Here is a 65350-nt window from a genome sequence, read left to right on the forward strand (position 1 = left end):
GCGAGAAAATCTCGGTTAGCGGCAAATATAGCAGCGGCGAGAATTCTATTTCGGCCTGTGCGCAATGAATAAGGCATTGACGCAAGAGAAAATCCCAGCCAAGGGTAACGTAATGAGAGCACAAGGAAAGGATTATGAATTCTATGATGTATAGAATGTCGGCAGTGCAAGACAGCACGACAAGTACAAAACGAGCAGCACAAGCTGCTAAGGAGTGAATATTTTGAGGGACAGCCCATAAAGGGGCGTCATGCCTTTGCGAAGTATACGGCAATGCTTAGCGTCCATGGCACATACGGCGGCTCCTGTGTCGACAAGCGCAGATGCACGAACACCATAAACAAAGACATGGATTGTGTTTGAGAGTCTGCGTTGAGGACTATTACATTCCGGTGGTGTCGCAGTCCTTGGACTGCGGCGATTACTCTTTCTCGTCGCGAGCGACGGCGCGACGTCGCATCGGCGACAAAGAGCGACGGCGAGGAGACGGTGAACTGCGGGCAGGTGGCATCGGGTGTGAAGTCGGTGACATAGCCGACGATTGGTCGTCATATGGACGGTTGGGCTGGATGGTCGCAGGTGGTATAGCGCTAATTGGCTGTACATAATTACAAAAACATGCGACGTGACTGGCGTAGCCACACGCAAAGCAAATTGGCCGGTTCTCCGCAGTATGCCACCGCTTCGCTAGGGCAGGTCTCATCCATGTCACAGGATGCGTAGTGCAGGGCGGCTGCTTATGTGACTGCGTGGCGGGCTGCAGTGTGGGCCTATCCACGACGTCGGCGTGACGGAGAGGCGCACTTGAAGAGAATGATTGGGTCCGCGCGACGACTTCCGTGTAGCTGAGCGGTGCAGCTACCGGGACCTGTTGGGGCAGCGCAACGAATTCAGCGTAGCTTAGTGGAGCAGCCGCAGGAAAATGATGGCGCTCGTCTGGTAAGACATCGGCGATTGCTGAGCGATCGTGCCATGGAGCGGAGGCTATGAGTTCGTGACAGACTGTTGTGTACGCAGCGGCTGAGCGAAGGTCATCAAAGAGACTTGGCGAGGAACTTCCTCCCGGACGAACATTTGATTTATGCACGCAGCGCTCACTGGTCAGAGACGGCAGGCAAACCAGCAATGTCTTCGTTACGCGATGAAGAGCGGCGTGTCAGCGAGCGCTGCCTGCATGGCTCCGCGTAGCTTTAGCATAAAGTGACGATGTCGGTCATTAACTGATGATTCTTAAAGAAGCATCGTGAAAGCATAGTCCTCTATCCTTTTTTGACTGCTCGGATTTTGTCGGGCTCCTACATTGTCACGTTGACTCGGATACACAAGTCCAAAACAACCTCAATGTAGCTCGTAAATGATTAACCCGGTTGCTGTGCACGTTGTCGCAAACGCGATTCCGCACACAGCTTACGCACAGCCGGACAACCAAATACTGTCACTAAAGAGGCCTTCAATTAGCACTGACGCGGAAAATCGGGCTCATGGTTGTTGCTTCAGGGACTGACTACACCCGCGAAATTGAAGAGCACGTTGCTCAGTTTGCCGGGGTCGTCGCGTTCGTTGTGGGCGCTTACCCTCTCACATGTCGTCGGCCAGTCCTTCAGGCTGCTGTCATCCGCGCCGCAAAACATAGCAGGGTCCCTGTGGCGAAGCACATCACACCACATGATGGACGGAGGAGGCCCTTGCTGGGACGAAGTAGGATAGGTTTGCTGGAATGCATCGTCGGGTATGATTGAGCATGTAGTACGGGATTGATGTTACAGGATGGACATTGTAGCCCGAAGCACCCTCCCACACTTCCGAAGCCGTTTATTAGTCACCGACGTTTGGGACCGACCGTTCGAGCAGGGCAAGGATTCCCAACAGGAGCAGCGTTCTTCGAGCAAACGCTCTGGAGAGATTGACCAACCAGAATGGGCTGCAGAGGATGGTCCGCTATAGCGTCCCTCTTATTCACTACAAAGCTTGTGCTTTCAATAAAGTCGTGGTCGTTGAATCTTCATCCTTGAAGCTTTCTCAAGCGACTCTCCTCACACCATCGTCGTCATATAGTCATCACACATTAGTTGTCGTGCAATCGCCAGTTTTCTTGTATTCGCTCCAGCTTTGGCATTCAAATCTCGTCATCCAATCTTCAGGACTCCATCGTCGTCAGACCGCCTTCAAGATGCAGTCGTCGTGAAGCCATCGTTGTAATACACTAGCCATCATATTGTGGTCTACACACGTTTGTCACGTCATCTATGCCGTTGCCTTGTTCTCATATGATAATCACCATGCATTCGCTATGATACCGTTGTCGAGATGCCGTTGTCGCCATTCCAATATCTGCATTCAAACTTTGCCATCTGACTATCCATGAGGTTGTCCCATCGTCATCACGCCGTCGTCATCGCAGATTCCATTACCTTGTAGTCAAGTCATTGTCGTAATCAGGTTGTTTTACCATCTTCATCTCTACGAAAACGTCATCTATTCTTCCAATGCAGCCATAGCCATACCACCTTCGTCGTTCAATCGAAGGCATTTTCTTTTCGTCATTCTGTCGTAATGCATTTTTCAGGCAGTCCCTGTCATGCACCCGTTGTGATACCGTCGTTGATGGGACGGCATGATCGTTTCCCCATCCCCATTCCACTTCGTTACCTGAATCGTCATATGATTGTCTTCACTCCTTCCCAAGCCTACTCTGTGGCCCAAGTTGTCTAAAAGTCTAGGCCCATAATTATGTGGTCAAGGAAGTGTGGCCGTCGTAGTCGTTCTATGTTCGTCAATTCAGATTCGTCATGTGGCTTTTGTCATGTCCTCATTGCCACCCTATCCGTGAGGACTCAGTGACTCATAGTATGCAATAGTTTGATCCGCAGGTGTGGGCTCTTGGTCGCGATGCCATTAGGTCATTGCATCGTAGCAGTTGAAGCTTTGTCACCCGACTCGCGTTCCGGCCGTCGTTGAACTGCCATAGTCGCCATACTTTCGTCATGCGTTAGTCGTAATCTGTCGTCCCGAAGCCGTCGTAGTCCTTCTAATGTCATTCCTTCAGTTTCTTCACTTCACTCTCGTAATGAAGTCACTATCGTCGTCAGACAGTTGTCATGATGACAGTACCGTAGTACGCTCATCGTCGTCCTACAGACATCAGACCTTTGTCATGCCATTCTCGTCATTGCCTTATCCTCATAGGGTCGTCTTCATAAATTCGTACCAACACTGTCAACGTGACATCGTCGTGGTTTTTCCGTCTTCGGCATTGAAACATTGTCATCCCAATCTCGTGATTCTGTCGTGGTTGTGCCACAGTGTTCACACAGTCGCTGAAATGACATTGTCATCCCAACGTTACCGTTACGTTGTGAATTAACCTGCATCATCCCATCCGAAATCCCATTGCCATCATACCGCCTTGGTCGTTATATCGACGTGATTTCTTGGTCGTTATTTTATTTTAATCATCTCTTCGTTATTGATTTGTGATTATGCCACCAATGTCATGTAATTTGCCTCATCGCATCGTCTTCACGCAGTCGCTGTCATGCATTCATTTCCACAGTGTCGTCACCATGCCTTCGTTGCCGCATCATCATCGTCGTCCGTCCAGCTTCACCTTGTGGCTTTCATCATATCGTCATTGTCCCAACATCGGCGCCATGCCTTCGTAGTCATCCGAATGTGCTCGTGTTATAGTCATCAAGAAACCGTCCTTATGCCATCGTCGTCCCTTCAGCATCAGCATCTCATTGTCGACATGAAATGATCCTCATAGCGCTTCGTCATTCTATCACCCTCATTTCTTCTTCGTTATCACATCATTGTCACTACTTCCTAGTAATGTCTTCATGCTTATGGGTGCCCTTGGCAAACGAATTTCATGGGAAAGTTGAGCAATAACAGAGACAGCCAACGTCGCATGTACCGGAAGCAACGTCAGCTTCAGAATCACCACCGCGCATTTAAAATTAGCATGACTTGAGCAATAGAGTGTGCCACTAGATTGATTGATTGGTAATGTCATTAGCGTCGGCAGTAATCGCGAGATGAATTTTTAGTATAGACAAGGAAGCCGGTTCTTGCCTGTGGCTTTGAGCAGACAGCGGCAAAGCGATCGACGGGCCGTCGTCTTTTATTTATTTCATAGCAGTGATTCTATGACAATGGCGCACGCATTTTGTCGTCGGTTGGCGGTCGACGACATCGACGACCAGCACCTTAGAGGGCACTGGTTGCCGAGGCAGCTGAACTTGAGCCGTGTGCAGCGCGGTCACATATAATACCTATGAAGGTACGGGTGCTGGCACCCGTACACATATCGTTATGGCCAGTTATAGGCCTGTATATATTATGCAGTTTTTTATATCCGTAATTGCTATCGCAATAAAGGCGTACAGTCGATTTTTACTACAGTGGCGGTGGTACTGGTCATGTATACAGGCTTGGATAACCTCGCTGACCTGGCCGGCAATTGCTCCGATTGAGCGTCGCTTTTGCGCCAAATATGTCCCATGTTTTCGTCATTCCAGACTCGAGCAGAAATGTCAAAATAATGCGTAATACTTCCACTGTAATTCTTCTGATGCTGGTGCACTGAAGGGGCGAGCGCGGTTGCGACTGCACGCTCAACCGCGCTGTCGAATGGGAGTGTGCAGTGATTTGCCGTAAGAATATAGCGTCAGCAACATATGAATGATGTGCCATGACGCTATCAGTTGACCGCACTTCTTCCATTTCGTCTACCCTAATCCGAGCTATGCTTCCTCCTCGCTCTCGTACTGTGACATGATTAGAGAGAGAGAGAGAGAGATGAAGAAGAATGGCAGGTAGGTTAACAAGATATCAGTCTCCGGTTTGCTACCCTACATTGGGGATGGGAGATAGGGGTAAGAACGAAGACAGAGAGAAGAGCGTTAAAAAACGCACACACGGAGACACACGCACACAAAGGACGTTCCAGTTAGACGTTCACAAAGGCCGGTAGATCGCACAAAGCGCAACAGTGCTTGCACGGCCTTCTTCATAATGTTAGGTCCTTCGATGGTATAAATTTCTTTTCTCCGATAGCGGTTGGTCGTCCAGCTGGTGAAGTTCGTGACGAAGGTATAACCTCTGTGGACTGTACTGCGGGCAAGCTCACAAAATATGGTCAATCGATTCCTCATGGCCGCAGTGGTCACAGGTTGCGGTGTCGGTCATCGCTATGTGGAATGCATAAGCTTTGGTAAAGGCAACGCCCAACCACAGTCGATACAAAAGCGTGGCGTCTGCTCGGCGAAGCCGTGATGGCGTTGGAAGACTTATTGTGGGAGCAAGTGAATACAGTCGCGTATTTCTTAAATGTGGCTCGTTCCATTCCCACGTGGTGCACCGCCTAGCAAGTAGGTGGAGCTTCCGTGCTGCGTCAGTTCTAGAAAGTGGAATTGGGACGTGGTGCCCCTCAGTAGGGGCTGAGCGGGCAGCTTTATCGGCCCGTTCATTGCCGATAATGCCGCAGCGACTTGGAAGCCATTGGAAGGTTATTTCATGGCTTGCATCACTTATATGGTGGAATGTCTCTGTAATGTGAAATATTAGCTGCTCGTGTGGTCCGCGTGGTAAAGGTGACAGTAGAGACTGCAGTGCCGCCTTCGCATCGCAGAATACCGTCGCGTGTGTGACGGTTCATCACCAATGTAATGAAGTGCAGTAAACAGCGCTGCGAGATCTGCGAGCTCTGCTGCCATCGATGTTGTCGCGTGAGTAGTCTTAAATTTGATTGTTATAACTTTCGCAGGTATCACGACTGCCGCCGTGGAGCAGTTTGGTAGGACAGATCCATCAGTGTAGATATGCGTAGAGTCGTGGTAGTTCTCGGAAAAAAATAGTAGCGTGAGCTTTTAAAGAGCTGCTGATGATAGATAAGCTTTTTTCGCGATGCCAGGTTTTGTGAGGTTGATGTTTGGTTGAGCGAGGAATCGTGGAGGAATCGAAGGTCTCGCAGCCGGAGTGAAACAAGCTGGCAATGATACATCATGTGCGGTAATCGTTTGGCTGAAAGATATGCGTGGTCTGTCGGCTGCAAGAGAGGCTACGTGGTGACGAGGAGTAATGGTTAGATGCCTTATATGGGTCCCCAGCACTTCAATTTCAAGGTGGTTCTTGACAAGGTGGTCTCGCTAGCGATAGCTATCGTAGCCACTGTTGATGCACTCTGAGGCAGGCCTAGAGAGATTCCGAGCGCTTGAGCCTGAAGACATTGTATTATGCGTAAATTAGTTTTATCGGCGTTGGTTATTGCTGGCAAGGTGTATCGCAGAAAGCCGAGAAAAAGCACCCTGTACAGTTGTAACTTGACACTTGTCGACATTCCCCACGTCTTGCCAGTGAAAAATTTGAACAGGTGGCAGATGCCTGTCAACCGTCTTTTCACGCATGATACGTGAGGGCTCCGTGACAAGTCCCTGCCGATTATGACACTTAGAAACTTGTACGATCGAACACGTGGTATTATTTGGCCATTTAGTATTACGCTGTAGTTTGTCATGGGTTAGCGAGTAAATGGCACTAGTGCGCATTTCTCGGAGGAAATTTCCAGGCCTCGGTTACGCTGCCTCTTCGGGAGCACACTTATATCAGCCAGAGGTCTTTCTGGATAACAAATTGCGCAACAACAGCTTAGCTAAGTGAATTCGGCCTGGGAAATCAATCTTACGGGCTCTTTCACAATTCTTCTAAACCATTTACAGCTTGCCTGCGCAGAGTAGCAAACTGGAAACGCTAGTTTGCTTCGTAGCGTCTTCAAACTTTCTATGTCTCCATCTGGCACATGTAAGGCGCGAGGTTTTCTAGTGACCCCCGTTGCCCTGCCATATTATGGAAATTTGGGTCGAGTGGGGTAGCATAGTTCAGATTCTGAAAGATTACATCTCAGATGAAGCACACAAATAACTACACTTAGTCGGTTGCTAACTTCTGTGTGTTTTGTCTTGAAACTGGTCATCGAGAATGAGAACTGACTTACCATATTTTTGTGAACTGTGCTTTTATAGCGCAAATATTTACATTTACTAGTGCTTAGCCAGGACCTGCAGACATAAAGTGTTTAATTGCGTTGCTAGCGCACTTACTGTGCCGCATAAGAATGACGTATTCAGATAAAGAGCCATTACAGTACAAATAGTTGTTGCCCTGTAGTTCATAATTGTGAAGTCTGTTGTTTTAGCTGCCGCATAGCATTGAAAGCAACCGATCCCACAATGCCCGTTATTACCACTAAGAAAAAGCTGTGTGTCTCGTATTTTCTCTCTTTTCTGCTGCAGGGAGTACTGATATTCCATAACATGCACAGCAATTAGTGGAGGGCGATAGGCTCATTTTGTAATATCCGAAGCCTTTGTGTTTTAGCGCCTTTATTCAAAGCTTTAGTTTCTGACGACTGCAAACAGTAAAGTCGCGGAAACTGAAGTCATCTATCCTCTCATAGCCTCGGGAAGCTCCGCACCATCAGGAACGAAAGGAACACCCTGGGGTGTCCACCCAGCACCTGCTACCTTGGACTCGCTGCATGGAGGTTTAGCCGACTGCCACCACGACCAACGTGTGTCCTCGGCCACATTCACGTTGCCCGTGCTAGCGAATTCGCGGATGCGCTCGGTCACATGCTCGGGGCATTCCCGCTGGGCAAAGTGACCAGCTCCCTCGTAGTAGACCACCAGTGAATTCGACAACCACTCCTGGTTGTATTTGGCGACGGGCTCGGTAATAAACTCATCTTTCTTGCCCCAAAGCATGAGTGTGGTGACGTTGATTTTGCGGTACGGTATCTTGTTCAACTGGTCACTGTCGTTGTTGAAGGCGCGGTAGTAGTTGATGGTACCGGTCAGTGCTCCTGCGGGAAGAAGAAATGTTAAAATTTAGAGCCCCTCAGAAAGGAACTTTTCATTGCGTGGATCATATGCATACACATGTACATCTACCAGGCAGGATTATACGTATACCATACGTACACCAGGCAGGATATAAGTAAAGGCTGCTGAGCAATAGACCCTATTCACACGATCAATCAGGTGATAGAGAAATGTGCGGAATATAACCAACCCTTATATATAGCTTTCATTGATTACGAAAAAGCGTTTGATTCAGTCGAAACCTCAGCAGTCATGGAGGCATTACGTAATCACGGTGTAGACGAGCCGTATATAGAAATACTGAAAGATATCTATAGCGGCTCCACAGTCGCTGTAGTCCTCCATAAAGAAAGAAACAAAATCCCAATAAAGAAGGGCGTCAGGCAGCGATGTACGATGTGTCCAATGCTATTCACAGCGTGTTTACAGGAGGTATTCTGGGACCTGGATTGGGAAGAACTGGGAATAAGAGTACCCTTGTAATTGAACTACTGCAGTGCGCTCAAATATGTCATCAGTACTTCCTCTAGCGTTTTAACTACGCCACCCATTTCCATCCAGAATTTCCACTTTTGTGTTATAGGTCAATATTCCAATCTGAGACGTGAAAGCTTAATAACTGAGAGGAGGCATACCAGGTTTGGAGTAGGTGTACTTGTGGGCGTATTCCTCCTCCTTCGTGAAGCCCTTGTGTACCATGTCAAAGAAGGCAAAGTCTTTCAGGATCAGGTACTGCTCGGGCACTACAGGGCGTCGGAACGGAAGCTGGTACCTGCGCAAAGACAACGTACATATCTGAGGCGACAAACATGTTGTTGATGCACGTATTGCGAAGAAACTGTCTCAGTAACACGTCTGCAAATGGATTCCACACTGCGGCCAACGACAATCTGCTAATGGCTAAAAATAAACGACAAAATGAAAATGTTCTTGAAAACTTACGATAATGAAAACTTACGATAAAGATTTGAGGTAGCTCTATAATTTTGTTTTTATCAGTGTGAGAGGAGTTTGCGCCTTTCTAATACAATGCTCTTTTCTTCGAATTTTGTCTGGTTTTAAATATTGTAGCGAGCGATATCTTTCTGTGCACATTTCCTGACTCTTTTATTAGGAGTTGAAATGTTGATAATAAAAAAAATATGTTCAGTGAAAACTATATTTTTAAAGACGTTTTAACAGAGAGGCTTACAATCATCACTCTCCTTTAGAGCGGCAAGAAGCCTCACCATGACATCCTCATTTGCGTAGGGCTGCGGAAAAGCTGCTTAATGAAGGCCTTGGGATGCATGCTGTTGATGAGCACCATCTTGTCGATCATTTTCTCGTGCAAAGTAGCGAAGCACATGCTGATCATGCCGCCCCAGTCGTGGCCCACGAGCACAACTTCTCGCTTGTGGTCGGGGTCTGAACGTGAGAAAGGAAATGTAGTATTTGCTTAGTATTTTCACAAGTACTCCAGTCATCCACGGCGGGAAAAGCGCGTGGCATAAAAACCAAAAAGCCGTAATCACTCAATTTAGGTAGGAAATATTGTAAAAGGCAAACAGGTGGGAAAGGTATGATAAAACCCTAATGTTTCCCCTCAGCGGCTCTCAAGAAGCTTGTCTTCGCGACATCGCACCGTCATTGAATCAAGGATCACAAAAAATGATGAAGGTGCCTGGCAACATCAGTTAGCCATGGTTTCAGACGCATTAAAAGGCACTGGGCTAAATTACACAGGAACGTTCTTTATGATGTATTTATTGCCGCGCCACTGTCTCAATTGAGACGCGATGGTGACGACAAAGACGATTTGCTCGAGAGTGCGCGCAGGCTTTGTCAAATAACAGAGGGCTGCGTTCCCTATGCCCGGGTGTGCCGACAGTGTGCGACAGGACGTTCTCGCGCAATTAAAGGTCCCAGTCTCCATAAACCAAAACTATATATATATATATATATATATATATATATATATATATATATATATAGGATCCAATTCTGCTGCCACCGCCACTCGGCTCCTCGTCGGTTCATCTCAAAGTTCTTTCTCTTCTGTCTGCGTGCGTCTGTCTATACGTACGCATTTCGCGCTCCTGTAACATTTCTATATATATATATATATATATATAAATGTGATGCAAGTGTTTATTCCGATTCGGTGTCGATTAAAGTAAGATAACTGCAGACGCACATAGAAAAGCAAGCACAAACTCCATTTTAATGTTTCGGTCGCGGTGGAACCTTTATCAAAAGTGCCATTGGAAGCACCCTGACTTCGACTTTTACATTTTGTGTGCAAGACTGGAGCATATCCAATAAAAGAAAAAAAAGAAGAAACGTCCGGCTTCATGAGTAAAAACGCGCGAACATTCAGTGGCGTCACTAATATCAAGACCCGCACATTAACGCAAATGAATAGAAGCGTAGTAGCGTCTGAAATCATAAACCCAGAATTCAAAAATACAGGTAGCCTATGAATACAATAAGGAAATATGTGAGAAATTAAAATAATAAGGACCAATATTAGAGAAAGAGGTGGGGAGAATTTCGAATGAAAGCTGCGGGAATATGCATATAGCTTCTTAAACATGCTAGGCGAGAATAAATAACAACTTGTAAATGCATAAAGCAGAGGAAATATATTCATTGCTGCCCCAAACATGTAGGGGCACTTCTAAACAAGTCACTCGGTAGTTGGGTACGCATGACAGCCTGTCTGTGCTCTCAGTAATTCCTCTTGAAAGTGTGCTGAACTTATGTGTTCGAAGTGAGTCGCAAGCTCTCTGTCATAGTACATGAAGAATCCTCATTTTAATGTAGTGGCCTCTTATTGTTTTGCACATGGTAGCCATGTGTGTTCACATGTTAGGTTATAAGGAGCTCAGGTATAGATTGTACATGTGATATGTGATTAATTAGGCGTAGCCTCAAAGGGGTTTCCGTCTGTCCGATATGTTGTGCGCGGAAAATGATGTATTCAAGGAGATATACTAGGTAACAAGGGTTGCATTTGGAATGGGCTTAGATTTTTTATTACTATGAAGACACGTTGCTTTTCTCAATGTTAGTGATACCCATCTTCGCGCAGAATTTGCATCGAAGATTTCCGTATTGTGGCAGTTCTTGAAGTTAGCTGAGTTAATTTTGGAAGACGTGACAACATGTGTGAGGTTGGTGACACCTCTGTAGACAGGCCGCAGAGGTTCAAGGGCAATTTGAAGCATTTGATCGCTCTGTAAGAGTCTGGTATGTTGTTCCTGGAGGAAACGATTTATGTTAGCTGGTAACACTGAATTCTTCACCATGAGGTTATTCTGCAAATCGGGGGAAGCTGGTTTGCTTTCGAGGAGCGCATGACAACGGGGCCGGTTTTTCAATCGCGTCGCTGTAAAAAGAGGTAGAATAACGCTGGTGTATTAAGTTGTTACCGCCTTCTTCATAGTTCGATGCAAAGTCCTCTTCTTTAGTGCATATCCGCCTAAAACGCAGAGCTTGGCTGTACGCGCTGGCTGTTTGTAATGTAACAATTGCTGTTTGTAGAAGTGTTGGCGATTATTACTTGAATTTCTGTGAACTGATGTGATACGTTTGTTTTTGTGCACACTCATGCTAACATCCAAAAAGGTTATTGCGGCAGCCTAACATTAGAGGAAAACGCGATGGTTGGGTGGACTGACGAACTGAGAAAAGAACTTCAGAGACTGTTCCTCACCGTGGAACCAGATTAGAAGCGTGTGGTTTGTGAACATTTTGTAAAACGATGAGTATAACGAGCAGATTTAGGAAACCCTGATTCCAGTATTCCTATGAATACGCTGATGTAATTAGCGCATATATTAGTTCCCATTGACATGCCGTTTACATGCACGAAGTGCTTTCAATAAATTAAAAACCACTGAGCTCCAATACGAACTCCCACTAATATATTATGGAATAAAGCGCAGTTGTGATCAGTTGCGAATAAAGCGGCGTTTAGAGTTGCGCAGTTGTGATCCAGTTCCCGTTTTATACAGACCGCGGCGGCTGAATTTCGGTTCTTGTTGCCTTCAATTCAATGCGTTTTTGTGTTCAATTTTGGTGCTTGTATTATATCTCCCAATACAAATATGCCTGATATTAAGAACCGAGTCTCTAATTTTTACAAGCGCTCCACTATATTTGATGTTCTGCATACATGAAGAACGATGAGAAAACGACACAGTAGCACACCATGTGCTGTTCTCGTTCTTCATTGTCTTTAAGATCAGGCAAGAAGCACTAGAGCAGTGCACGGGATAACGGCATGATCATTCGTTCTGTCTCGTACATCATTGCAGGTAGGATAATTTCACGTCACAAACCATTTCAAAAAGGTGCTGTCATTTTGGTCAGCGTTAATGTTGTTTGTTGTGTAGCGCTGTAAAATTCCGCTTCTTACCACGTCAGCACACTACGGGGCCTCCCTTGCAGACGTTTTCTTAAACTACCAGAAAATCAGCGTGAATAGCTCAAGGCTACAAGCCGTAACAGAAGGCTCTATTTCGTCATAATTCGTCGGTGCCTCCCGTCGATGTAGTGCGTTCAGAGTCCAGCAATTTCTTCCGCGGCTCTCTCTCTATTGTGGGCAGGTAAGAATGTTTTCAAGGAACAATATTTGGAAAAAGTAGCGTAATCCTTTTCAGCGACAGCCTTGAAAGGATGCATGGAGCTGCAAGTATGGTTACTACACCGCCGACTATGAATGTTATTATGCCTTTTCTTGGGCTCTCGGAGTTTTTATTGTAATATCTCGAATCCTGATTCTCTCCGGCAATAATACTACCATAGATTAGGGCTTGTGACGCTAACAGTCGGATCTAGCCTCACAACGATAGCGCTATGATATCAAGGTGAGCAACGTGCGACTTGTATCTGAGAGAAAAACACCCACACCAGTCTCAAATCTATCGTGTTTCTCAGTTACGTTACAGCAAAAAAACAAATTTCTAGAATCCCCAGTTTCTCCATAGATGTCTATATGAAATACCACTTGCACTATACTGAAGCAGTGTGTGTTCTCTTCCACCTGAGATGTGAAAGAAAAATGTGTGCTGAAGAAACGTAATGTAGCATTAAAGGCTGCAAGATATCCGAATGACTTCGGTGACTATGCTTCCCTTAACTGTACAGTGAATAATAATTATGACGCGGCGTTTTCGTGTGGCCCTGCAATGTTGCCGGCCTGTTTGTTTCGGAGACATGCCCCATTTTAGTGTCCGCGTTTGCTGCGCAATATACTTGGCGAAATGCGCGAAGAATTTAGCGTTACAGAAGCCATACAAAATGGTACTAAAGGTCTCGCAGTAAATATGCGGTAATCGGCGTTAACAGCATCCAGAGTGCAACTAATTTCACCGAGGTTCTTGTCTTACGCATTCATCTCTGCGCGATTTTTACAAGCAGATACATTGGCACCCTTTGCATGAAAGTGATGACCTACTGATGAGGGTTTTGGGCAGATGCATTAAAGGGACACTAAAGCGAAACAAGAAATCAATTTTTATTAATGAAGCATTGTTTGAGAACCCTGCAGGCAGTCATTTGAAAATAATAGTTTGATTATTAGATGAAAAAATGAAGGTACAAGTATCAGTATTTGAATTTCGCGCCGAAACCCCAGCGCCGGTACGTCAGCATCACGTCAGGGATTCCTGAGCATGTTTTCGCATTTGGGTCGCGTTGGCTGAATAAAGGTTCCCGAAACTTGCCATGTTTAATATTTGGTTCCTTTAGAACACAATGTAGTCAATCCGTACAGCTATGTATAAATAGCAGGCCCTACAAGATGCCATCAAAATCCAAGTCGTCACAGCCCCCAGGTGCGGGAACTTATGTAGGCGTCGCCACCCGTAGTTCGTTCTTCCGCTTTTTCTGGCTTACCGAACGTCTTATAGTTGTAAGAGTCTTGTTTTTGGTGTTGTAGAATGGTAATTTACTGATGCAGAAGAAATCATTTGTCCCTTTAGTGTCCCGTTAAGACAACTGGTATGTACCGCTTCTTAGCACATGCCTAATGTGTCGCTGAACACTCATGACGAAAAAAAAATACTACACTTACTCAGTTTGTCCAGAAGTCCTTTTACGTCTCCGATTAGTTTCGGCATGAGATATTCGGCGGTGTCGCTCGGTCGTGTGGTGTCACCGTAACCGCGCATGTCCGGAGCCACAACACTGCAGGAAAGGTGCAAATCATGTCAGCAATTTTTGTAATAAAACGTTCATTCAGATTATCAGTAGCAACGGCGATAATCGAGCAACGTCGACAAAATCTGCCAAGCGTGAAAGTGACAAAGAACGTTTCAAGCTTCAATATTTGCTTTAACTCGTGGGAGGGATGTCCCAGAAAGTTTGATTTCCTACGCAACACCGAGTGTCCAGCGAAATTTCAATTTTGTTAAATGGCATATGTTACGTAGAACCAATCTAGTTGCTGACCTGACCTACTCCAAGAGGCCAGGTAATAAGTAAATAAAAATCTAAGTTTCCAATTAATTACCCTATGAAATATATTGAAATTTACAAATACCAGACGTGTGTGTTCGCAGGGTGAATACGCATGTACCAAATTCTCAGGATGACACGAATTTAGAGATAATTATTTCCGACTTTTGTGGAGAAATGCATTGGCGTTCCGGCTACTTTTAGCTTCCATGCAAAAAAACGATGTTTTATTAGGATAGTAAGTGGTATTAGAGCGCATTCTTGCTGCAAGTTTGACGACACATATCTCTCAAGTGGCGCTATCCACACAATTATCTTCAAGAGGATATGGTTTGCAATCTCTCCTGCTAGAATTTATAATTTGCAGCATGACGCAAAGCGTAATTAGGTAAAACAGAATTAGTGACTTTTTGGAAAGTCCTTGTATGTAATTCAAGTTTTTCTGCGGGTAATCTGCACCTCATCGACTGGGACCAGCTGCCGATCTAGAATTGTGTTACCTGACAAAGGCAATTTTCAAAAATTCAGTGTGTTGGCTGAAACAGGCAAGAATGGTTATAATAATGTAGGCTGCTAGAGCAGCGATGTGTTAATTTAAGGGAAAAGTAATTCATTTCGCATGCAGCGATCCTGAAAATTTACAATCCCTCTTCCATTGACATACTTGAACAGGGATTGCACGTACATTTAGACGTTGCGTAAATGATAAGTAAGGAACAGCTCTTGGGAAGGACAAGGCCGACCTAAGCTTGACGAAAGGAAAACGAAACATTCCGTCAATTGTTGCTAAACTTTTGCTAAAGCTCTCCTTATCAGGATTCTCCTGTATTATCTAAAACACGGGACGGACCTCGCGATTTTTAATTTGGTGGATTATTTTTTATTTGTCGTGTCTTTCTTTTTCGGGAAAGGAAGGAAAGGCAGAGACGTCGTAAGTACCAGAATTGGTTGCTGAGCTCTGGTATCTGTCTGTTCCAGATGAACCAGAAGTCCAGGAAACCGTGCAAGAACAACAGCATTGTACGGTTTTCAACATCGCAGCCCTTGGTCACATAGTGGAATGTAATGTTCTAAAAAAGAGAAGACAGAAGGCAAAATATACCAACAATGTTCTTAATGGGCATATAGACTATTTCTAGTATATCTTCGGCTACAGTGTCTTGCAATGATTATTCTGGCGTCATTACCCACTCTAAGAAAATATATATTGCTTGCAGGAATTTACATGTTAAGATTGAACAATATTTAAAAATCGTAAGCGTCAGGCGAAGGTACTTCCACGTTGTTGTTCTGAAGCTCCTGACCTCATACCGCCGGACAGCTCTGTGTTAAGCGAAAGAACCTAAATAATCTCGACGTTACAAGGGTGGCCATGTTTGATTCTCTGAACTTCTTACGTAACCGAACGATTTTCCTTCCGGATCCCCCTCCCTCTACAAAGATCTGTAAGTCAATGAAGAAAATACCATCTGTTGCACTATCGTAATTATTGTCTCAGAATATATTTTATCGCTTTCTTGTGGCAGTTATATTTTTTCTGATATTTATTTGGTTCCATAACATGCATCGCAAGTGACAAGCACTTGCTGTGTGTCAATAGCTTTCTGAACTCTCCCTTGTTGATTATTCCGGAGCGTTAAGTGTTGTACCACAGTTACGAAGAATGTAGCACCAACTTGTCCAGCAGATAACAGTATGAACGCTTATATTTAATTGTGCGGGCTGTTCGTCGAATATTTCTCTCCGACTCACACCACTTTGTTTCCCTAATTTTCAGTGAAAACGAAGTCCAGAAGGCTAGCATATTTCATCCGAGAAAAACTGTTTACTCTTCATATACGATCCTTGTTCGGAGACGTTTGACCTTCGCTTGCTGATGACGAGCACTCTGTCATGTACCTCTTTGACTCAGAAGTAACAAAACTAAAAAGAATCCGTCACTTATATACCCGCCACCAAACATTACTCAAATCTCAATTCTGGTCATTATCGACACCGAGTGCATTCAGTAGGCTTATATTCACCGGAAATGCTCTCAAGGACAGTGTACGTACGTTTGCCGTCAAATATGCGTGCTTTCCGAACTTCTCGCTGTAGAACTCTGCCGGTTCCGTTCTGTTGGCGGGAACGAGAACAGAGGGACCGTGCACAGCGATCTGCATCTTAACGTATCCCTGCATCCAGAGGCCCATAGCTGTTGCTATGGCGAAGAACAGCGCTTGGCCGAAAAAGGTGAGCGCCATCTCGATGGCACTTCTGCAGGAGGCCCTGGTTAGAGGCACACTCTGTAACGAGAAAATAGCACGCAAATTCACTGGATGTCAAGCTGTACCAAAGACTCGTCTCAATCTCTCATCTGATCGCAGTTATGACGTCCGTGTGTGTGCAAAATACATCTTCGCTGCTTCTTTGGAAAAGTTTCATTATTTAAACTTCCGTTGTTCTTGTGCTACGTGCAATACACGCGAGCAGCAAAGAGAGCAACGCCAACAAGGACGCCAAACAGAAATTCAACAGCACTAATTATAACAGCTGTTTATAACTAGTGCTATCTTATTAAAATTATAATAAAGAATTATAAGCTGTTTAGGAATGCTAACAACCTGGTTGTCAGCTACTTAAATAATCGTGAACAAAAGCCAGCGCCAGTTCCACTTCACCGATTGCATTTAATTAAGGAATAATACACTGTAAAGAATTGAACCAAACGCTTTTGCGTGAGGTCCATACACATTGCTGCTGTATATTTACCTTCGCCCATGCAGTCCTTAATTCGATCAGTGAATGAAAGAAGCGCAAGATCAGTAGAGCAACCTGCATGGTAGCCAAACTGTCTGGTGCAAACAAGGTCAAATTTCGCTAAATAATAAGTTACACGCCTTACAAAACATTTCTTTAAATTTTTCTGAATACGGAAAGCATAGCAATAGGACTATAGTTAGAAATCCACCCCCTATCGGCATCTTTAAGTACAGAAACGATTTTGGCTTTTTCTTAAGTTTATATGGAAATATACCATGTTTAAATACAAGGTTGTTACGCATAAAAATGGGTGAGCAGCGATATCAGTAAAATATTTAGGATGTACTGATTAAAGATCAGCACTCTTTGCCTTTATTTGTTGTATAACGTTGTGTATTTTATCCTGAATGCACTAACAAAAAAAGATTGCGGTCGTGTCTGGGCTGCTGTTACAGGGCTGTTAGGAAGGGGCTTACTATTAACAGAAATAAATTGTTAAATTAAATTTCAATGTCTAATGGATTGTGGAAAGTAGCCCTAGGGTTGCAAATCTGACTTATTTGCCAGTTCTTGTTCAAAAATGAGTTTAAGAGACTTAGCTGTATAGTAATACGTCCAGCTTCATTATTTTCATTTCGCAGTACCTCCTTTGGCCATCTTTCAGCAATTTGTTTAGCATATTTTTGTAGCAAGAATGTCAATTCTGCAATTTGAAGTTAAATGGGCAAGGTTTAGCTTTTGTTCTGCATATTGCCTTTCTTCCGCATGCGCACTAGCAAACTGTGTGTGAGGCATTGGTTATGTGGCGCAGGAAACATCTTAGTACATTTAACAAAAGTGTTTGCATCATGGACACATTGCTGTATTACGGATTAAAAAGTCACAAAAGCTAGCTCTGCATTTCATTGCAGCTTTATCGTCGACTAGTCAAATGATGAGTTTGAATCTATGAATTGAACTTTGGTAAACAAGTACCTATAGAAAGGACGCTGAGCTCGTGGTGATGCAAATCACAAGCGACAAAATATGGAATCGTAACTTGTAATGAAAAGTGGTATTAAACGACACTCATCGCAAGATATTTAGTAAGGTAAATTTTTATTCACTTAGCGTATTTTAGCCACCTGTGATGCATCTTGTTGGCAGGGTAAACAGATGCTGATTACAGAAGCCATCAAAACAGTTTGAGTATTCAACCGTAATATGTTTTGCTTCATCCAGAAGGTTCACGTTTATATCCCCGATAGTAAAAACGTTTTTTTTTCTTTCGCCAGGTATCTTGTGTAGGTTTTCGTATAGTGCAGAGCAGGACAAAGAGACTGACAATGATGGTGAGCGATATATGCAAGCTAGGATAGCTATTTCAGCACCAGATTGCGTAACTTGAAACCGTAAAAGCGCACGAAGACGAGAACGAAGATAGTGGACAGGATGAGGCGCTTCTAGAGTTTCAAGATGCACGCAAACCGACTGCCCAGTTTTCCACTCTGTTACAGATAGTGCATGTTAGACATCAATTGCAATCCAAATAGATTTAGTGTTGTCAGCGGAGAAGTGGAGGTCGTTTGGGCGTTTTTATCTTATGCAAGATGATACAACGATAGCAGTTCTACAATACCTTTTAAATTGTGGCTGACAGTAATCAGGTGCGTAGTGTTGTAGGAATCAGTTTTTATTGCAAGATAACAGCATTTCCCAGGCATACAGGTGAAGGAAAAGTGGTAGTCATAGGATGCCAGGTAAGCTTAAATGCCATCATAATGATTTCTTAGACTGCGTGCGTTAAAGTGGATAGCCGATAAACCTGGGCCTTCAAAAAAGCGGTGACGAAGTTTTGTTGAGTAATACATCTTCAAGTGTTATAAAGGTTAACTTGCAATAGCTGATTGGCAGAGACTAACTATGTCGTCTGGCTAAATACAGACAGGTCTGTGTCCTTTGCGATGCGCAATACAGGACTATCAACCGACTCTCTCACTTTAATGCTGCAGTAATCCGTCCACAGATACATCCAGCCATGTTTCCTCTTTAGCTTCAACGCTTTAGGGAACATCATTTTTTTTCAGCATCAGGTGGTCGTGAACATAAAGAGGGCGACTTTTAGATCCACCAAAGCCGAGGCCATTAGTGTTCAGTCCAGCTTTTCGTGTCTTAGTGACGAAATCTTCATTCTTAGTTCGTGAGGAATAGCTTGGAATGATAGTTTTCTCAGCCGTTGCAAGCTTCCCTGGAACTCGGTCTACGACATCAATATCACTGTCCATGATGAGACATACACCTTTCGTCCCTACAGCTTTTATAATTATATGGGTTATTCTTCAATTCAACATAATTTAGCCAAGAGTACTGCTCAACCATCAACACGTTTGCTGTCTCGGTTTCATTCTGCGATTGCAGAGCTTGATTAAAAGCTATCAGGCGCTGATTCTCTGACTTCGATTTCTCGCAAGATAATTCACCGTTTCGTTGTGAAGAGTAGAAGAAACATGCGGAAATTATTCTCACTCGTGTCACGCATCTGAGCCCAAGATGCTCTCATGAAAATTTTACCTAAGGGATGTCGTATAAGTCAACGGGTGAAGTGTGGAACTCTTGACATATAAACACCCAAATAAGACCTAAAACATAAAAGCACCAGAACTTGGGATATGTAGGCTCGCCACCGCAATTTTCGCCTAAAGACAGAGCAGGCGTTATATTTTTGTCAGTGCTCCAAGTGACTGAAAGGATGCTCCATGTGAGTGAAATTAGAACAGTAAAAGAAATATATGAATAAAGAAGGACATGGTTTGCAAGAACTGAATATAGGATACAGTAAGAGTCGATGAAAACTGAAACACCCCTGTTTAGAAAACAATTAAAGCAAAAATAGTTTCATGACGTGGGGCGCAGGATAGTGTTATCCATGGCTGCAGAGCACTGTCACGCCAACAAGGAGAGATTGCTTAAATTAACTACAAGCAACGGTGCTTTTGTTGCCGAGAAAAGGACCGAACTGACCGGTGCTGGCAAGTGGCACTTCGGGCGGTGAGTCGCTTTGTCGGCTGGCGTAGTTTATCACATTGTATGGTAAGGAATGCCACATGCACGTGGCTCTCTCAGCAGCGAAGCGATAAAGGGTACAACGTTTCTTCAGCCCGGCTTTACTTCATGAAGCCGCTTTTTAAGAAGCTGTGTGCACTACGGTCCTGTTCACGTTGTGCCGTGCGTCGTGCCACCTGCACGCCTTGTCACCCTTGCAAATTGAAGAAGGAAGTGGAGCAACGAATGATATATGTCGCCTGCTGCGGTTGCTTATGCTTTTCCAGAAATTTGCCAGTAGCTAAAATGTGGGTATTTTGATTTTGTTAACTTCATTGTATTAGGTCATTGGAAAGAAATAGTGGCACTGGATGCTGTTTTTTTTTTTCACAGGTGACGCATTTCTTGAGAATATCTATACACAAAAAGCAATATACCGCATAAAACTTCCACTTAATTATCTTACGCAAGCCTAAACAACGGTTGTAAGCAAAGCGGCCGATATTTATCTCCGCACACCATAAATCAACTAGGGTAGCGACAACTCGAGAGGTTTCAACATGCCTGTGTTTCAATAGTGTCGAGTGCAGCAGAACCGTGAACACGCCTTTGAATTCCCTTGTAGGAATTAAAATAGAAGACTTCAAAGTGCTTTAGTCCCTCAAATAACGCGCAGGAAATTCAGCCAGATTGTAGGAACCTACAATGTGACGTGTAACGAGAAACAGCCAAGAGAAAGAAGGTGAAATATTTTGCGCAGTATATTTTTAACTGCTTCATGTGCATAGGTGAAGTAGATTTTGTCGTTTCCAATTTCCTTACACGAATCGGATGTTGTCGCGTTACGTGAAACAGAAACAAATATTAAGATGTGCGGCTACGAAACGGATAGTGAACATGGAAGGACAGGGGTAGGTAGCTTTGCATATATTAAGTTCATAGCGCCTATTTTTAGCGCAGTGAGTGCGGCCGCTTGATGTGTAGTAGTAGGGATACTAGGAATAGGGATAGTTGCTACAGGGCTTCGACGGCGGTGCTGCGATTGCGAGATATACTAACTGGTGGTGTCATTTACGAGGTGATTCCTAATGAGGCTACCACTCCGTGTGTCTGCAGATGTGTCCTCGAGACTTGGCGATTCGCGGATGGCATGGGGATAATGCACTCCAGGGTTTTACGTGCTAAACGCATTATCTGCTTACGATGTACTCCGTAGTGATGGACTCTGAATATTTGGGCAGCCTGGGGTTCTTTAACGTGCACCTAAATCTAAGTATACGGGTGTGTTCGCATTTGTCCCTCATCGCAATGCGGCTGCTGTGGCCGGCATACGATACCGCAACCTCGTTCTTAACAGCTCAGCTCCATAAGCAGTAAGCAACTCCGTCGGGTAGGTATACGGATAAGCAGCGGTGCCCGCGAGAAAGCTAGCGCTTACATTGGTGACCATCTATCGTGGTTTCTGCCTGAGTATATCATCTATGTATGTGTGCGTATTCCGCTTATAATAATGACCTATCGAAGGGTTGTTTTGCATGCCAACCAAGCCTAGAGCAAGTGCTGTGGCTTTTGAGGTAACAGTGCAGTCTGTGTAGATTTACCACGTTGAAAACCATGCTGATACTCCGAAAGTAAATTGTGTTTCTTAAAGAAGCTTTTTGCGGCTAAATATTATCTGCTCTAATCGCTTGGAGAATACAGGAATTATAGAAATTGGTCTGTTATTATTAGCATCATTAATATCTGCATTTTTTAATATAACAGAAACTTTTAGATTTTCATGAGATTTCGGAAACAGCCAGCCTGAAAGGCTATATGAAACACGTAGGATAGACGAGGAGCACGGAGGTCAATTACGTGCTTAATCGCCTCTACCTGAAATCCATCGGCATCGACAGCTTTACCGTTTTTAGCGAAAGAAATATGCATACTCTTTCTGCTTCATCTGTAGGTTCGAGAAAGATTGCATCAGTATTATGGTAAGTGATGTGAGTATGGGGGGGGGAGCAATGCTTCCCAGTGGTTGCACCGCATTAGCAAAGTGCTCACTAAAGTTCTCGGCTAAATGCACACCGCAAAGTTTGTTCCGCCTAATGGTTATTTCCGTTAGAGTATTCTTACCAGCTTTGTGGTTCAGTGCCTGATTGATGGCTTTCCAGACTTGGTTGGGGCGCCGTCAACAGATTTCAGAAAACATGTGGTTGTAGTAGGAGGCCTCTGCCTTTTTCAGCGCGGCAGTTAGTTTCTTTCTGTAAGTGTTAAAGGCCTGAAATTCCTTAATATCGCGTGTGGAAAAAAACTTCTTAAAAAGGCCACTTTTTTTCTTGATCGTTTTGATATGCGCGCGCCCTAACCCAGGTTTTCTTTTTTTTTCTGTTAGCTTTGGGTGCCTACGTAAGAAAAAGATGTGTTGTTATGACTAGTGAATATGGAGAAGAATTCACGATAGCTCTCATTTGGGTCTAGCTTATCGTAAACAGAAGATCAATCTTCCCGCAGCATACGCGTGCGGAATGAGGTCATATTTTTGCTAGACATACATCTATGCTTACCGAAATCCTGGCAAGTTATTTCATTTTCAGTAGCTTTAGGAAAAGCAATAAAGACAGGACAGTGGTCACTTACGCCGCTGCATACCGTGCCAGCTGCGCTCACATCAGTTTCTATGCTGACGATAAACAAGTCTAGTATGGACTGGCAAGTTGTCGTTACGCGTGTTGACGTAGTAATGACGTTATTTAGCCACAAGCGTAAAGTTTGTTAAGGGATTGCCGGGACGTCAAATTATCATTGAGAAGGTTTATGTTAACGTCGCCGCCTATTAGACTCTTATACTGATGAAATGTTGAGTAGTGTAACATTTCTGCAATAAATTCCAGGTATACACTGATATCATCAGACGGTGGGCGGTAAAACGCCCACCGTCTGACGTACTGGGCGGCAAATATTGCAATGGCCTGTTGGAATTGGCGAATTGGTGAACTAAATTTGTCGGTAGAGTATTATTGGGAGTATATATATATATATATATATATGAAGGAAAGGAGAGTATGACGCACTTTCAATAACAATATGTTGCACTGACGTTTCGGCTGGTCGACCAGCCTTGCGGGGCCAGCGTGATTTCCTCAGCCACAACTATATATATATATATATATATATATATATATATATATATATATATATATATATATATATATATATATATATATATATATATATATATACACATATTTATATAGACAGATACATACATATATGCATGAATGCATGCATACATATATACATAGATATCCATGACGCGTGGGCGAATTGACGCGTCCGAATGCTCATTCCTCTCAAAGCAGGACTTTTTTGGCTAGCTCTCCTGCAGACATATGTTCCACGAAAGTTACGTCGTACCAAAGTGCTAGCGTTACGCCTGCCCTCTTCAGGCCAAATGAGCATCGACATTGGACCCATTCGCACTCTTCATAGGATGCGAGTGACAGTGTAGACCGTGACAGCTTGGGCTATTCGTTAGATAGTCGTAAGGGGAAATTGCACAAAATGACGAAGCACAAGAAGGAGAGCGCTGTTTTGTGTGCCCCTTCTTTTCCTTTGGCTTTTTGCGCTTTTCCGCTGCCAGGTATTGTACACACTTGCTCTCCTTGTGAAAACTACAGGGAGTATAGTTCAGTCATTATATACACAGTTTTATTGAGACTTGTTCTCAATCGTTGAACATGACCACTCACTTGACATCTGAAATGCCTAAAGGAAGAAGAGTAACCGATTACTATTACATTACTTCTTTCTAATCTATTATCAACTGAAGTTACCAGTGCCAGCCCCACCAAGGTAATTGAGGAATTACTCAATAGTAATTGTCCACTTCTGCGTTACTTTACTCCGTATTCATTATTATTGCACGAATCACGCAATAAAAAGGAGCTGGCATCGCGCTTTCTGTTTGCCCACTGCAGCCCTTGATTAATTGCTTACCTACGTACACTAAAAAACGCATTTAAAGATTCCTTTGGTGGTTGTTTCTATCCGTTGTTGTGAAGTCATCGGAAGCCACAATGAAAGTGTGATGTTGGAGGAAAAGGGAGGAAAACGCCAGAATAACCAGTTGGATCAATGAGGACGCTGGGGCGGAACGCGATGGTTTACCGCATACAGAATTCGCACACAATATTGTGGTTACTCAGCGTCTGGATCTTTTAACTATCAAGCACAGGGTATTATTTTAGTTGGACTTTCAGAGGACGATCTATTTTGAGCCCATGAAAAGGAAGAAAGAATGCCCTTTTGTGGTTTAGTAGCATTGACTACCTAAGTGACCATTACTATCCAGAAATACCATTACTAGAAAAATTCATCGGCTAACAAGAATCAATATGAGAAACAAATACTGAGCACCCGGCTTTGGCAGTCTGAAGATGCGCAAATAGGCTGCTAGGTTGCCCCCCCCCCCCGCCCCCTATCTGCTGCAGCTCCCACTAAATTCCTGCTCTCAAGTGAGCCTACCTTGTTGCAGCTTCTCACTCCATGAATACTTCGTTTAGCGCAAAACGACAGGCACAAGAAAGACTACCCCCCCCCCCCCTCCCAGGACAAGGCGCTACTCTGAACTGACATCATTTTATTGCGTCACTCCTTTATAGACCGCTCATACCAGAGGAACATGCGCAGTGAGCACCATGCGGTGGAACCACCAACATGCTCCTCTGGTTTGAGCGGTCTATAAAGGAGTGACGCAATAAAATGATGTCAGTCGAGAGTAGCGCCTTGTCCTGGGGGGTGGGGGGGAGGGGTCGTATTTCTTGTGCCTGTCGTTTTGCGCTAAACAAAGTATTCATGGATTCGCACCAACTAGCCCGCCAACGCATTGAGCCTCTCCCTCCCATAATGTAAATGGTTACACGTAATAAGAAAAGAAAAATGTAATTGAAATGCAGCGAGCGTGGCCACGTAAAGAATGTAATTGGCAAATTGGAAAATTACGGAGAAATCTAATCGATTGCAAGCATAAAATACGTGTTAATCGTTACGTGCATATATGTCCAGCTTATAGTACCACATGAATTGTCTCGTCATTTGACTGCCTCAATTGACATGGCTTAGGGCCGCATACACATTGATTCGTTCGTGATAGCTCGCTCCTTCGAAGTATCCAAGCACTCAAATACACGCGAACAGGTAAAAGCGGGTAGGTTTATTCTCTTCACGATGTACGGTCAGCGATGCCATTAAAACACTACTGCTCTGTGTTGCGTGCTTCGAGCTTATCTATGAAGTAGCCCAAGGCCTAGTTTGCTTGCGAAACTCTGCAGGACACCTGCAACGCACGAACACATCTGAGGCTCTCAGCTTCGTTTCACCCACAGGGTGCTCGTGCCTAGAGTCAATGGAAATGCTCATTTGTGTTCATTAAGGCACGAATGTGTCTTAAGAGATGTTGGAATTTTTCCTCAATTAATAAGCGCACGTTTTATAGCAACCAGGTCCTTGAAAATCTACCATGACCACCGAGAATCTAGAGGCACCCTGCCGTGAAAGATACGATTCATGATTCAGGAGAAGTTTTGGGGTTCACAGTTACTAAATCCATTGACATAATACGTCGCGCCATCACTGTGAGAAAAGGATATGGACGGATCGACACAGGTTTTTCGAAATATGCAATGGTCGCTTTGCAGAGTGTAATCATAGCCAACAACATGCTAGTTCTATACCTATGCTGTATTTCTATTCTTGCTGCGGGGCTCAAAAGACGTCAGATTTGGGACCTACCATAGTACCGCAGTAAAAGAGTCACATTTATTTTTCTCGTTATAGCGCGTTCTATTGATACGCGAATGAACTATTCCGCGCTCCAATTAAATAGGCGGTTTCTCCTGTTTGCTTTTAGGAGTTTATTCTCAGTTATGTTTTCTCATTCAGTTGCACTTCACTATAGGTGGCCATATTTTAGCAGTCGGTGGGTAACAAGCATTAAATATCGCTCACGCTTGTGCACTGTGTTATAATAGGAAACATGATTTCATAAAAAAGACATGTGCCCAGAACTGAACGCGAAAGACCTCACCGAAAACCACCTGCAATAAACGCAAAACTAATGCATCACTAGCACTCCATACTCTTACCTGCTTGGTGGTTAAGCGGCTATGGCGTTTTGCACTCGGTACGAGGTCCCGTGTTCGATTGCTGGCTGGGGCGTCCGCATTTCGATGAGAGTGAGAAGCAACAACGCTTGTGCACTTGGATTTTGGTGTAACATAAAAAACGCCAATTTGTAAAAATTATTCCGGAGCTATCCGATACGGCTTTTCTCTTAACCCATTGTGCAGATTGGGGATGGACAAACTTGCAATTTACGCGGTCGTAATTGATCTGGTAGGCACATGTGCATCTGAAGTGGCCGTCACACTTACCGTGAAATATTTTCTTCACTGGCGTCAAAGGCGAGTCGAGACGACAGGGTAAGACCCCTGTCAATTAGGGCAGTGCTGTACTTAAAGCACAGGCGAAACGACCTTTTATTACGAACCACTGTGGGCGTTGTCATAGTAATGTGACTAACGTTTCATAATGTGCAGGGCTTGCATAACGCCTAACAAATGTGAAGTCCGGGAAATTAGAGCAACATCCTTTTGCACTCGCCTTGGCAAATGCACCATATCAAGGAAGGTCAAGTTATCTGATCCTTGACACAATCAGGCCACAAAAGGTGGCTATCTTGCAGCAGCCCTTGTCAGATTGTATTGCTAACGTCATTGTTCTTCAAATACGTGTAGGACTGCACTAGGCGGAAAGTTTATCGACTGCTGCCGCCGTGATAAAGTAAAACACTACCCGGCACTGCAGATGTTTCACACGCGCACACAGACACGGATACGCACACGGACACGGATCCGGATTAGCAGTAGCACACACGTGCACATATTCTCGGCGATAAAATGGGCGATAAGTTTTAATTTGGGGATGCCGCTATCTGGGATATAGAATGTGTATGCCGGCTTACGAAACAAACGGTTGGCAAAGTGCACTCTCATGGGGTTGCGGTACGAAGTGATAGGGATTGTAACTGATCAGAGGCACGCTAAGTTAAACGGTGCCGATGGCTCATGGTGTAAAATACCTTCTTAGTGGTGCCCACAAAATAAGTACAAAAAACGTAGAAAAACTTTACTGAATGTTCATGAAAATGAATTTATATGACACATGGTATACGCAATATCTGAACGGTCCTGCCCACATGTTAGGAATTCGCATGTTGCGTAAATTTCAAGCATGTTCTCATTAAAGGCAACGCCGTGGAAAAAATTAAGAATTTGAAATCTTGGTTTCATTACTTCTTTGGTTATTGGTATTAAGTGTAGCTTTCGTTATTGTTTGCGGCATTGTTAATACAGATAACGGCAGATGTTATAGGAATGTAAGGCTAATGACCAAAATGTATGCAAGGATAAACGCAAATCAAATATTACTTTTCGCGAATAATATCCTAGCGACACAAGTGCAATGCAGTGTTTGAGCAGACGTAACTTGGTCAAGTGAGCATTACATATTAGACAGTTTTAGTTACACGTACGTAGAGGCTTTGCGTACGTAGAGCTTCTACGTGTCAGCAGTGCGCATGCGTAAAACGTAGCGGCCGCGCGTTGGTCTCACGGACGTACGTGAGATTCATTTCTTTGCGTGCGTTTCTTGCGCACGTAGACAGCTTCGCGCGGGAGTTCCGCAAGATCACGAACAAGCGATAGCGGGCCGCGCGTGCGCAGACGGCTCGCATCGAAACACGGTGGCAGGATTGAATTGGCTACCGCCGTGTTCACATTTCCCGATAGATGGAGTTACGGGGTCCCTTTTGGCGTGCGTCGCGTACGTGTAGCTAAAAGCGTTTCAGATGGCGTGCACGTAAGGTACGTAGGCTTTTCACGTTTGCGTACGTGAAGCCTCTACGTACGTGTAACTAAAACTGTCTATTGACGCACTAGTATTGATGCAGCGTGGCTTGTGTTTCAGTGCGACAGAAATGCAGATTTACGGGTGGGAACTTACGGTAAGAGCTCGGACAAATTTTGTAGACCCGTAGGCTAGAGGTACAGTAAAACATTAACGCTACGATTTAGGGGAAGCGCCTCATATTAAGAGAGGAGCAGACGATTACGAGTTACCGTCTTTCCTAGTCATTTTGTTTCTCTTCAGCTCCTCAGCCGAGTGATCTGGCTAAACTCTGCCTTCACTCGCTCTCTATCATGATTTTACGTCTTCTCGTCTATTTAGGGTTTCCTTGGAGTCAGCGCGAGAAGCCTCCCCAACTTCCATGCGAACCGCCATTCAGTGAATACCCCGCGAAAGCTGTGCAAGCGGCGTGCGATGCGAGCTTTCGTACGCAGCACAGAGTGGGCACGGCATCCCGGTATCCGCAAGCGAGCTGGGCGTTTTACCGGAGGGGCGTAGGCGTAAACTTAAGTATCTCCATACTAATACCGTTCTAATGAAGGGAATTATCGAAAAAGTGAACGCGCTGAGTGGTTTCCACAGCGCAACAACGTGGTGGCCTAGAGCTTTACCCACCAAATACAGACGTACTATTGCTGTAAGCAAGTGTAAAACAATTTAAAAGCTCGAAAAGTCGATGTATTCACAGTGACGTTTCTGCTGAAAGTTTACACCAGTAACCAAGCAGAAAGCACTTGGTTACTGCTATATTGCCTCTCTGTCTGATTCATCTCGGTGCGGCTGGATGGCTGGGCACCATGCAGGCCATTGGTGTTTGCTCCTACGCTCATCAGGCGAAATTGCCAGATCCACTCCGCTTGCGCTTCTATTTACCCGAATACCAGGCATGCTAAAGCTCTCCATTGCGCTAATAATCCTCCCGCGTGAAGTGGCGGCCGCAAATGCATAGATGCCGGCACCGATTGGATACCGATGACGCGATGGTTTGAAGCCACAGTGCTGACATATCGCCTTGCGAAGTGGCATGAAGTCGCCTCCTCGCATGTTGTCCATCGGTGGATATATAGCCGACAACGCAGGAAAGGCGATCCATGGTGCTTGCGAAAAAAAAACTAGATGCAAGAACTGAATGTGCAACTCGTGTCATCACAGGAAACACTGTAACACATGCAGGCGACACATGCTGTGTGCCGTAAATGTTTCTGTATAACGATAATTTGCCGTTTTTCATTGTCCGGCCTTTACTTTATTAATGAGCAAACAAGTGTACATTTACCAAACGAGGAAAGCCGTCCGTCTTTCATTTAAGGTGAATGTTCTCTTTGTAGGGCCCGCAGCAGCAAGTGAACTGACCAAGCAAGCCACGTCGAAGTTGCACAAGTTACGGCAAAACTTTTCGCATTTCCACCAAAGGTGGATGTAGCCATCAACACCTATGGTTCCGTTTCTACAGAAGCTTGGGAAGATGAGAATCGGCGAACACTACAAGCGAGCTCTCAACCCAGTTGTCAAGCGTGAGATTTACCCACTGTCCACTCCACAGCAACAGCACTCAAGACTGAAAGGCTATTCAGTGTTTTTATGGCTTTAATTGGGTGAAGCTTACCAGCAACTCTAGGTCTACGACGACACGGCAATGCTGCAGGCAGTGATGACTCACAAGGGCCTCTTACAGGTTACCCTCTTGTAGTTTGGTGTGGCAGTGGCCGTAGCCATCTTTAGACGTAATATGGAAGGACTACTAAAGGTAATTGAAGGGGTTCAATGTGTCTCGATGACATGCGCACTAGGCGAAAGAACAGTCGCTGAGCATGAAGAACAGCTGCGCAAAGGACGGCAGTGTATCCTAGACGATGGGTGTTGTGTGAATACCGACAACTATGCATTCAGGGACAAAAAAGTGACGTCCCTGGTGTACCGTATCAAAAAGGGCTGAGTAAATCCTTTGCTTAAAAAGGTGAAAGCGTTCAAGCATGCTCGGTAACTAACGAACTTGAAGGAGGTACAGTCGTTCTTAATGCCCTTAAATCCTTATGGCCGTTTCCTGAGAGAAATTTCACATGTGTTGGAGCAACTTCACCTCCTCCCGGACAAGGGCAAGTTATGGAGTTGATTGAAGACTGAAGCAAGGGCGAAGCAGAGTGCCAAAAGGCAGCTGTAATCACCAGCCGTCCTTGAACACTTTGATTTGTCACGTCCTATAAGGCTGGCCAGTGATGCGTCTCAGTGCAAGCTGGTGCTGTACTAAGCGAAATGGGAGAAGAGGGCGTAGAAAGACCAGTGGCCCTCGCCTCGAGAAAATTGTCTAAATCAGAGCGCCACTTTGCGCAGATAGGCATAAATGCTCTGGCTTTGGTATTTGATGTTGGTATATTGCACCAGTGAATTTTTGGTTGGAAGTTTCAACTATTTAAAAAGGATAAGTCATTGCTGGGCTTTTCGCACGAGGCCAGGCCGATGTCTGCCGTATTGTCAGGTCGGATGTTGCGTTGTAGTGAAAGTTCCTCCGCACAACTACAGACTGTTGTATTTAACAGGCTGCAAGCTGCCACATGGCGACTTTTTGAGTCGTCTACTGCTGACTGTAAATTAGCTACTTAATTATGTAAACAATTACTGTAAATCTATGTCAGAAGACATCTTGCTTCGTGAGGCAACGCTGGAGGTTCCTCTAGATTCGACCAAGGTCGTACCTTTAACACGGACTGACCTATTTCTGTCGTGCGTCCACCACTGGATTTTGCAAGGTTGGCCCTGCGAGAAGCTGCCGGAGGAATTCCACAAGTTTCTCGCCAGGCAGAATGAACTATCCATATATAGAGACAGAGCGCTATAGGTATCTCACGTTATGATCTCTGGTTCCGTAAAGGCCGAAGTCTTGAACACCCTACACACGACGCACCCAGGCGTACTATGGTGAATGCTGTTGTACGCAGCATATTTTGGCGGCAGGGCATCGACAGTCACATCGAACGCAATGTAGCTAGCTGCCAAATATGCCAAGAAACTCGGCAAGCCCTCAGTAAGGCACCGGTGCACTGATGTAAGTTCAACAGCAATCCTTGGCCATGTTTGCACGTCGACTTTCCGGGTCACCTCAAGGGGAGGGTTTTTCTTCTGGTCGTCAATTCGCATTACAAGTGGCTGGAAGTTTCCGCGATAGAATGAATGACGACCAGATTAGTACTGAAAGAACTTGGGACAATGTTTGCTCATTTTGGTATTCCCGAAGTGATAGTGTCGGGCAATGGAATTGCGTTGACTTGAGAAAAGTTTGGAAGAAAGAAACTGATCTGGCACATTACAGTCAATGCCTATCACCCGTCTTTCAATGGAGAGATTCAGAGGAATGTGCAGAAAACAAAAGAAGGGTTACGTATGTTGTCTGCCGATGACTGGGGAATCAAGCTGTCTCGTTCATTGTGGGGCCAGCACATTTACCCAGTAGAAGTAGTAAGAAGCATCCGGCTGTACTTCTGAGGGGGAGACGACTGCGATCAGCCATTGACCGTCTTAATAGAGATTTTAACATGGATGAAGAATTCGTACAGAATTACGTTTTGGACGGCTCTCAACGTGTTCGGGAATTCTCTCCTGGTGACGCTCTGTCTGCACGGAACTATCAGGGTAAGGCCAAGTTATTTCCCAGTGCCATGTCTTCAGTCATAGGAACCCTATTGTACCAAGATCGTCTGTCTGACGGTTGTCTGTGGCGCAAACATGTTGATGAGCTCCGGAGCAGTGCAGTCCCACTAGACCTTGTTAGACCTGACAGTGCAACTTAATTGCCCGCTGCTGATGGTGATCGCTCCTCTGTGGATGGCCAGAACCCACCACTGCCAGAGGTGAGTGGTGATTTCCAAAGCTCAAGTCTGCTCATCAGACTCATCCCGTTCTTAGGCCCGATGGTCCTGACCTGCCTGGAAGCCTTTCATAGGAGTTGATCACGGCCAGCCAAACTGCAACGGCAGAAGCTTCGATATGCTGGAACAACCTTAGAAAAAACGAGAGGCCCTGCCCAGATGACGGAAGCGCCACAGCTGATTGCCTCCGCGACTAAAATAATTCCACTCAAAAAACCCTTTTCTAAAACACCTAATTCTCGGTATATACTTCTGTATTTCTATGACTGCTTTGGTAGAGGTGCCGTGATAGGAATGCTAGAACACATGCCGGACTTCGAGAGAACAATAACTACGTGCCTTGTACATTGCAGTGCGTCGTTTGCTTTCTAGCTTCATTGCAAGGAACAAAGGACAAAGAGCAGCTATGCAAGCCTTGTGCGCTGGTTCACAACTAACACGATAAATTTAATACAACTTTTTCGAGCTTCAAATGAATCAGTCGCTCTGTAGCTATTACTTAAACAACAATGCATTCATCGAAACCCCTACGAATTTCGGGCGAGAAGACAATCGAGGCATGAAATGTAAAAAAAATAACGACTTAAAGGTTATCTTGTAGTGCATAAACACGAGGACTCAGAAGAGGAAAACAGATAACACAGGCGCTAACTTCTAACAATCTGCCTGTGTGTATGCGTTTTCTCTTCTGCATCCACAAGTTTGTTTGCGTTACAAGAAAAGTTCAGAATGTTACACTAACAAGCAAAAAATATCTACATTGATGTAGAAAAATGCTTTAATCACCGCTTTGATAAATACACCTGTCTTTAAATAGTATAAGATTTATATTGCTTTGTGTTTTCACAAGTTATTTTTTACTGCTCCTTCTGACGTTTTGTTTTGTGCACAGTGACACACTACACGAACACATGCGCCGCTAACAGTAACCACCAGACTTAGGCAAACTTTCCTCGTCATAAGTTCACTTTGCAGCAAAACAAAACACCATGAAAGAAACACGCAGGATGTTTGATTGTGTCGCCGCCGAATCCCGTTTCCAGACGAAGCCTAGCGAAGCGTCAGCGATGCCCGCTGAAATCTCTCGTCGCCGGATCGCAGCTTAGAATAAATGCACGCGACAAGATACACAAGTCGCTCTTGGTGTTAAGTTAGAGCATCCACACAAAGGGTGATGGCAACGGCCACACTAAATACCCTTCAAGAATTAACCGAAACACATCTATTATCGCAATATCATAGACTCACAACAACTGAAGCTGGGCGTGAAATCCTGAGACAATATCATCATGCTCCACCTTTCAATGAGAGCAAACGACATCAACTTCCTCCGAACATTCACGGCCAATTCCACATCGAGCCCCTGCCCAGAAACATGCACCCCGTATTTCCCGTCAAACGCCGCAAACTTCGAGCCAAGGCGCTACAACGCAGCTATGGATAGGCTGTAGGAGTCTGCTATGTGGACGCTGAAACCTACACCACTAGCCATCCTTATGCTCTAGCGGTCGTAGACAACTAGGGCAACACTGTTTCAATCAAGACCACCTCGGCAGGCGACCCGGAATAGGCCGCCATTGCAGTCGCATCAGGACTGCCCGATAGCGACGTCAGCATTAGTGACTCTAAGACTGCTATCCGGAACATTAGTAACGGCTACATTAACAACCTCGCGCACTCTCTACTTGTCGCTCACCCACCATAAAACGACATCGCTCTCGTCAGGACTCCAGCACATTAAGGACTCTAAGGCAAAGAAATGGCTCATGCCGCTTCTCGAGCAATCACGGACCGAGTAGCCGAAGATTTGGGCTTAAGTCTAGAATCCAATGACTCCCAATAACACACTAATAAAGACACACTCGTTACTTTACATCAAATTTGCACACATTAGAGGCACCAACGCCTAATGTACCCACCTCTCTCTGTGCCTAGAACGTGGCAGAGAGAGATACTGTGGCTGCAACTACAAACTAGCACTTTTCTTACCCCGCGCACTTTGCACTTATTCTTTCCCGGCATATACCCGGCACCCAAGTGTCGCTTTAGCCCTGTCCCGATACCATATCTCTCCCATATGATGTGGCAATGCGCCATCAAAACTCCCCCCCCGCACCCTCAAACCATTAATTAGTAGCGAAGAGCTATGGTAGACTGCCCTGCACAGCTCCGATCCCGCCCTACAGGAACGAGTCTTGAGGTGGGCTGAGGAAGTAGCCGAGGGCTACCACGACTGGTAGACGAACGTGTAGCCATATAATATGGTGACGGACGCCTGCTGAGACTGAAGTAATTAGACCTCCCTCTCTCCCTCCACCGGCCCCTCCCCTCTCTTAAAAGGGGAATAAAGTTCATTCATTCATTCACTCACGCGGCACGAATGGTGCATTGTAAGCTCGCAATAATATTTCCGGTAGGTAGACCACCACAAACAGCTTGGGAATTCACTATGACAAGGGAGAGACGCACACGAATGACGCGACTCGGTCCAGTTCGAAGTGCGTGCGGACTTCTCCATCGGGGGGGTCACCGGCCGTCCGCGTCATGACGTCAGTCTAAAGTGCGCACCCATGGGCGGAGGCTCGTGTGCGATCACCTTGGCGGAGTTAATGTTCCTTTTTTTCTAAAGTTGGACCCCACTATACGTACCCTGAACCTGAGCGTGTCCGTAGCCAGGACCATGTTCCGTAAGGGGGTAGAGTTGCTGCTTGTACAACCAACGAGATGGTTAGCAACCATGAGGGGAGCAGCGCCACCCTCTCTGTGGACGACCTCTTGGGAGTGCGGTCTCTCTAACCTTGCACCCAGCCCCAGTCGCCTGGTAATAAACTGTTATTCAAACAATACACTAACCTTAATGTCAGCAGCCAGAGCGTACGAAAGAGTGAACATACTTCTAGCGGCACCGACGGCAATATAACAATATCATGACAATAAAGAGATATCAACATTCTAATAGCGACAACGGAATCATCGCACTGAAACCACGTTGGCCTGAAAACCATGCTTTTACAACGATGGGATAGCGACAGCTCAATCACGATGAATGCATTATTACGAATTAATCACGAATGCGTAACAACGGTGTGAAGACAACGTATTGATGATGATGTTAATGATGATGATGATGATAGGACGATGGCGAAATGACAGCGATGTCATATGACAAAAATGATTACAATTGAATTACAACGTTCATTTTACGATAACATAGTGACGATGGTGAAACAATGACGACGAAACCACGGCAACCCGAGAACGTTGGCATGACGACGACTAAATGAAAACCGCATGAAGATGACATTACCCCTGTGATGCACGATTACGGTGGCATGAAGACCGTATGATGAAGTGAACAGAAAGGGATAATAATAATAATATTTGGGGTTTTACGTGCCAAAACCACTTTCTGATTATGAGGCACGCCGTAGTGGAGGACTCCGGAAATTTTGACCACCTGGGGTTCTTTAACGCGCGCCTAAATCTAAGCACACGGGTGTTTTCGCATTTCGCCCCCATCGAAATGCGGCCGCCGTGGCCGGGATTCGATCCCGCGACCTCGTGCTCAGCAGCCCAACACCATGAACAGAAAGGGATGAAGACGACTTGTCACAAATGAATATTGGCGGTGGAATGCAGATGATAGAGTGACGACGACAGAGTGAAGACGCAAAGTGACGAGAATGAAGCAGTTACAGGGACAGGGCAACGAATGTATAGGAACTGAGGTTAGGTCCTCTACGGCAACGAGTGAGTCGGCGAGCCAAAGACCTGATAACCGTTCGGACCGATAGCAGAAGCAGAAGCAGCCCTCTTTTATTCTTCCCCTTTTCTTCTAATTTCGCAGCTCGCCGCACAAGGCACGATACACATGCGCTGGTGTGCCCCATACGTAAAAGGCAGCCGAGGAAGGTAAGAGGGCTTCCCCCTTTTACACGAAGTGCAGCGTTTCAGCACTGCGCTCTGAAGGAACCATTAAATGCCATTGTTCTCTTTGTGTGGATGCGGTCTGCGAAATAGCATGTGCCTTTATTCTTAAACAAATACCATCAATGAGTCTTTCGGAGTCAAATTCGGGTCAAAAGGCGTCTTAATATATAGCTATTTTATTGTGATTTCATCGAAGTGTCGTCAGGTAAAATATATGTAAATAATAACGCTAACGTAGGCAGGAACCAGCGGAGTTGTTCGACCCAGCTCGATCAAATGCTATACTAGTTCACTAGAACCTCCTTGTGTGTGATTTTAAACCGAATGTTATCGAAGTAGCACGACAGGTCTTGAATGGGATGAGCATTCTTTGCCAACTTCAGATGTTTTAGAATCTATCTATCTATCTATCTATCTATCTATCTATCTATCTATCTATCTATCTATCTATCTATCTATCTATCTATCTATCTATCTATCTATCTATCTATCTATCTATCTATCTATCTATCTATCTATCTATCCTCTTACACCTATATGACCCCCGAAGTTGTCTTCCACCTAAGGCGACTGGGCATGTGAAGGTGTTTTTGATGCTGTTGTAGCCGTAACATAGTCTCAGTACAGGCTAGTTGATATGCATTGCAAACATCAGTTTCTGCGCGTACGTAGACAGGGACCAACTTTGTGATCGGACTCTCGTCATGCCGTCATCGTGACGTCATCACCGTCAACCAGCCATAATGCATTTTTTTTGTCAGACGATCATCGCGATGCTCATGAGTCATGATGCCGTTGTGGTCGTTTTATTTTCGTCCCTCCTGCTGCGTCATCTGACTCGCCATGCATTCGTCGTCATGCCACCGCTATCATTTGGCCGTGATCATGCGGTCGTTGTCTTACCGATACCATCATTGTGATATCGTCGTTGTTGTAGCTTCTTCATTTGGCCTTATAATTCTATCCTCGTCATGCAGGCGCCACACCATTGTCGTCAAATCCATGGTTGGGATGCTGTCGTGGGCCAGCCATACGTTATTTCTGCTTCGTCATTTGGCTATCGTTGTGTTGTGATCGTCACCGTTCTACTGCCACAAGAGTGGCCTAAGTCATCTAATAACAGAGATAACAGGGTGGGTGCTCACGATCGTGATGTCACCATAGTCATCCCATTGTCATCAGACTCATTGTAGCATTCATCACGCTATAGTTGCTATACAGTGATCACAAATTCATTGTATAACGTCAGCGTAATGTGGTTGTGGTCGTTCAGTCGTCGTCACTTCAGCTTCTCATGGGACTGCCGCCAAACTGTTATCACAACGCCATACTAAAGTCATTTTCTTGCATTCGTTGTCTTACCATCGCCATGATGGAGTTGTCATCGTTATCATTTTCACTTCGTCATCTCATTGTCTCAAGGTCATCCGTCAGTGCATCTTCATCACACACTGGTCGCCATACCATTATCTTCGTGCCATCGTCGCCACGCTGTCATTTGTCTATCAGCGTCAATTCAAAAACGTCAAGCCGTCGTCACGCCTTGCATTTTACCGGCTACGTTGTTTCAGGAGCCCGAACGGCGAGACTAGAAATGAAATAGACTTCATACTCTGTGCTAACTCTGGCATCATACAGGATGTGGACGTGCTCAGCAAGGTGCATTGCAGTGACCATAGGATTTTAAGAACTCGAATTACCATAGACCGGAGGAGGGAACGGAAGAAGCTGTTACATAAGAAGCCGATCAATGAGTTAGCGGTAAGAGGGAAAATAGAAGGATTCCAGATCACGCTACAGAACAGGCATTTGGCTTTACTCAGGAAGAGGACCTTAGTGTTGAAGCAATGAACGATAGTCTTGTGGGCATCATTAAGGAGTGTGCAATGGAAGTCGGTGGTAACTCCGTTAGGAAGAATACAAGTAAACTATCGCAGGAGACGAAAGATCTGATCAAGAAACGCCTATGTATGAAAGCCTCTAACCGTACAGCTAGGATAGAACTGGCAAAACTTTCGAAGTTAATCAACAAGCGTAAGACAGCTGACATAAGGAAGTATAATATTGATGGAATTGAACATGCTCTCACGAACGGAGGAAGCCTGAAAGCAGTGAAGAACAAACTAGGAATTGGCAAAAATCAGATGCATGCGTTAAGAGAAGAAGCTGGCATTATCATTACTAATATGGATGAGATATTTCAAGTGGCTGAGGAGTTCTATAGAGATTTATACAGTACCAGTGACACCCACGACGATAATTGAAGAGAAAATAGTCTAGAGGAATTCGAAATCCCATCGGTAACGCCGGAAGAAGTAAAGAAAGCCTTGGGAGATGTGCAAAGGGGGAAGGCAGCTGGGGAGGATCAGGTAACAGCAGATTTGTTGAAGGATAGTGGACAGATTGTTCTGGAGAAACTGGCCACCCTGTATACGCAATGCGTCATGACCTCGAGCGTACCCGAATCTTCCAAGAACGCTAAGATGATCCTAATCAATAAGAAAGGGGATGCCAAAGACTTGAAAAATTATAGAACGATCAGCTTACTATCAGTTGCCTACAAACTATTTACTAAGGTAACCGAAAATAGGATCAGGAACACCTTAGACTTCTGTCAAGAAAAGGACCAGGCAAGATTCCGTAAAAGCTACTCAACAATAGACCATATTCACACTATCAATCAGGTGGTAGAGAGATGTGCGGAATATAACCAACCTTTGTATATAGCTTTCATTGGTTACGAGGAAGTGTTTGATTCTGTCGAAACCTCAGCAGTCATGGAGGCATTACGGAATCACGGTGTAGACGAGCCGTATGTAAAAATACTGAAAGATATCTATACCGGCTCCACAGCCACCGTAGTCCTCCATAAAGAAAGCAACAAAATCCCAATAAAGAAAGGGTCAGGCAGGGAGGTAAGATCTCTCCAACGCTATTCACAGCGTGTTTACAGGAGGTATTCAGAGACCTGGATTGGGAAGAATTGCGGATAAAAGTTAATGGAGAATGCCATAGTAACTTGTGATTTGCTGATGATATTGGCTTGCTTAGTAACTCAGGGGACCAATTGCAATGCATGCTCACTGACCTGGAGAGGCAAAGCAGATGAGTGGTTTAAAAATTAATCTGCAGAAAACAGAAGTAATGTTTGAGAGTATCGGAAGAGAACAGCAATTTACAATTAGTAGCAAGGCACTGGAAGTGGTAAGGGAATACATCTACTTAGGGCAGGTAGTGACGGCGGATCCAGATCATGAGACGGTAATAATTAGAAGAATAAGAATGGGCTGGGCTGCGTTTGGCAGGCATTCTCAGATCATGAACAGCAGGTTGCCATTATCCCTTAGGAGAAAAGTGTATAATAGCTGTGTCTTACCAGTACTCACCTACGGGGCACAAACCTGGAGGCTTACGAAAAGTGTTCTACTCAAATTGAGGACGACGCAACGAGCTATGGAAAGAACTGTAGGGGCGCAGAGGCTCTGTCAGGCATTTTGCCTTGACCTCTGCCCCCTACACGGATAGAATCCATGAAACAAGCAATAAAGAAATAAAGAATGATGGGCGTAACGTTAACGGATAAGAAAAGAGCAGATTGGGTGAGAGAACAAACACGAGTGAATGACATCTTAGTTGAAATCAAGAAAAATGAATGGGGGTGGGCATGGGCAGGACATGTAATGAGGAGAGAAGATAACCGATGTTCATTAAGGATTACGGACTGGATTCCAAGGGAAAGGAAGCGTTGCAGGGGGCGGCATAAAGTTAGGTGGGCAGATGAGATTAAGTTTGCAGGGACGACATGGCCACAATTAGTACATGACCGGGGTTGTTGGAGAAGCATGGGAGAGGCCTTTGCCCTGCAGTGGGCGTAACGAGGCTGATGATGACGATGATGATGATGATGATGTTTCATTCACATCATACCTTCTCTTTAATTCAATTGTAATCATGCTGTCATCCAATATTTGTGATTATGCCACCGTTGTCGTGCAATCGCCGTCTTCGCGCTATTGTCAAACAGTTGCCCTAATGCGCCCGTTCTCGTACAGTCGTGAAGATTGCGTCATTGTTGTGCCATCGTCATTGTTCCACCTGTCTCTTTTGGTAGCCATTATAACGCCCTCGTCAGGTCATTGTCTTCATGCCAGTTTCGTCCTGCAGTTCTTCTTGTGCCACCTTCATGCTTCAGATATCGTCATGACGCGGTCGCTACGCCGTCGTCGTCGTACGGTCATTGCAGTTTCACTGACGTCATTCCGTCTTCGTAATACAGTCATCCGCACTGTATATTCTTTATACGCTCGCCAGCTCTCTTCAGGCTCATTAGCGGCTATGGCTATGGTATTATGCCAGACAACGTATATTGTATGTTGCCAATGCAAGGAGAACCTCAGAATGACCATAGAGATATCAAATAAACAAGACTTGAGCGATGCGCCTTGCTGCGACATTGCCTGATTTCTAATTTCATTACCTCTGGAAGACATAGTGGGACGGGTACTGCGGTAATTTTCTTATAGCAGATAATGAGAGGGGAAAAATGCGGATAGGTGGAGAGTGCTGCACGAAAGAGGGCCTGCGGATCAAAATTTGGTCCCTTAAAAAGGAGGGCTGCGCGTTCCCCTATATACGCAGAAAAGAGGGTACCTGTGGGTACTGTGCACCGCACAGTACCCACAGGTACTGAGCGGTGCAGATTACCAGCACAGATTTGACCCGACACGAAAGCTCAGCACCCCACACATCAGCAGCCATCTGTGACTGTAGCAGCAAGAGTTTCTTGAAGGAACATTTCATAATTGTCTGTTTCGGTGCGGTGCGCACGATGAGCTGGGGTTCTAGATGGAAATCCTTATCGACAACATCGGAACAAATTTATATCCATGCTTGAATGATTCCCGAAAATCATTCTTTTACTCTTCTGAAATATAATGCTTCATCAGACAATTATGGAAACCTTGCAAGCATTCAGATTGTTGCACGGATATCTGTTTCATATCAATGATGTAGGGATATTGAGCCAGGCAACCATGTCCTTATTTTTTAGTCATCTCAGATGATGTCTATATTAATTTATAAGGCGATAAGTTTCTTTCGTTACGTCACTCGTTTTAAGCATTAAGTTATCTATCTACGAGGTGCGACACAAAAGAAACGAGACTGGTCCAATAACTCATTGTTTACTGAATCAGTTCTCTGTGACATTATCACCTTCAAAGTAGACCCTTTCAGCGTTCACACACTTCTGTATTCGGAGCTGCCATTGCTGGTAACAGTTATGGAACGAGGTTTTCGGAAGGCCCTTCAGGAGATTCTCCGTTTTTGCCTGAACCTCTTCAACCGAGATAAAATGGGTTACCTATAAGCAAGATTTAACTTTAGGAAGTAACACAAAGTCGCATGGAGCCAAATCAGGTGAATAAGGAGGGTGCCCCATCACAGTAATATTTTTGCTGGTCAGAAATTGCTTGACAGATAGGACCGTGTGAGCGGGTGCATTGTCCTGGTGCAACAGCCATCCATCACTCCACAACTCTGACCTTTTTTTCCTAATTTTTTCACGAAGTCCTGTTAGTGCTTCAATGTAGTAGTATTGATTAACAGTCTCACCACTGGGAACCCACTCAATCATTACAATTCCATTAATGTCCAAGAAGACGATTAACATTGCCTTGAATTCTGATTTTGATATGCACGATTTTTTGGGTCTTGGGGATCCTGGAGACTTCCAGTGCATTGACTGGCGCTTACTTTCACGGTCATAGGTAAAAATACATGTCTCATCACATGTCACAACAGATTCCAACAAATTTGGCTCGTTTGCAATGCGTTCTAACATGACCGAACACACGTCGTTACGGCACTGTTTTTGGTCAACGGACAGAACTTTTGGAACAACCTTCGCGCAAATCTTCGTCATGTGTAATTCGTCCATTAAAATACGTCGAACAGCTTCCCCATCCCAGTGAACCAGCTCCGCCACTGCACGAACACTTAATCTTCGGTTACCACTGATCACATCACGAACTTTTGCATTGTTTTGGTCTGTAATCGCTGACCTTAGGCGCCCAGCACCGTTCATCATCTTCCACGCTGTCCCTTCCCCCTGAAAATCACTTATGCCATTCAAACACACGTGCACCAGACAAAATTACATCTCCATAAGCCTCGTTTACTACTTGAAAAGAAACTTGATGCTGATTCGCTGCTCGGCTTTTACATCAGACATTTTTCCGGCAGAATGCAGTTGCATATGTTCATTCAATAACGCATCACTCCCAACTGGCGTGATCGGTTCCGTCGAAACTGGAGGCATGAATAGAGTAGGTGTGTGGGATTAAGTCAGCAAAACAATTGTTGCCAACTCCACTCTTTTTTCAAGGTACACACTTAGTCTCGTTTCTTTTGTGTCACACCTCGTATCTATCTATCTATCTATCTATCTATCTATCTATCTATCTATCTATCTATCTATCTATCTATCTATCTATCTATCTATCTATCTATCTATCTATCTATCTATCTATCTATCTATCTATCTATCTATCTATCTATCTATCTATCTATCTATCTATCTATCTATCTACCTCACCAGTTGCGCTTACCCAGTGCCCAATGTTACACGCATTTCACTGTGATGCTATACGTCGCCGAGTGGGGCTAACACAGCGTTTCACCGCGTCGAGAGAGATTGCTAAGGGGAACACTGACTACACTTTATTTTAGAATCCCAAGAACTCAAAACACAGATACACTGGAATGATAAAGTCAGTAAACCAGCTGCCCCATACAGCCCACAAAGGAGGTGCTGGAGGCGTCGTAGACGCGGAAATTGGCTGCGCGTCTCACAGCACTCTACGTGCACCACGAACAACAAATTCTATAGCTTTGATCACAGACTCACAATGTCAGGGCTTTATGAATCCTCATGCTAAAGCAAAAATGTCGCTACAGCGCGTGCACACAGATAAAGTTGAGCCCGTCACGGGCCATCGCGGTGTATTTCGCACGCGCGACGTGCACTAACCATGAAAAAAGGACACCTAAACCTGTACAGCAATCTAGCGCCGACTGCTTCCTCTTGTCAAAGTGAAATCCCAAATGCAACAGGTATACCACCTACGCACACCGTTATTTGCAGCCGCTCTCCACTTGGTACTGTGGTGCGAGAGAAATTCCACACGGTGTGTAGGAGCCAAAAAGGTTAGCCAGCTTCGTCACCGCTAATAACCTTATTTTTGTGTGTGAGTGTTCCTACGGTTCGCCTACGAATAATTATCAAGCAGCATTATCTATGGTGATATTATGTAACTGCCGGCAAGAGTACTCTACTTTGCTCTTTACTTTACTTTGCTCCTAAAATATTCATTTGCCCTACACACGAAACTACTGATGGCTCTCCGTATTTTAAAAACAGAGCTGATGTCCGTTCTTTTTTGCCTAGAAAACCGTCGTTTTTCATAAAACCGAAGTCTACAGAATCATTTACCTGACGATTTACCGGAAGATTGCGGATATTTTTTAAAGTTCATAAAAGGGGACTCTCAATGGCAAATGACGATGGGTTGAGTCGAAGACACTAGATCGAGAATCAACCTCAATTGTTTCGTAAAACTCGTCTTTTTTTGCTGACGTTGGGATTGGAAGGATTTGCGCTGTTATAGTTGCGATTGGATGATGTGCTCCGTTAGATTGAGTAATGCATTCATTGTCATCATCATCATCAAAATCATAACCATGCTATTTTAGGTTTACAGGAGGAGAAGGGCTTCCCTTGGGAGCTCCAATTATCCGCGTCCAACGCCAACCGTTTCCAACTAGCACCTGCGAATTTCTTCATTCCATTATCCCACCTAGCCTCCTGTCGTTCTCGACTACGATTCCCTTCTCTTGGCACCAATTCTGTAACCATAACAGTCCACTGGCATTTCACCTACGCATTACATGACCTACGGAGGTCCATTTCATTCTCCTAATGTCAATCAGAATGTCGGCTGTCGCCGTTTGCTCTCTGATCCATACGACTCTCTTTCTGTCTCCTAACGTTACGCCTAACATTCTTCTTGCCACCGCACTTTGCACGGTCCTCAATCCATTTTTGTGGTTCTTTTTAAGTCTACAAGTTTCTGCCCCTTATATTAGCATCGGTAGAATGCACTGATTGTACACTTTCTCTTTAATGATAACTGTAAGCTTGCAATCAGGATCTGACAATGTCTGCGGCATGCGCTCACCTCTTTTTTATTCGTGCAAAAATTTCCTTCTTATTATTATGGTCCCCTATCAGTAGTCGACCTAGGTAAACGTACTCCTTCAAAAACTTTAGAGTCGGACTGGCAATCCTGAACTCTTGTTCCATTACCCCGGCTATTGTCCATTATCTTTGTGTTCTGCCTATTAATCTTCAACCCCACTCTTACACTCTCCCTGTTAAGGTCCTCAATCAATTGTAGGTACTTGTCCACCGTGTTGGCGAACAAGAAATTGTCGCCGGTAATTCGAAGATTGCTGAGGTATTCGCCATTGATCCTCATTCCTAAGCCTTCGCAATTTAATAAATTGAATGCTTCTTCCAAGCACGCAGTTGGGGAGGTTATGTCTCCTTGTCTGAATCGTTTCTTTGTAGGTACATTCCTACATGTTGAGAATTAAGGTAGCCGTGGAATCTTTGTAGATATCTTCTAAGATTTTGCGTGAGCATCCTACACTCCTTGATTGCGCAATGAATCGATGACGTCCGGTATCTCAACTGAAATAAATGGTTTTTCGTAATTTATGAGAACAACATAGAGAGCCTGATTGAACTTTGCAAATTTCGCGATTATCGGATTGATGACATGGATGCGGTCAATTGTACAGGATCCCTTCCTGAAGCGAGCCTGTTCCATTGGTTTATTGAAGTCCAGTGTTGCCCCTATATTATTGTAGATTATTATGGTGAATATTTTATATTCACCATAATCTTCTTAATTCACCATAATCTTCTTCACCATAATCTTCTAAACCTCTTCTTACGCCCTCGGTGGCACTTGTCTGAATAAAGTAAATAACCACAAATACCTAGGTTTGACATTCTCTTCTACCCTTTCATGGAACTTACATATGGAATTTATGCATTTCAAACCCCAAACTCGCCGCTTCTGCGCGGTTATCTATTACCTGTATAAGTTCTCTAATCTTACAAGTGTCATTCATTCGCTATTTTTTATATAAATTCTAGTAATATAATATTGTTATATTGTTATACCAACTACATTGTTATATTGTTATGGCCATATTGTCATACCAACCAAAAGTATTGTATTATTGGTGATTTCTGCAGTAGTTAAGAAAGCGTTTTTCCTTTTTTTTAATGTACCATGTAACATGACCTGTTTGTTTCTTTCTGTAAAATTGTGCCCACCTGCCTTGGTCTCAACTGAGACTGGCAGTATTGCCAATAAATACAATAAATAAAAATATAATACTGGAAGTAAGCTAATGGGTCTGTAATTCCTCAATTCCTTAACGTCTGCTTTTTTGTGGATTGGCCTAATGTTGGCATTCTTCCAGCTTTCTGGCATCATTGACAGCGACAGACAATTCTTATAAAGGAGCGCAAGTTTTGAAGCTATAGGCCTCCTCCATCTTTTAATAAATCGACTCTTATTCTATGTTGTCCGGCTGCTTTTCTCTGTTTCATGTCTTGGAAGGTCTTTCTACTTTGAAGGTAAGGTATAAAAGGACCCCCTGTAACCTGTTCATTACACGTCAGAGGGAGGTATTGTACAGGCTAGTGCAAAATTCTTCTGCTACTTTTACTATACCTTCGAGATTGCTGATGATATTACGTGCCTATATTACAGTGCATACATCGTGGCCTGTCCTATACCAAGTTTCCTTCTGACTGATTTCATGCTGCGTCGATCTTTTACTGCTTCCTCAGTCTTTCTAAAGCTGTAATTTTGAATATAGATTATTTTCTTCTTTTTCATTAATTTTCACAGTACCGCGAATTCTATTTGACCTCTTGAGTTGAAAATTTTCCTTCTTTGTTGGCTCTTTATTAAGTCCTTTGTTACTTGAAAGAGCTTACCTACCGGTTGCCTTGGTGTAATACCTCCCACTTGAATTACTGCTTCAGAAGCCAGCCTAGTTACGTTTTCATTCATTACCGCTATGTCATCTTCATCTGTATGCTCCAATTATGAATATTGCTTACAAGTGCTAGCCTGAATTGGTCCGCTTTCCCCCTTACTGCGTCTAGGTTGGCCTGTTTCTTCCTCAACAATTTTCTCTTTCTCTGTTAAAATTTATGTGAATCTTAGACTTCACTAATTCACTAATGATCACTGAACTTTACCATACGTAGCACTTCTACATTGTGTAGTATGCTGGGATCGTCAGAATTATGAAATTAATTTCTTGTTTCACTTTTAGGGATGCTCCAGGTCCACTTTTTGCTGCTTCGTTTGTGAAGAGGGTGTTCAATATCCCCAGCTTATTCCTTTCCACGACTTTTACCAGCATCTCTCCTACAGTGTTCCCAGAATCGACGCCTAATTGCCGAATGCTTGTTCAACAGCCTGCTTTTTCCCCACTTTTGCATTGAAGTGGCCCATTACTAGGGTACACTGAGTTTGTACTTTTGTCATCGCTAGTTCAACATATCCATAAGACCGATCTACTTCTCCTCAACTACCTTTTCTCTATACGTCTGATTAAATTATCTTACAACTACTGCTACCGTCTCATTATTTCTGTAGAATTCGTCAGTGGTGCCCGTTGTGTCCTTATGGATTAGGAATCCTACTCCATACTGCTTCTTATCTGGAAATCTTCGATAGCAGAGTACATGGCCAGTAGTCAGTTTTATATAACCCTCACCAGTTCTGCTAACCTCAGAAAGGCCAATCATATCCCAAACAATGCCTCAAAGTTCCTCAAAGAGTCCTGCTAAGATCGCGTCACGGGAGGCAGATCGGGTTTTGAATGTTGCGTGGGTCAGTTTCCATTTGCATACTGAAGTGTATAACACATTCTTTTGTGTACTTAGAGCCTCTGTTCTGTAAAACTGCCACGTTTGAATGAGGAATAAACTTGGCAGAGCTCAGCGAGAACTTGTATCACGCCCGTTTACTGGGCGGCCAAGTCTCGGTCTATTTCTGAAGATGCACGCTGCGAAAGGGGAACCGTTGGAGACCTGCTGAGGCATCTAGACGCGGACCGAGACGTTGAGGGCCATGGGAAAGCGCTTACAGTAATTCGTGATCAATGGAGCCGCGCGACCACCGACATTGACTACAAGCACTGAACTGCGTCGTCCCTCTGGCCAGCCGAAGCGGTCCGCTGCTCATCGGTATCTCCTTCGGTAGCGGGGCAGCCTGTTACGGTTGATCTTGTGTGGCAGTGCGTGGAGCGGCGCCAAATGGTTGCGACAGAACGTGCGTAATCGTCACGCGCGTCAACATGAAGAGACTTGTCGATCGAGAATGCGCGATGGGACTATGCGCGGAATGTGCAAATCCCACTCTTCTCTGTGCTACGTTCAACCTCTAGCTCTCCGCCAAGGAGTGGTTTCCCTCCGTGTTCCTCTGTGGAGGATCACGCGACGTGGCCTACATTCACCCTCTACCCTAAGGAGTGGCTTTCCTCCCTTTCATTCTGTGTGGGTCGACCCCACGAGACCTACATTCACCTGCTCTACGCCAAGGAGTGGTTTCTCTGCGTGTTCCTCTGTGTGGATTGACCCTACGTGTCCTGATAAGGCCCTCTACCGGGAAGCAGGAGAGAATGTGGTTGACCGGATTGTGGAGGGTATACAAAAACCAGAGAACCACCACGTGGAGACACACTTTCTCTGCGCATGCGTGCAGGTGCGCGCACGCTGAACGTCTCTGTATTTTGTATTGTCTTGTAGCAAGTCGTAATGATGTATTAAGTTCCTTTTATTTATTTTTACATCATCTCGTCTTCCCTGCCGCGCCCTCTGAGATGGCCAACCTGGTTTTAGCTCCAAAACAGATGCTGTTTAAGGTCGTGGAACGCCGTTCCCGTAACAGCTGAAGTAAATTAAAAAAATTACCGCCCTATTCTATGAAGACGTGTCAGCTAGTATGACATGAAACAGGCACAGGAATTCTGGGTAAATAAATATGTCCTTCTGATGTGAAGCAAAACAAGTCCTTATCTTCGCAATCCATTCGTAAGCGAAACGTTCTGGAGAAAAACATTTTACTCATAGTTATCAAGGCCACTCGACTGCTTTCCCGTAGATCAGTTTGGCCAGGCCATTCCTAAGATCGCGAGGACGGCAGCAACGCGAAACGTTTAAACAAAAGTGCGGGCATCGTGCTTCAATTGTGTACAACGAAAAAAAAAACACAATATAAATAATGAAACACGGAAAAAAGCGGCCGCATTTCGCGTTATTGCATCTCAACGCCAAGATCTGTTCAATATATCCTCAAAAGCAGTGCCACCCTCTCTTGCCGAATATTCGTTTTAGTCGGATAGTTCAAGGGTGACAGCAGTTCTTGCAGCCTATATGTAGAAAGACTGGTGGAAATGGTGACTCGTCTGAATGAATATGCTCTAGCAGGTAGGTAGTGGTTGCGCAGAGAATTGACTTCCTCAAAAAAAAAAACACGCAGGAGGACTTCTACGCAGAGGTATAGTTACCAGTCGGTGAGGTAGCAAGTGTTGTTTCCGGCAGCTTATGAATTCAGGGCCTCGATTTAGACAAATTATTTTATTATTTCGCCTACATCACTCTGTCTGCATTCCTTCAAAACGGTGTTTGGCCAAGCAGAATCCTCTATAGCTCCTTCAGCGAGCACCGTACGATCGACTACAACCATCTGAGACGTCTTGATTTGTTTTAGTAACTTTCAATGTCATCGTCCAATTGAAGTAATTGTACTGTATCGCTGTGTACGTGTATGAAGCAATGTAAACAAGCCTTGTTTTTCTGAAGAGACTTCTCTAAACATTTAATTTCACGTTTTTCGACATTAGAAATATTTGATATTCTCATTTTGTATTTGTTGGTTGATTCTTAGTACTCGCAATAACTTGCATTAAACTATGTAGTTCGAACATGCCTATAAATTACTGTTCTTTTCCCTGTACTCAACATGGATCCAGGTAAATATAAGGTCGAGAAAAATGAAACTCTAAGCATGGACGCGTCGAGGTGCTGCACGACTCTGCGTCCGACAACCGTCTTTTTGTGCATGGCTGCTGAACCCGTTCGTTAATTTTTGTACAGTGCAAAGCATTTACTTCGGTCTCCCATGTGCCAGGGATCGATTTTCATCCACCTTCTGACAGGACTTGCGCGTGTGCCATGCGAAAAAGTCGATAGCACATTGCAGTGTGTCGCTATATGGCGATACAAACTGGTGAAACTGGTTCGCGAACCCGTGCTAGGTGGCGCAGCATAAACATTTATCTGGAGCGAAAGTGAACTTCAGCCAAATGAGAGCTCGTTGAACCCCTACACGAACCGAGACGGTATTTGCTTCGGTTCGACACCCTTGGCCATAATTTTCCCAACGTGTTCTCCTAATTGTCTCTCTTGGGCAGTTACACTGCTGCAGCAGCAGCGGCGCAAATTCTTAGACGTCCGTAAACCATAGATTATGGTGCCTTGATATCCTTAACACCTCTTCGCCTCGTTCGACCTCAGACAAGACTATGTAATGAATGACTCCTATGTGTCAGAGGGGGGAATTCTCTGTGCGATGTCACCAACAAATTTTGGCATAAGGCAATCTTATCAAAAAAGTGTATTCACATAGCTAAAACTGTTCGTAAGATCAGCAAGCTTGCCATGCCCACGAAGCAAAGATACAGTCGAAAAAAATTAATATATATAAGGGTAGCACAATTGCGAAGTTCTGTACTTCCACCAATAGTAAACGTAATTAAATTCAAGATGCGTAAAGAGCCATCGCAAATCAGGACTTCAGAATTTTATTTATTATAAGGGGGTACCAGTCTTACGAACATAACTATCTCTATCTGCGCCGGTGGAGCTGACGTGGCTTAGCGTTGGAACGCGCGATTGCCGCGATTCGGCTGCGGCCACAGCTGAGAGCCGACGATGGCGCATTCTTATGTATTTGTGGAGTGCTTTGATTTGCAATGTCAAAGTGCATTGAGCTGTTCAGTGCATAATTCCATTGAAGGTCCGCTGCTGTGGGATGTCATAACATCGATGTCGTGCGGTGAACTTCAGTGTAATATCTCATAGGCTTTGTTTGTACATGCGCGCAATAACCTGATTTCAATAGTGGTCCTGACAGTTTATTCGGTGTTAGCAATCAGAAGTGTAGTGTCCGTCCCTAAATGCTATCAAGTTTGTCATTGATGTCTTTTGAACAGTTCCATCGTTTTATATTTTTTGGGTTGATGATGATGATGGTACATTTCATTTATCTCTCTATAAAGGAAAGGGGACCACAGAATAGAGGGTCGGGGAGGAACTAGTTGGAGTTGGCCTTTTCTATCCTCTCATCCCACTCCAGGACGGCCTCCTGAAGGTTGGGCCTCGAGCTGCGCAAGGCAGCCTCCCACTGCTCCTCACTAGATGTTAATTGCTTGAGCAAAGGGGGAAGGGGGTGCTGAGGGCACCCCCCCATGGTGTGGTTTAAGTCTGCTTTGGGCGAGACGCAGAGTTTGCAAGAGGGAGAATGGTAAATGGAGGGATGAATGCTGTGGATGAGGTAAAGGGAGGGAAAGGTGCGAGTTTCCAGCTGTCGCCACAGAACCGTGCGCGGGGATTTGTCCGTGAGTGTCGGAAAGGTTAAACGCTCTAATCAGTAGTGTTTGCAGATGTCGTGGTGGGTAATAAGCCGATCCCGCGCTGTAAACGGCGCCTCCTCCATGGCGAGGCACGACACATGTGATGCCTGAGCCCGAGGACTTACAGTCCTCGGGGACTGCCATGAGCCGCCTTGTTTCGAGCATGGCCCGCATGCGCGGGAGTCCAGATTATAGCCACAGTTTGATGGAAAGGATGGGCAAAGAGTAGGGAAAGAGCTTGCTTAGAGACCCTGCCCGCTCTGAAGTTATGTATGGCTGCTTTGGAGCCGCTAACGATAACTGATGAATTTGGAATCGTGAGTGCCGGGGCTATGGCCCCCTCCTTCGCCTCCTCCGAGGAAGAGCCAGGAATCGAGGCGGCTGCAGCGACGTAACCGTGAGTGTTAATGACTGATATTGCATATTGATTTGTGTTCCGATATTGGGTGGCATCAACATAGAGCATGTCTTTTGAGGAGGAGAATTTTTTTGGAGAGCCTTTGCTCTCTCCCTCCTGCACTGTTTGTGGTGCACAGGGTGCATGTTTTTAGGAAGTGGGGTGATGCGGAGTTTCTCGTGTATGTGATGCGGAATGGTGAGTTTAGTCCTGATGATGGGTGCAGGAGGGATAGAAAGGGTTTGTAGAATGTGTCGACCTGTTCCGGTGTTAGAAAGCCTTCTATACTGGGATGTGAGGTGGGCTTCTGTGAATTCAATAAGTGTGTTGAAGGCACTAGTAAGCATTAGCCTTTCAGTGGAGGTACGTATGGGTACCCCCAGGGCGAACTTATATATCTTGCATAAAAGACTGTCGACCTTATCTGATTCTCATTTAAGAAAATGTAGGTATGGGGTTGCGAATGTAATCTTACTGACTGATATGGAAAGCCTAGACTAATCGGAGAAGTTCGGCCTCCTTCAGTCCGCCATGTTTATTGGAGACTCGCCCTAGAAGGCACAGGATGTGATTGACATTGGTGTGGATTGTATGTAGGGTATATGTGTTGAGCCGGTTGCTTTGAATGTGCCAACCGAGCACCCGGAGCCTGTCCACTCTAGTTACAGGGGTTTAGGATGACATGTGTACTAGGCATGTGTTTTTCGGCCCCCCGGTGGGATGGTGCAAGAAGTAGCTCGCATTTTTTAGGGGAGCAAGTGAGAATCATAGCCCGCTGCATGAACCATGAGAGCATTCGCTACGGCCTGTAGAGTGTTTTCAATCTTTCCATCGGAGCGAGCAGTCGCAGAAAGAGAGATATCGTTGGCGTAGAGCGAAAATTTGAGACCAGGAATAGATCGCAATGCTCGCGCCATTGGCATCATAGAAAGTATAAAAAGAAAAGGGGAAAACAGTGAGCCTTGGGGCGTGCCGTAGCTACCTAAAGCGTACGAAGGCGATTGCTGTGTGCCTATGTGTATGGTTGCGGTATGGTTGGTTAACATGGTACGTCTGTAATCACATGTCCTTCCGCCAAGCCCAATGAGATTAAGCTTTCGGAGCATCGCGGAATGTGAGACGGTATTGAAGGCTGCGCCATGGGAGCCCAGACTGAGAATTGCTTGCGTATCTAGACTGCTATTGGGTGTAATGATTGATATCTTGGCATGCGAGACATTTTCGCACACCTACCAATTCTGATGGATGAAGCTTGTTGTCTTTCATGCATTTACTTAGTCGGTTGAGGATGACGTGTTCGAGTGTTTTACGTACCAAGAGGTTAGTCATATAGGCCTGAGATTAGAAGTGTTCAGTGGATTGTTTCGATTCGAGATAAAAATTACCCTGGCATCTTTCCATGGACTAGGGAGGGTTCCAGTGTCAAAGCAGTGTTTGAAGCACGCCGTGATGGCTTTGACGGAGCTGTCATCTAGACTGCGGAGTATATTGTTGTTAATAAGGTCGGGGCGTGATCCTGCCATTGTGCGCAGGGTGGCTTGGGGATGGCGAACCTCTGCTTCCGTAATAGCGGCGCTTACTAGCTCGTTGGGTTCGCCTGTGTAGTTTGGCATGTCATACTATTGAGCGGGAGACATATTTTTATGGCGGAGGTCGCCGAAGAGCCCATTGAGATTGTTTTTGTGTGCACATAGCAGTTTGTTTACGCTGTGGTTGTGGTGTGTGCGCGATGTGGCAGGGTCTAATAAGTGTCGCAAGAGTTGCCGTGTGGGATTGTTATCGAGGTTTTCATGCATGCTCTCACATGCCTGGCCCCCCTGGTGGCAGGCCACTTGCGTGGTGTACTCCTGCATCTGGAGATCTAATTTGGCAAATCGGAGTCTTAGTTTTCGCTTGTGACGTCGCCTCTTCCACGTTTTGAGAAGAGACTTTTTGGCTTCCCACGTGTGCAGAAGCTTGGAATCAACCATAGTGAGAGCGGTTTCGGTGGGCAGATTTGTAGTGTGCGTCTGGATGTCAGAGTATAGTTGGTGAAGCCCTTCTGAGATCTCTTGAATGTTTTTGGGAGCTGACATCTGGCGGGCCTCTCGAAAATTGTCGCAGTTGGTAAGGCACAGGGGTTTCGGTGCAAACGGTTGGTGTTTGAATTATAGTGTGATGCTAATGATTTAATGGTCGCTACCGAGGTTAACTTGTGAGTTGTGCCATGTGACCCGTTGGATTCTGCGTGTAAGCGTAAGATCGGGCGAGGTGTGCTTAGCTACGCTGTTGCCTAGCCTGGTTGGTGCATCCATGTCGTTATGTAATGTGAGTGTACGGTCTTGTATGTGGGTCCATAGGGCTCTGCCCACAGGGGTAGACCCCAGAACTGGTTGGGTGCGTTGAAATCACCGAGTATTAAGAGGGGACGGTGGGTGGCAGTGGCAAAAGCTTGCGCGAAGAGGGAGTCAAAGCGGTGGTGATTGTCTCAGGTGCATTATTATTGCGAGGAATAATTTCTAGGAAATTATGCTCTATATCGACGCTGTCGAATTGGGAGTGATTGGAAGTGAGGTGCGTTTGCGTAAGAATTGCCATGCCGGGCCAGGAGATTTTATTGGTCTGATAAACATTATAACCTGGGAAGCTGATGAGTCCGTGAGTTTCCTAAAGCGCAAACACAGGTCGGAGATTAGAATAGAAGGCTACAGACGGTTGGAAGTGTGCTTTCTTTTTTCGGAACCCCCTACAGTTCCACTGCCACACTTCAAACTCGGAGTGTGTCGGGTTATTGGCCACTGTTAAGCGGAGCTGGTGGGGAGGCGGATGGAGCAGGTGCAACTATGTTAGAATGATTTATGGTAACTCCAGCTGTCCAGATTATAGTTTGTTGGATATGTGCTTATACGAAGTCAATAATTTTGTCGAGCTTTTCATTTCTGGCTGTGTAATCTGTATTGATTTTTTCAGCTGCAGGGAGTATATTATGGAATTTAATCTCCAAAGCGGTTAGCCTGTCGTTATAATATAAGTTTGTCTCCTCCAGGGTGTCCTCTGATCGCGGAGTGCTCGGAGTTTTATGTTTGCTGGGGGCAGGGTGAAGCGGTTCCCGTTCAGTGGAGTGGCTAGTATCTATATGGCGATATGCAGAGGTTTCAAGTAGGGCTGATGGATGATGAGTCGAAGGGTTGGTTTTCGAGCGAGGGGTTTGAGAGGTTTAAGCAGAGTGGTGATGAGATTGGAGTTCTAGTTTAAGACTTTGAATTTCGGCTTTTAGAATTGAATTTTCTTGAAGGAGGGATTCATTGTTAGCAGTCTGGTTTGAGGAGCGTCTGGAAGAGGCTACCTTAGCCCAGCTTACATGGGGTGGATTTCGCGAGGAGGTGGCTAGCCGAGGGCTTGGTGATAGAGCTGGCCAGGTGACATCTTGGATTGCGGAGCCAGGCCCGCGGTCCTTGCTTTTGCTGTGACTTCTTCGCTTGCTTGAGCCATGAGTGCGGTCGAGACTGGGAGTTCGGTTGGCGGGGCAAGTCTCTTGTTTATGCCTGTGATAAGTAGGGCGCGGTTTGAACCTTTATTTGCACAGTGAGGCGCCGGTTTGATGGTTTCCACTGCACAGAACACACACGGGGTAACATTCGTGGTATATGGTTGCGTCTTTCATTCCACACTTGGGGCAGAGTGCGTCGGTGGAATTGTTGTACATGACCTGGAGATGACCAATGTCGCGGCACCGGGTGCAGGCTTCTACCTTCTGCACGAAGGGGCGGCATCGAAGTGCACAGCCCTCGTAGTTTAAGCAGAAAGGGATGATTTTGCCTTGGAATATGACGATGATGGTTTCAGTGTTGCCTAGGCAGCGTGCACCTGCAATAGTAATGTTGGCATGCATCTGCGGAGACTTGAGGCGATGTCGTCTTCTGAGTAATCTGGGGGCGAGTGAATGCATCCTCTGCAGGTGTCGATGGGATCGGCCACGTGGGTGGCGACTTCGTAAGAGTTACCATTGAATTGCAGACTCTGAATATTGTGGTATGGATCTACACGACACATGTCTCGTGTGCTGATTAGGACGGTATTGTTGACGGTGTTGACAGAGATTTCGTCAGAACAGGTGCACTCAGAGATGGGGAGTCGTGCAGCTTTGAGGATGACTTGCCTGAGGATACATGGTGGAATAACTTGATTTTAAAAGTGGTTATGACAGTTTATTCGGTGTTAGCAAACAGAAGTGTAGTGTCCGTAACTAAATACTGTCAAGTTTGTCATTGATGTTTTTTGAGCCCTTCTATCGTTATATATTTTTTTGGAGGGGGTTGAGCATTCTCTTGCTCTTAGGCCGCGGGTTATTATTTTTCCTGCGATTTTAGGCTATAATACTCCGCATGGAACAGTGCAAAAACGCCTGACAATTTCTAAGTTTCAAATCTTGACGCTGATGACCGATTTGCTGCCATCTTCTGTGCTGTTTGAAGCAGCCGTATATTATATATTTCATAGCTTCAATTCAGCACTAAGTCGAAGTGAAGTAGTCTGTGCATATGGTTCTGCTCACTCTGTGGCCCACGGTGTGAAGTAACGTATGCGTACGACGGATGACAATCCTTTTATTGGTATTAAGGGGACATCACTATGATGACATCAAAATAAAAGGAACTGGTGAATAAAATCAAGTGCCACAATTTCTACCAAAATCATGGTGACGACGTTTAAAAGAGAAAGACAGAAATTTATTTAAAGAAGGACAGAGAAGTGGGCCTGAGCTTTAACTTTCTCTGGCCTGCTATTGTACAATGGCGGAAAGGGACGGGGAGGGAAAGGGCTGATGAATGATGATGGTATAAGTAAGAGATGCATATTTACAAATTCACAGAGTTGTAGCATCTCTAAAGCCGTGGGTCCAGCCCAGTGGCTTGGAGAAAAGCTATAGCGGCACTTGTTACAAGGGCTGCGCTGTTTGCATTGGGCCAAGGACCTAAAAGAAACTTGTCTGATAGCGGTCTCTTATGGATCGCTGCGATGGAAGAGATCAGTTGCTGTCGTTCTTGCGCGCACGCGGGAAACACGCAAAATATATTGTAAGGAAGATGAAGAACGTGCGCGCAGTCAGCAGCATCGGCAGCATCAAGCGCGCAGCACAGGCTCCAGCTCCGGCACTGTGATCGGTGCATCGTAGAACGGGCGGTCGCTACGAAGCCCAATAAACCTCCTTTATAACATGTTCAAATATTTCTGGTACCTAACAGTATTCACAGTTTGGGCTGGTATCACTGGCATGTATCCTGTGTCTATAACGGTTGGTGAATGCGACACCAAGGCGAATCTGGTGTACCATGCTCGTGTGACTTCTTTTGAACTTGTGAGGCCTACGAAATTTCATTTCTTGGTCCCATTTGTGCAATCGCTTTTGTCGTCGATCTGGTTGAGTCCAGTGTTCGAACTTACCGTTGTCTATTACGCGACGAAGTAGGGCGTTTGTGTCGTTTCGTGAGAACAGAATGCGTACTTCACAAGCATTATCTAAAGCAGCTTTCGCTTAAGCGTCTGCCTGTTTTTCCCCATCACGCCACAGTGTGAGGGTATCCATCGAAAGGTGACATTGTGGCTATTTCTAGTTGCGCGTTTGAGACTCTCTGTAATTTCTATGGCCATTGAATAATACGGGCCCCGTCTGAGGACACAGTAAATCGTTTGAAGAGCCGCCCTGCAATCGCAGAATATCGTCCATGCGTGAGGTAGCTCCTCAGAGAGAAATCGAAGTGCCGCCCGGATAGTAACAAGTTCTGCGGCAGTTGATGTTGAGCTATGGTCTAGTTTAAACCGCCGAAAGATGATTATAAGTGGAATGACGAAGGCGGCAGTGGAGGCATATGGTATTACAAAGCAATCGGTTTACACGTGTACGGTATCTCCGTACTCTGCAGAATTGTGCAACAGGGTGAGTTGCCTGAGGCCAATAGATGCAACGGATCAGGAACCGACGTGTAAATCTTCCATTGCATCAAGGATTGCATAATGGAGTGCATTGTCGTATGCACCCTTGATATCCAGAAAAGAAAGCTCCAACCAACCGACGGCGATTTCTTTCCTGTTAAACAGTGGATACCAAGTCGATCACACCGTCAATGGAAGAAGTGTCTCTTCTAAATCCTTGCATAAAATCAGAAAAGCAATTATTTTTCCCTAGAAACCATTCCATCCTTGACAAGACCATTCTTTCCATTACTTTGCCGAAGCAACTGGCTAAGGCGATCGGTCTGTAGGAGGAAAGCTCGTTAGGGCACTTCCCCGTTTTAAGCAGTGCTACAACGCGACTGCATTTCCAACTATCTGGAACATTTTCTGTCTCCCACATCGTATTATAAAAAGATAAAAGAAGACTTCGCGATTTTTGGCCAAGATGGCAGAGCACAGCGTGTGTGATTCCATCTGTTCCTGGTGCCAATGAGCGTCGAGAAACCGAAATAGCAGTGTCAAGCTCTTGCATCGTAAACGGTACTTCGAGTCGTTCATCAGGTGATGGGGGCGCGATGGTGACAAGGAATGAAGTCACTGCATTAGATGCGTCCACAGTGAGTCTACAGCAGTCCTCCGTTACCTCCCATTCGGTCCGGCGTTGATGTAGAGCCACCGCACGGAATGGGTGTCTTTGTTGTGGAGTTGCCTGGAGACTTCGTATGCCCCACCAGATCTTAGAGGCTGTCTTGGATCTAGGGATCCGCAGAATGTCCTCCAACGCTGTCCGTCAAGCTTCTCCAGATGTCGAAGAAAGTGTCGTTGAGCTCGGCGACTGCTAGAAAGATCGGATGGTTACTTTGTTCCTCTGTATCGCCGTTCCGCGCGGCGACTGATTGCACGAAGGGCGTCATATTGTCCTCGGTATGCTGACTTCTCTGGTTTAGTTTTGCAGGGTAGAGGCAATGATGTCCTCTATTTCGGATGGAGATGTCATACTCTGACAGACGGTGTTGACAGAGGTCTTAAATAAAAATCCAGTTTGTTTCAAGAATGCAACGTGAGGCTAAAAGGCGAAACCAGCTAAAGTGAACGTAATTGAGGATGTGGTGACTACCATGAATCTCCAGATCCGTCGACCAGCACGCTGAAGACAGAAGGCTCCTTCATACAAACGTTAGTTCAAGACAACTGCTTTAAGACGTGCCACGAATAAGTGTAGGAGACCCGTCATTAAGCATGTTTAGTCTCTGACTACACATGAAGTCGGCCAAGTAATTGGCACGAGAATTCATCGAAGTGCTACCCCACAGGGGATGGTGCGCGTTAAATTCACTCAATAAAATATGAGGACCTTGCGATGCTTGTAGCAGAGACATCAGGTGCCAGCAATCGATCCTCGCTCTTGGGTGGATGTATCCTCCAAGCACTGCAACTGTGCGACAACTCTGTTTTATGGTAAGCCATACGTAATCATTAGTAGTATGCGATGGGACGTCATGCGGGAAATAAACCAGATCGTGACGTATACAAACTAACGCTTTTCTTGAGGCTTGATCGTCATGAGACCACATCTGGACGTATCCAGAAATACGGAAAGAAGAATCGATATTAGGTTCACAGATAACAATAACTGGAAATTGGTAGTTAAATACCCGCTGTCGGAAATCCGACAAACGACCACGTAGACGTCGAGCAATCCATTGCATAACAAAGGATTGACGCATCCGTTCATCAAACATCATCGCCATGCTTGCTTAGTGAAGAACCACTAGCAGTGGTTCCGACACTTCAAGTAGCTGCACGGCAGCCTTGGCAGCCGGGGTATTTAGGCCGGAAAGAATCCTGCGCATGGCGCACATCAAATTTTTAAACATTCACGTGACGTCAATGTCATTCATCTTTTCTTTTTCTTCAGTGCGTGCAGGAGCGGTGCATAAGTGCGTTCCCGCAGGCCTCGATGGTAACGAGGGCCACTGAGTCTCCGATGTGTTTGCGGCCGATGACAAGTCTACTTGTACTTTTGTAGCATACAAATGCTTTGAGGCACGTGTCTCTTCATTCCTGAGATGAGGAGGGGGTGGATGCTGCACTTGAGCTGCCGTTCCTTCTACGCAAGGAAGGCTGCGGTCCCGTTCATGTCGGTTTCGTGAACGGCGTCTGCGGTGGCGGATAGCCCTTGCCGCTTCCCTGTGCGTGGAATGATTTCTACCCATCTTCTTTAGAATACTCATTTCCTTCCTGATCTTTAGGCACTCTTCTGACGTGGCGTCGTGGGTACCAGAACAATTCGGACACGTCGCAGCAACGTCGTAATTGCTGTCTCCGTGAGGTCCGCCACCCATCGTTTGCATGTTACTGCACCCTTGCAAATTGCAATGACATGCCCAAGTTTCATACACTTGTGTCATTGTAAAAGCCTCGGCACGTCAGAACGTACCATGCGCCTCACATATCCAACCTGGACGTGCGTTGGCGAACTTTCTGATTAGAGCACTAAGTTCACACATCGGGATCGTCCAAAACGGTGAAAGCTTGGCACAAGAGCCGATGACGATAGTAGTTTCGCCAGGTCAGTGTCTGTAATATCCATGTCCACGTCGTAGATGACGCCTGTCGTCGCTTCCTTGCCGAACAAGGATGCGACAGGGATGCTTCCCAACTGAGTGACGTTTTTCAGTGTCTCCAGTTTTGTCGGTGTATGGACTTCCTCCGAAAGGATGTTCTTCCGAGCGCTTATACGTATTTCTTCTATTTGACCATGGGCAGTTCGTTTGAAATATTCCGACAGTCTCTGCCTGTTCAGTGAGTTGAGGCTGTCTGTTGTCGTTGGAGGTACGTATGCAATAGTGTATGACTGCTTGCCACGTGCCTTTCTCGTTGCCTGGCGACTGGTCGGTGATGTCCTTCGTATCTTTCTCTTCAGACGTTGGCTTGACACCACGGTAAAATCGCTATCCGAGCCCATATCTTCAGTGGAAGAGTCATCAGATGACTCAACCGTGACCAAGCTGGGGTCGAAGCGGTCACTCACATCACCGGCATAACGAACTGGCCGTTCAGGACCCAATAGCTAGGCGGGGTTTGGCTCCGCCATTGCAGAGTACGACATTCCCCAGTTTTATTGTCACTGGTTGCAGAGATGACAGAAAATGAAATAGAAAATGCAGAGAGCTCGAAGCTGGAGCTGCTCGCTACGATCACTTCTTCTTCCTCTACAAGAGAGACGCTATTAAATAAAATACACCTGACGAATGAAGCGAATGGTCGCATGTTAAATTGCTGCGAGCATGCACGCACGCACGCCCACACGCACATACACACATAATCACACGGATGCACACAGATTCATGTTAATATAACCTTACTGACGAGTAGCACAGGAGGCACGTCGTTTTTTGTCCAAGTCGTGCGCAGCATAACGCTCAAAAAGACGGCACTAAGTTTTCGGTTTTCATGCACCAAGCAAGTAACAGGCAAGAGACCACGGGTTATAAGACGACAAACAAAAGCGACCCCTGATGACAGCCATTGTCGGGGTATGATTGGCTGAAGATGCTCATTTTAAACTCGACTGACATCAGTGGAGCGTGAAATGGCGTCGCTCCCGTTTTTCAGCCAGTTCATGCGATGTTATTTCTATTGTTTTCTCCTCTTTCTTAGGAAACTTCCATAGGCGTTTCTCAATTGAGGGCAGAATTTTTCTTCTAGCGGGCGACAGTATTACAGTGATCCGCACCGGCTGGGCAGTGGTCACATACCATGAATGCACAAAAAAGCCGGTCACAGTGATATGGAGCTGCGAATTGAACAATGTAAAGCGTGGATGACGCTAAGCGTGGTCACTAAAACGCGTCTTATGAGCAACATCAGTACTTACGTCGTTTGAATTAAACTGCCTTAATATAGTGCGTCTGAACGAAGCTACGCCATTTTTGTGTGATCACCGGTTTAAGTGCATGTAGTAGGGATTCTAGTGAAGAACTGAAGGAACCTCACATGAAGGACGCGATGCTAGCGCCATTCAGTGAGCAAATCAAAATTACTTCGTATTTGTGTATACTCTATATTTAGGTTCAGCCATGGCGCAGGTACACGAAACTCCTCGGGGTTCGGCTCGGCCTCAGTGGCATCACATGTTGTGGCATCACATGTTTCATATCTGCAAGAAAACTGGAAAAATACTCATCAAGATAGCGGTCAGACCAAGACACACAACCTATCCAATTATGTTCGCTGCGTACTTAGAAGAAATATTCCAGCAGTTAGAGAGGGAAGGATAGGTGGCGATGATCAACGGCAAATATCTCAACCACCTTCTGCTTGCCGATGACACTGTCTCGTTTAGATTGCTGTATGTGCTACCGCAGGTAGCAGAGTTGCGCGTCTGTTTTATCACGCCGCTAGCGCCTCTATTGGCAGAACGTCATCACGTGGCAGCCAAGCAACCGTGCATTGCGGAGAAGCGGATGTTCGGGCCAATTTTTGTATTTCCCGACGCCGCCGCTGCAGCGAACTGGATTGACACAAGTTATCGCCAGTCAAATACAAATCCAATCCGGCCGATCTTGCCGTTCGCTGTTCACGTGCGTGCTAGCTGCGTAGCAAAAACGCAACGAGCGCAGCGCATCACACCTTTGTTTCGTCGGCCTGCCTCGTGACACCTTACTGCAGTAATTGTTTTTCTTCCTTTGTAAAACTAGTGAAGGGTGCTCAGGTAAAGACACCTGAACAAACAAATTTTCAATCAACTGCCTATTGCGTCAAGTGCGTATGAGATGAAATTGCTTGACTAACAGCTACGTGCTTTTTGGGCTGTGCTAAAAAATTCACAGCTGGAATATTTAAAGCTACTGCAAGTCTGGATTTTTTAAAAATAATTGAAGCACGTAGAGTTATACAGAAGATTTAGCTGGAATTACCAGTTTTCTGCATGTCACGCACCACACTGCTTTCACAGAAGTGTCGTAAAAAAGCCAGCTCACATTTTCATGATTATGCACTGCTTGGGCTGTTTCTGAATATGAAAGAGGTTACTATCAAGTAAAGATATTTAACATACTACAGCTTATGTATAGCAGGATGCAAGAGGAATGAATGTCATCATTTAACATACGGTAAGGGCCTAACTGTGTTTTGAATTATTCCCTATAATGTAGCTATGTCAATCCTGTGAGAAAAACTTTCGCTACACTCCCACAGAAGGCTACTTTTGGAACCCCTGCAGTGAAAAGGCACATAATGAAATCAGATTTGCAGGTGTAGCTGATATCCATTGCTTGCTGGTAGATGGATATGTTCCTACACAAGATCTAATGGGGTACCAGAGTCGAAATATCAATGGTTGGTCATTGATTCACCAGTAATATTTTAGACTGGCTACATGTTGAGAGCTATGGCACATAAGCAAGTATGGGCCTCATTATATTTAGTACAGTTCCCTTTGTAAAAGAGCACCACTTGATAAAGCTCACTATATCAAAATATTTGCACGCGCATACACTAGTGTTCGTGTTTTTTTCTCTGAAATTTGCATTCTGATTTTATTGCCAAAAAAGAGGTAGCTGCGGCTCGGTGCTTTTTGTTACTGTTTACATGCTAAAAGAGCACTGCACTGCTCTTAGTAGCGTATGTATCTCTGTTGAAACAAAACCTGAGTGCCAAGCAGTATTCAAGAGAAGGAAAGTTATTAAAGTATCTGATTATTTACCTCAATTACTAAAGTTTGTACAGTTTTTAATACGCTATGTTATTTCGAACCTTATACTACCTTGTGAAGTAGCTTTCGCCCACGAAACTTTTTATAGGATTTCCGGAATCTATAATATAAGTTTATTCGGTGCGATCTAATCGTTACCGTCGCGGTTCACGAACGCTGCATCTGATCGGTGTATACAGAATACACAATCTATCCTAGATACGCGAGTGCCCATGCGTTATTAGGGCGGAGAAAGTGCACAGGTGAACGCAAGTCCAAAAAAAGAAAAACTAATATACGCGCTGCATCTTACGCCGGGCGCTAAAAAAAGGCCAGCGCCTTTTTCTTCACAATCTAATCAACTCAGCTGTTTCGATGCGCTTTGTTTGCGATTAGACGGAAAAGCGGTGCACAAGCGATGCAAAAGCGCCCACGGTCGATCGACCATACGCTAGGCATGTCGCCTGTAAAAACGGAGTGCGGCTTCGCCGCGTAGACTTGGTTGCTTCTCAGGCAAGATGGAGGACCTAAGCCCAACTCTGCTACCTACGGTAGCATATACAGTAACTCTAGTCTCGTTCAGAATCGCTGGAGACACATCTAAACAATTGATTGAAGACCTTAAACGCGAATGTGCAAGAGTAGGTTGAATTAAATGCAGAAGACAAAGCTGTTGCATGACCTGTCAAGCGAAAAAGAACTCGGATTGGCATTCACCCTCTAGAGTGGGTACAGGAGCAAGATTATCTAGGCCAGTTACTAACACGGAACCCTCATCATGAATTCAAAGGAGCGTTAAAATGGGTCGGAGCACATACGGCCGGCATTACCAAATAGTGGCCGGGAGTTCACCGAAGTCGTTGAAATTAAATGTGTATGGTCATCCCATTTTTCCAGCACTGGCATGTGGGGCAGAAACGAAGAGGTTATCGAAGAAGCTTCAGGATAAGCTATGCACCGGCAAAAGAAGTGCTGGAACGGAAAATATTAGGCGTAACACTATGAGAGAGGACGAGAGCGGTGTGGATGATAGAGCATATGGGGATAGGAATCGTTGAAATTGTGCAGAAAAATAGGAGCTGGGCAAGCCGCGTAATTCAAAAAGTCTATTATAGTCAGTGGTGCATAAGAAATACCGAGTGGATGCTAGGGGAAAGGAAACGGTGCTAAAGCCGGCAGATATTTAGGTGGGGTCTTCAAATCAGGACATTTGAAGGTATAAGTTCGAATCAGCACGCGCAGGTCAGGGGTAATTAGAGATGGCTGGCAGAGTGTTTCGTCCAGCAGGGAGCATAGGATGACGCTGGGGACGTTTTACAACATTCAATATTCGTGCTGCAATTTTAACGGGCTGCTGGCCTTTAGCCGCACTTCACTTCGTAGTGCGATGCCATGTTCGCGTGTTTACAGAACGGCGTCGGGCGCCACCTGCATTTCGCTTACATTACTTGGCGTCGCACTCTATGTGGAGCAACGGCTCTTAACAAAGAGCGTCAATGTCGCCAGATCGACGACTTGAACCAATTTGATCGCAAAGCGACTAGATTGTTTAACTGGTATGTGCTTCCTGTGCGATGATGTGCAGTTCTCTGACGTAAACTTGGGCGTGTGTTCTCGTGAGAGTGCTTAATTTATGGCAACGTTGGCGCTTATCAACGTTGACATTGATTAACTTTTACTTCTTCAAGGTGCCGCTTCGGTTATGAAACATAGCGTAGTTACCGTCTCCAGGGCCTGAAATCACCTACCTAGCATTTATTACCAGTCTACGAAATTGCTGTGTAGGTGCCTTTGTGCGTTTCGCCTCTGTCGGAAGGTCGCCGCCCGACGCTGCAAAAGAAACTCTCGACCTGGTGAAAGACATCATCGTATTTGATCAGCGGGCAGAAGGCAAGCAGAAGTTACGAATGCTGATACGATGTCAAAATGTGATCACCAGGGAAACATTGAGGTGTTGATGTTACATATTGTAGTTTTTTGTCATAATTTGGGAGTCTTCGTAGCCACGGCATCTTTCTACATTTTGAAGGGCTGCTTTCATAGTAGTGGTGTTTGTGGTAGTGGTGAGCTGTAGCAATAGGCGGGTTGCTACGCAGGGTTGCCTGACGATCAAGTTTAGCAATTGGTCCGCCCGAGCGTATCTTACTGCATCACTCTGTTCTTTCAGCACATGCGCATCAGACCAGTCTCTCTTAAGAATGGGATAAGGAGATGTGACATTACTTTGCGCCGTCTATCTTTTCCATTGGAGAACACAAGCTTCTTCAGCGCGCAGGCGAAGGTCGTTTTGTTGCAGATTTTCCTGCAGAGCGTCCCTTTTATCTTGGAATTTCGGGCACGACCACACAAAGTGATGAATGCCACCTGTCTCGTCACGTGTCGTGATGTTCGGCCAGCTCATAGGCCGCGTCTTGAATAAGCACGGCTGTGTAATAGCAGATGCTTTCCTTATTCGATATTGAAGTGAGGCTTCCTCTCAACGTTAGGCATGGCATATGTGCTCTCAATGCCCTTGAAAATCTCCCTATTGGAATGGAGCATGTGTTTCATCGTCGCTTGGCGGTGGACGACACCGTCGAACCGCGTCTTCGAAGGCGCCGGCTCTCGAGGGAGCTGATCTTGAGCCTATGCGCGGGATTATAGCGCACCTATAGCCATGTGCAGCGTTATCATATTTATTACCTCTAAAGGTACGGGT

General features: G+C 45.2%; 1 protein-coding gene across 1 annotated transcript; it reads right to left on the reverse strand.

Annotated features, from left to right (window-relative positions):
- Window positions 1-7442: 7442 nt before the first annotated feature.
- Window positions 7443-26576, reverse strand: LOC142588652 (AB hydrolase superfamily protein YfhM-like). The gene is made up of 7 exons (XM_075700478.1): window positions 26507-26576; window positions 16379-16609; window positions 15264-15394; window positions 13942-14054; window positions 9110-9287; window positions 8516-8652; window positions 7443-7861 (listed from the first exon to the last, which is right to left on the reverse strand). The coding sequence occupies exons 2-7, from the start codon at window positions 16565-16567 to the stop codon at window positions 7443-7445; spliced, it is 1167 nt and encodes a 388-aa protein (XP_075556593.1). The 5' UTR covers window positions 16568-16609; window positions 26507-26576.
- Window positions 26577-65350: the final 38774 nt, after the last annotated feature.

Source organism: Dermacentor variabilis, chromosome 7 (assembly GCF_050947875.1).
Source record: "Dermacentor variabilis isolate Ectoservices chromosome 7, ASM5094787v1, whole genome shotgun sequence".
Taxonomy (NCBI): domain Eukaryota; kingdom Metazoa; phylum Arthropoda; class Arachnida; order Ixodida; family Ixodidae; genus Dermacentor; species Dermacentor variabilis.

Bases quoted from the DNA above. Each gene is read 5' to 3' on its own strand.
- LOC142588652 (XM_075700478.1), bottom strand. From the start codon at position 16,567: ATGGCGCTCACCTTTTTCGGCCAAGCGCTGTTCTTCGCCATAGCAACA. The intron at 15,395-16,378 runs GTACGTACACTG...TCTCTTTTTTAG, and splicing joins ACGCATATTTGACGGCAAAC to AACATTACATTCCACTATGT. The intron at 7,862-8,515 runs GTATGCCTCCTC...TTCTTCCCGCAG, and splicing joins GTACACCTACTCCAAACCTG to GAGCACTGACCGGTACCATC.